Raw genomic sequence first — 60,948 nt, 5'->3', positions numbered from 1 at the left:
AGCGGGAGGGGGCGGAAAGGCGGCGTTTGGCTGCCGTTTCGTAAGCGCGGTCCGGCCAACGCAGCCGTCACATGCAGCCGTCACACGCAGTCGCTGCGGGCCGGGGAAGGGTGAGTAGCTCCCGGCTAGCATGAAGTGCACTTCTGCGGGGTGAGGGAGCCGGCACTGACATGCGGAGCGGGATAGCCCTGTGCTGGACGTCCCCCAGCATGTCAGTGTGAATGATCGTAGCTGTGCTAAATTTAGCACAGCTACGATCAACTCGGAATGACCCCCTTTATCTCCATCCACTGTATCACTTTTTAAGGCTTAGTAAATCTTTCCTAAAGCAAGAAGATTCCTCACCTCTGCTACACACACGTCATATTCCTTTTTGCTAGTATAAGCTCAGCCTTGTCCTGGCACAGAGCAGCCTCCGCCGCCCCTTGGACCAGACCTGCCGTATAAAGTTCTAAATTTGGCCTTTCCTGTTTCCAAGCACTGATCTCTGGCATTGCGCCACACCCAGGCTCCCACCTTCCTACCAAAGACACAACACAGGCCGCGTGAACTGCTTTCTATATACACACTATAGACATATAAATGTCATTTCTTTAAAGGTGTCTGCATAGAACAGTGATGGCCAACAGACGTCCGGCCCTGTCTTCTCTGCATTTCGGGCTTGTGTGTATATCATCAGGCACAAGTGTCTATTCAGATTACCCTCCGATGCAATGCAACTTGGCTGCACTTTATGCAGTTGTACCCAGAGAGTCCTATCCAAGGTCAACAAATGAAACAGCTCTGCCTGATGATATAAACTGATGGCTGAGGAGCACAGGGGTACCATCATGAAAGATAGAACAACGTATTTAATAACAGTTGAAAGGCGGACATGCTCAAGTTGCATGACAGTGTAAAACCTCTTTAATGTCACGGCAATTATGTTTTACAGTCTACTGTAATACAATACCACATATGAATTTATGCATCATTCAGATTAAGGGATAAAATAGTGACGGGATGGTTACAGAAGGCCCTGGAAAAGGAGGGGGTACTAGATGCAGCCCAAGCAATGTATCAACCAGCAGCAACAGTGTCTGAACACCTCCCTGCTTGTTAGTCACTAAAAGGATGTACAGTTCTAGCTGGAGGAAATTACACATTGTGGTTACTTCCTCTCAGGCTGCAAGCACGGTCTAAACGTGCTGGGTCTCCCATCTCATCAGCCATCACCGCCCATCCGACACCTTTCACCCCACTGAAACAGAAACGCTCTACAGCTATCTGGGTACTCGGACCACCTGACCCGGGGCATTATGACTTCCTGCAAGCAGTCTCCCATCAGTAAGGTAAGCAGAAATTATTACTGCCTGAAATCGCCCAGGATGGAGTCTATGAAAGGGCAGAAAGCAAACTGCCTCTTCTTGATACATCACATTAAAATGAGAAACACCTTTATATATATATATATATATATATATAAATATAAGAGGCAATTGTTTATCATTTGTCTTTATATATTTACTGTATAAGAGTGACAGCTGCCATACAGCTTAGTCTGTCCAACCAAACTTCAGGACTTATCATGGAACAGAGCCCCTAGTGGAGAAATGAGAATATGCACATTTACTGTAAGAGGGATATATTACAAGTCACCAAGTAACCCCATCCTATATAATAAAAGGCTAAAAGTGTCTAGGACACAGGCTCCGGAAGCCGCCCCTCCTGGTGATCAGTAAGAAGTGATGTGATTATCCAAAGAAGTAGCTGCTGTTTACACGGGCCCTAATTCAAACCTGATCGCTCGCTAGCTATTTTTTGCAGCGCTGCGATCAGATAGTCGCCGCCTATAGGGGAGTGTATTTTCGCTTTGCAAGTGTGCGATCGCATGTGTAGCAGAGCTGTACAAAAAAGATTTGTACAGTCTCTGAGTAGCCCAGGACTTACTCAGCCGCTGCGATCACTTCAACCTGTCCGGGGCCGGAATTGACGTCAGACACCCGCCCTGCAAACGCTTGGACATGCCTGCGTTTTTCCAGCCACTCCCAGAAAACGGTCAGTTGCCACCCACAAACGCCCTCTTCCTGTCAATCTCCTTGCGATCGGCTGTGTGAATGGATTCTTCGTACAATCCATCGCACAGCAACGATCCGCTTTGTAACCGTACGACGCACCTGCGCATTGCGATGCATACGCATGTGCAGTTTTGACCTGATGGCAGTGCTGATCAAAAAGCTAGCGTGCGATCAAGTCGGAATTATCCCCACTGTGGGGGTTATTCAGAGATGACCACAGATTGCTGCGTTCGCAGCCAAATCTGCGTTCATCTCTGCACATGCTGATGGCACGCCCAGCACAGGGCGAGGCCCGTCTGGGCATGTGTAAGGCCGCCTCCCGATGTGCATCGGAAATAAGGTTGACCCCTGACTGTCAGGTAGTCAGCGGGCATTTTTTTTTTGTGAGTGGCAGCGTGTGACGTCAAGCAGCCTCCCCGAAAACAGTCCCGTCCCGCCCCTGTTTTCCTGACTCCACCCCCGCGGAGATATGTGGCGAGAGCAGTTTGTAATTCTAGGGAGCAGGTCCTGATTAATGGTAAATATGCCCTTGTGTTATACACACTGCTCTGTAGTTATTGTCTGGCCCCTCACCACGGCTGGACTGCCCGTCTGGCACTGCTGGCAAATTCCAGAAGCGCTGATGTCCTGATGGGCCGTACCGTCCCACGCAGAGACCGGGACTGGCTGAGCAGTGTTGCTCGGTTCCCCGGCTCACAGAAACAGAGGCTGTCCGAGAAGCTGCACCTCCCGGCGCTCTGCTCAGCCATCCTACATACAGAGAGATGGGGCGTGCCACCAGGCCAGATCCCAGTGACTCACGCCCACGCCCCCATGAGCTGTAACCACGCCCCCCTGGTCATGCAGCATATTCGCACAGTATTTTGCTAGAGCTGGTTCACATCCCCAGTCCATCCCTCCGCCTCACCCTGGATGTTGCAGTGCTTTCTGACTATCCGCTTTCCAGACTCAGTGCAGTCCCTCCAGATCCCTACCCCCTAGGCAGCTGCCTAATGGTAGAACTGGCCCTGTATCCTACACACCTCCGCCTGCCTTATTGTCTCACTTTTTTACCTCAGCTAACCCTGTCTGTCCATTGTTACACTGGCTCCCTGTCTCATCCTGACTTACAAAGCCCTCCGCTACTCCACTTCACCCTATATCCTAACCTCATTTCCACCTCTTCACCCTCTCGCCCTCTCTGCTCTGCCAGAGGCAGGTGCTGCAGGGCCCATAGGACACAGAAACAGTTCAGTTTGGACCTCAAAAAATGGCACGCAGTCCTTGGAAGAGAGATAAAGGGAAAGGGGAGCATCATTTATCTATTATCTATGTATATTTATTTATCTCATGGAACAGACACTTTTTCAAAATTTTAATTTTTAGTTAAAAAGCCGGTAATAAAAGTACATTGAGGGTCATTCCAAGTTGATCGCTAGCTGTAATTGTTCGCAGTGCAGCGATGAGGCAAAAAAACGGCAGTTCTGCGCATGCGTATGCGGCGCAATACGCATGCGTGACGTACGGGCACAACGAACGATGTCGTTTTGCACAGGGTCTAGCAATACATTTCAGTCGCACTGGTTGCTGCAGAGTGACATGAAGAGGGCGTTTCTGGGTGGCAACTGACCGTTTTCAGGGAGTGTTCAGAAAAACGCAGGCGTGCCAGGAAAAACGCAAACGTGGCTGGGCGAACGCAGGGCGGGTTTGTGACATCAAAACAGGAACTGAATAGTCTGAAGTCATCGCAAGTGCTGAGTAGGTTTTGAGCTACTTTGAAACGACACAATTTTTTTTGCAGGTTCTCTGCGATAAAAACGTTCGCACTTCTGCTAAGCTAAAATACACTGCCAGCGGGCGGCGGCCTAGCGTTTGCACGGCTGCTAAAAACTGCTAGCGAGCGATCAACTCGGAATGACCCCCATTGTTCTTACAGTTCTTTGGTATCCTTGGCGTTTATTTGCAATGTGTATTATCCTTCCTCAGAATGTGTCCCGTCTGCTGATCCTGGCTCTTTCCCTGACAGTAGCACCAGGTAAGTTCACGACATGTTGTATACAGTAAATACACATATTACACAAATTACAGGGACGCTGAGACATACTAGGCAAGTAGGAAGAAAGAAAGGATGTCCCACACTCGGGACGGCCAAAAGAGACAGCCCTCCCCCGCAAAAAAAGCATCGCTTCACCCCTATGTGATGTCATACATTACATAAAGGTGGTGTGTTGCGGACCTACTGGAGCAGTTCACAGAGAGCTGATGCGCAGTTGAAGGCTTTTTAGAAGTTTTAAGAAGTCCTCCCTGGGCATCAGCCCGCTGTTGTTTCACAGCCTGGTGCAGCACTCCAGGTATTGGTGGTAAGAGTTAGGAGCTGTATGGGCCCGGGACCCCAGTCTCCATAGTCCCCCCCTGGTGACTGCCCTGCCTGGAAGTAATGCAGCTTACCTCGTAATAAATTCTGTTGAAATACAAATAAACTATAAAGTGAAAATATTTTGATAGATATACACAATGGCCCTCATTCCGAGTTGTTCGCTCGCAAGGCGAATGTAGCAGAGTTACACACGCTAAGCCGCCGCCTACTGGGAGTGAATCTTAGCTTCTTAAAATTGCGACCGACGTACGCGCAATATTGCGATTACAAACGAGTTAGCAGTTTCAGAGTAGCTCCAGACTTACTCTGCCTGTGCGATCATTTCAGTGCTTGTCGTTCCTGGTTGACGTCACAAACACACCCAGCGTTCGCCCAGGCACTCCCACCGTTTCCCCGGCCACTCCTGCGTTTTTTCCGGAAACGGTAGCGTTTTCAGCCACACGCCCCTGAAACGCCGTGTATCCGCCCAGTAACACCCATTTCCTGTCAATCACATTACGATCGCCGGAGCGAAGAAAAAGCCGTGAGTAAAAATACTTTCTTCATAGTAAAGTTACTTGGCGCAGTCGCAGTGCGAACATTGCGCATGCGTACTAAGCGGATTTTCACTGCGATGCGATGAAAAATACCGAGCGAACAACTCGGAATGAGGGCCAATATTTACGCACATATCCCCACTTCTCTGAGAAAATTTCTGCTACCGCAGTGTAATTACTGTAAGTTAGCAAAAATTAAAAAATATATCAAAGTATTTTAAAATACTACAATGAGATAAATAACGGGAGTCACCTGCTAAAGCTAAAGGTCGATTTGCAGAAAGTGAATTTATTTTAATGATTTACTGGTCTAAGGGGGGTATCCAATTAGCCGTAGTAATTTACCGCAGATAGGGCCTGATTCAGACCTGATTGCAGCAGAAAATTTGTTAGCAAATGGGCAAAAACATGTGCACTGGAGGTGGGGCAGATGTAACATGTGCAGAGAGAGTTAGATTTGGGTGGGTTATATTGTTTCTGAGCAGGGTAAATACTGGCTGCTTTATTTTGACACTACAATTTAGGGGGGTAATTCCAAGTTGATCGCAGCAGGATTTTTGATAGCAATTGGGCAAAACCATGTGCACTACAGGGGACGCATATGTAACATGTGCAGAGAGAGTTAGATTTGGGTGGGGTGTGTTCAATCTGCAATCTAATTTGCAGTGTAAAAATAAAGCAGCCAGTATTTACCCTGCACAGAAACAATATAACCCACCCAAATCTAACTCTCTCTGCACATGTTATATCTGCCCCCCCTGCAGTGCACATGGTTTTGCCCAACTGCTATCAAAAATCCTGCTGCGATCAACTTGGAATTACCCCCTAGATTTCAGTTTGAAAACACCCCACCCAAATCTAATTCTCTCTGCACATGTTATATCTGCCCCACCTGCAGTGCACATGGGCCCTCATTCCGAGTTGTTCGCTCGCAAGCTGCTTTTAGCAGCTTTGCACACGCTAAGCCGCCGCCGCCTACTGGGAGTGAATCTTAGCTTATCAAAATTGCGAACGAAAGATTAGCAATATTGCGAAAAGACTTCTCTGTGCAGTTTCTGAGTAGCTCCAGACTTACTCTGCCAGTGCGATCAGTTCAGTGCTTGTCGTTCCTGGTTTGACGTCACAAACACACCCAGCATTCGCCCAGACACTCCTCCGTTTCTCCGGCCACTCCCACGTTTTCCCCAGAAACGGTAGCGTTTTTTCGCACACGCCCATAAAACGGCCTGTTTCCGCCCAGAAACACCCACTTCCTGTCAATCACATTACGATCACCAGAACAAAGAAAAACCGTGAGTAAAATTCCTAACTGCATAGCAAATTTACTTGGCGCAGTCGCACTGCGGACATTGCGCATGCGCACTAAGCGGAAAATCGATGCGATGCGAAAAAATTTATCGAGCGAACAACTCGGAATGACCACCATGGTTTTGTATATTTGCTAACAAATTTGCTGCTGCGATCAGGTCTGAATTAGGCCCTTAATTGGTTCACTGGGGGCTATCCAATTATCCCTGATAAACCGAAGCTTATCCCCTCACGCATGCAAAGCATAATTCGCAATAAGTGCCCCCCCCCCCTTCCTAGGCCCGCGATAATTGCCGTGAAAATACAGAGGTCCATGGCTTTTCGTGGGACCTATGTATTTTCGCATGAAAAAAGGGTGATTTTGACGGATTGGATACGGTTGATAAAATAATGCAACAAAACAACAACAATTTTTTGCGTCTGGCACACTGTCGTGGATAATTGGATACCCCCCTAATTCTTATTATTGCCAGGGGGCCTTTTGGGTAACAGTCTTGAAGGATGTGCATGTAATTTATTGTTTTGTATAAAAACATAATCTAATATATAAAAATGAAAATCTGTCCTTCTGTCCTTCTGTGTTTCTATACAAATCCAGAGTTTAAAAGCGAAGATCGTGAAATTTTACATACAAGCGCATTAAAACATGGCGGAGGCAACTAAAACAATTTGAAATCCCTAGCACCACTAGGGGGGCAGACAGCAGCACAGAGTATATCAGGAGACAGCATAACTCCGGAATTGCTGGAGCAATGTACTCAAAAATTGGTACACATCTGCCTTACAATCTGGGAACAAACTCTGTTGGGGTTAGACACCCCTAGCACCTCTTGGGGTGGGACAGGAGCACTGAGTATTTCAGCAGACAGCATAACTCTGGAATGCCTGCAGCAATTTACACCAAACTTGCTACACATATTATTTACACTCTGTGAACAAACACTTTGGGGGTAACACACCACTAGCACCCCTAGGGGTGGCCCAGTAGCACACAGTATATCAGGACATGCATGATATGTCAGTGATGAAAGGGGCAGTGACATGATGTGAGGAGGGGAATGGAGGCAGCAGGAAGCCACAGACTGAGAGTTATATAGTGGGAGGAGCAGGGTCCCCAGCAGCACAGAGTATATCAGGAGATGAGTGATGTGTCAGTGAGGACAGGGCTGCATGTGACAGGGGCAGTGACATGATGTGAGGAGTGGAATGGAGGCAGCAGGAAGCCACAGACTGAGAGTTATATAGTGGGAGGAGCAGGGTCCCCAGCAGCACAGAGTATATCAGGAAATGAGTGATGTGTCAGTGAGGACAGGGCTGCATGTGACAGGGGCAGTGACATGATGTGAGGAGTGGAATGGAGGCAGCAGGAAGCCACAGACTGAGAGTTATATAGTGGGAGGAGCAGGATCCCCAGCAGCACAGAGTATATCAGGAAATGAGTGATGTGTCAGTTAGGACAGGGCTGCATGTGACAGGAGCAGTGACATGATGTAAGGAGGGGAATGGAGGCAGCAGGAAGCCACAGACTGAGAGTTATATAGTGGGAGGAGCAGGGTACCCCAGCAGCACAGAGTATATCAGGAGATGAGTGATGTGTCAGTGAGGATAGGGCTTCATGTGACAGGGGCAGTGACATGATGTGAGGAGGGGAATGGAGGCAGCAGGAAGCCACAGACTGATAGTTATATAGTGGGAGGAGCAGGGTCCCCAGCAGCACAGAGTATATCAGGAGATGAGTGATGTGTCAGTGAGGACAGGTCTGCATGTGACAGGGGCAGTGACATGATGTGAGGAGGAGAACGGAAGCAGCAGGAAGCCAGAGACTGAGAGTTATATAGTGGGAGGAGCAGGATCCCCAGCAGCACAGAGTATATCAGGAGATGAGTGATGTGTCAGTGAGGACAGGGCTGCATGTAACAGGGACAGTGACATGATGTGAGGAGGGGAATGGAGGCAGCAGGAAGCCACAGACTGAGAGTTATGTAGTGGAAGGAGCTGGGTCTCCAGCAGCACAGAGTATATCAGGAAATGAGTGATATGTCAGTGATGACAGGGCTGCATGTGACAGGGGCAGTGACATGATGTGGAGAGGGGAATGGAGGCAGCAGGAAGTCACAGCCTGAGAGTTATATAGTGGAAGTAGCACGGTCGCCCAGCAGCACAGAGTATATCAGGAGATACATAATGTGCTGTGCTATATAAGAAACTGTGGAGTGTTTGGGGGAGGAGGATCTATCTATGTACTTATCTAATATATAAAAGCAAAAATTTGTGCTTCTGTCCTTCTGTCTTTTTATACAAATCCACAGTTTACAAGCAAAGATTGTGAAATTTTACATACAAGCGTATTGTTATTTATACTGTGTTTAATATTTAAATTAATTTTTGTAAACAAACATTCTTAAAATTCCGGCCAACGCCAGGTACTCCAGCTAGTTCAAAATAAAGAATCATATGGTTTTCAAAGCATTGATTATAATGTATTTGTACTGTAACTTTTTAACTTTTTTTTTAATGGGTAATAAGGTGAAATGGGTAAAATTAATGTAATAAAAAGAAATGAAAAACATTTTTCATTTTCAAGTTCCAGAGAAGCATTACGCTCCAAAGCTGTATTTAGTCCACGTGGATTCCAACGACTCATAATGTAGATCCGCTTGCTCTCTGCTTTCGTTAACGCAGTGGTTATATCTTCCCCTCTCCAATTTGGTGTTACAGTATTTTTTCAATTCCTACAAATTTCAGACCTTTGGGGTCCCTATTATGCACTGAGAAATGTTGGGTGATGCTGCGGGTTCCTTGTAAACCCTTTACTAACACTAGATGTACTCAGCAATTCAAGTTTTCATTTTTCTTTTCATTTGTCCTATATACTGATGTCTGCATGTACATGAGGGCTCCCTCTGTGTTACAGGATAACTGTATTTTCATTTGTCCTATATACTGATGTCTGCATGTACATGAGGGCTCCCTCTGTGTTACAGGAGAGCTGTCTTTTTATTTTGTATTGTTTCTTCGGAGATCAAGGGCCTAATTCAGACTTGATCGCTCGCTAGGTTTTTTTTGCAGCGCTGCGATCAGATAGTCGCCGCCTATAGGGGAGTGTATTTTCGCTATGCAAGTGTGCGATCGCACGTGTAGCCGAGCGGTACAAAAAAGTTTTGTGCAGTTTCTGAGTAGCTCTGGACTTACTCAGCCGCTGCGATCACTTCAGCCTGTTTGGGCCCGGAATTGACGTCAGACTCCCGTCCCGCAAACGTTTGGACACGCCTGCGTTTTTCCACCCACTCCCAGAAAACGGTCAGTTGCCACCAACAAATGCCTTCTTCCTGTCAGTCTCTTTGCGATCGGCTGTGCGAATGGATTCTTCATAAAACCCATTGCACAGCAACGATCCGCTTTGTACCCGTACGACGCGCATGCGCATTGCGGTGCATACGCCTGCACAGTTCTGACCTGATCGCAGCGCAGCAAAAAAAAAACTAGCGTGCGATCAGGTCTGTATGACCCCCGAAATCCGTTGCTGCTGTTGTATTGTTTCCTTTGTTTTTGCAGCATTTGCAGTCCTGAAAGTGATGGAAACCTGTGTTTCCCCCCCATATCTTTCCTTATGTTTGTTGCGATTGGGATGTAGTTGGTAATTCTGAGTTGATCGCAGCAGCAAATTTGTTAGCAGTTGGGTAAAACCATGGCCCTCATTCCGAGTTGTTCACTCGTTCTTTTTCATCGCATCGCAGCGATTTTCCGCAAACTGCGCATGCGCAATGTTCACACTGCGACTGCGCCAAGTACATTTGCTAAGAAGTTTGGTATTTTACTCACGACATTATGAGGTTTTTTCTTCGTTCTGGTGATCGTAATGTGATTGACAGGAAGTGGGTGTTTCTGGGCGGAAACTGGCCGTTTTATGGGATTGTGTGAAAAAATGCTGCCTTTTTGGGAAAAACGCGGGAGTGGCTGGAGGAACGGGGGAGTGTCTGGGCGAACGCTGGGTGTGTTTGTGACGTCAAACCAGGAACGAAACTGACTGAACTGATCGCAGTGTAGGAGTAAGTCTGGAGCTACTCAGAAACTGCTAAGAAGTGTCTATTCGCAATTCTGCTAATCTTTCGTTCGCAATTTTGCTAAGCTAAGATTCACTCCCAGTAGGCGGCGGCTTAGCGTGTGCAATGCTGCTAAAAGCAGCTTGTGAGCGAACAACTCGGAATGAGGGCCCATGTGCACTGCAGGTGGGGCAGATGTAACGTGCAGAGAGAGTTAGATTTGGATGGGTTATATTGTTTCTGTGCAGGGTAAATACTGGCTGCTTTATTTTTACACTGCAATTTAGATTTCAGTTTGAACACACCCCACCCAAATCTAACTCTCTCTGCACATGTTACATAGTAACATAGTAACATAGTATCTAAGGTTGAAAAAAGACAATTGTCCATCGAGTTCAACCTATTTGTGGTCTCCTATGCACGATTATTTTGTATAAAATTATGACTGAAGTTGATGACTGCCGTTACGTTTTACCCCTCTTTTTTATAATAACCATAGTGCGTGACTATGCCCCATAACCCTGAATACGGGGCACTGCACTGCCCCACCTGCAGTGCACATGGTTTTGCCCAACTGCTAACAAATTTGCTGCTGCGATCAGATCTGAATGACCCCCGTAGTTTGCAGTTAGTTCTTGATGAAAGTTAGCTCAGCTGGCGCCCAATTACACGCACATACATAACAACGATGCTATAATAGTAATAAAAAATAATTTATTATAATCAAGTAAAAATTTATAGTCAATAATAAACTCCCAGGAGTGAAATATAAAAATAGATCAACATATAACTAGAACAAAACATAAAGCAGCATAATCTTAATCACTTCTAAGAATACTCCAAGAAAATCCACAAGATATTAATGACTGGATATGAAATAACTTGTTTGTCTCCTCATGCATTGGATAAATAGTAACATAAGTGTCTTTAATATAGTAGCCACAAATGTGGTAGTGCTTTGTAGTCCCAATCTGCTCAAACCAGATACAATGTTTCTCAATAATATAGTGGATTATGGGGGTCATTCCGAGTTGAACGCTAGCTGAATTTGTTCGCAGCGATCAGGCAAAAAAATCATCAGTTCTGCGCATGCGTATGCGGCGCAATGCGCGCGTACGATGTAATGCGCACAAGCAATGTACGGTCACAACGAACGATGCAGTTTTGCACAGGGTCTAGCAAAGCTTTTCAGTCGCACTGGTTGCCGCAGAGTGATTGACATGAAGTGGGCGTTTCTGGGTGGCAACTGACCGTTTTCAGGGAGTGTGCGGGAAAAATGCAGGCGTGCCAGGAAAAACGCAGGCGTGGCTGGGCGAACGCAGGGCGTGTTTGTGACATCAAAACAAGAACTGAACAGTCTGAAGTGATCGCAAGCGCTGAGTAGGTTTTGAGCTACTCTGAAACTGCACAAATTTTTTTTGTAGCCGCTCTGCGATACAACCGTTTGCACTTCTGCTAAGCTAAAATACACTCCCAGTGGGCGGCGGCATAGCGTTTGCACGGCTGCTAAAAACTGCTAGCGAGCGAACAACTCAGAATGACCCCCAATACCCCTTTCACACCACAAACCCAGGTTCGACCCGGTATTTTGAACCTGAGTCCGACCAGGGTCGGACACGGGTCAGACCCTTTCACACTACACTTTCAACCCGGGTTATTGCAGGGTTGGCTCCTTTTAACTCAACCCGGGTCAGCAATTGCAACACCATGGATGTCATTTTAAATGGACTTCTTTTGGCTCAGAAATATGAGGTGTCAGAAGGGGACAAAAGGAAAGGGTGGGGACAGCTCACAGTATTGCAGGAATCATGGCTGACAGAGCAATGTATACACAATTGCATCTTTAACATACCTCCCAACTGTCCCGATTTTTGCGGGACAGTCCCATTTTTTGGGGCTGTCTCACCTGCGGGCCGCAGTGTCTCGCGGTGGAGGAGGGGTGGGGGGGGGGGCAGTTGGGAGGCTCCTCTCACTGCTGTGCGTCTATTCACAGGTGACAGAGGGCATGCCAGGATCTCAGATTGCTGGGTATGCCTCCTCAGTGATGGTACAAGGAGGCGTGACGATCTAGGCTCTGCCGCGAGGCCATGCCCCTTTCATATAGACCACGCCCCCTTTTCTGGCACGCGCAAAGGTCCCTCTTTGTTTTTTTAAAAAGTTGGGAGGCTGGAGCACCATTCATCATACGCAACAAGTTTTATCACAGTGAGTTTATCACTTGTTGATAAATGAGCCCCTTAGAGTGTAATAGGAGGTTTTATCATCACACTAGTGCAAATGGTATTCATCTGTGGTGTCTTGGCTTGGTCATCAGGCGCTGGAATATGAGGAAAGGCTTGCAAGGCTAGGCATGTTTACATTGGAAAAGAGGAGACTAAGAGGGGACATGATCAACATCTACAAATATATAAGGGGTCAATACACAGAGCTCGGGAGGGACCTGTTTTCTATAAGATCAGCACAGAGGACACGTGGTCACTCGGTTAGGTTAGAGGAGAGGAGTTTCCGCACATTGAGGCGAAAAGGTTTTTTCACAGTAAGGACAACACGTGTTTGGAATTCCCTGCCTGAGAGAGTAGTAACAGCGGACTCAGTCAACACCTTTAAGAATGGGTTAGATAAATTCCTATTGGATAAAGCTATTCAGGGTTATGGTGCGTAGGCACGCATTATAGTTAATATAACTTGTCCTAACATAAAAATAACTAGTCCTATAATAAGACTGCATAGGAGACCACAAATAGGTTGAACTCGATGGACAATTGTCTTTTTTCAACCTTAGTTACTATGTTACTATGTCAGTTACTATGTTACTATGTCATTAGCCCTCCGGGGTCAGTAGTGCAGTGAAGCTAAGGTAGCCGCGGACACTCTATGTGGTGACGCCATACCTCCTGGCAGTGGGTGAATTGAGGAACACCTCAGCGATCTCAGGCCGGTGTTATCGTCATTGAATGCCCAAGCAGGTAGGCATAGACGGAATGGTGCAGAGACTTGGAGACAACGGGAGGTACAGCAGCAGCTGATCTCTCCGTACCTTCAACGCGTTTCTCCGCACACTGGGCAGCTTTGTCATGAAGCGGTAGTCTTGATGTGAATGTAGCTTAATGAAGCGCAGTGATGCCCAGGATGCTCTGCTGGCGTATTCACTGATTTCTTAATAAATGCTGTCTTGAATTTTTCAGCAGGCTCTCTCACCACCACCAGCCCTTCTGCCAGCAGCCAACCAGGTAAGGCAACGCAGCATAGCGCAAATGTTCATAACAGCACATATCCACTAACATGACCAGACGGGATCTGGTCTTTAGGTCGACACTCATTAGGTCAACCACTATTGGTTGACATGCATTCGGTCGATACGGTCATTAGGGCGACGTGGTCACTAGGTCGACGTGGCATCGGTCGACACATGAAAAGGTCGACATGAGTTTTTTAAAAATGTTTTCATACTTTACGATCCACGTGGACTACGATTGGGAAGAGTAACGTGGCTGAAGTAACACTTGCCCGAAGCACGGCGAGTGAAATGAGCCGTGTAAGGGGACGCGGTGCACTAATTGGGGTTCCCGGTCACTTTATGAAGAAAACTACGCCAAAAAAAATTTAAAAAAATTATGTCGACCTTTTTCCATGTCGGCCTAATGACCATGTCAACATATTTCAGGTGCCGACATCGTCACTGTTGACCAATAGTGGTCGACCTAATGACTGTCAACCTAGTTACTGTCGACCCAACAAACCACACCCTGACCAAACTAATGGCGAGATGTACTAAGGGTAAAATGAGGGAGAAACAACAAAAACTACCGTTTTGGGTGGCTTGCCACGCTCACTACATGTATCAAGCTCTGGAAAGCAAAACTTCCCAGGGCTTGTCCTTGATAGGCAACGCCAGTGTCGGACTGGGGTATGAAGGGCCAGCCGGGGGAATGCAGTGATAGGGGCCCATACTTAGGGGTGTGGACGGCCTACAAAGGGGGTGTGGCCAGCCTCCACAGAGGATTGAAATACACAATAGTCTTGTGCAGTGTAATGCAACATACCTACCATGTATAATACAAGTGCACAGTCTGGAACCTGATCTCTAGAGGAAGGAGTGGGCCTTCAGGCAGTGGGGCCTACCGGTGGTTTCCCCTATACCCCTGTGGGCCAGTCCGACCCTGGGTAACGCCATGTATACTGCCTGTGGGCTTCTTTACGTAGAATTCCCTTTGGATCCCTCTCCACATAACACGTGGTGACCGCCTCCATTTTCCTAACTTTCAGGTAATAAAGATGAACTTCTGATTGTCAATACATATAATTCTCCTAACGTAGCTTATGAATCATAGGGGGTCATTCCGAGTTGATCGCTCGCTAGCTATTTTTTGCAGCGCTGTGATCAGATAGTCACCGCCTATAGGGGAGTGTATTTTCGCTTTGCAAGTGTGCGAACGCATGTGCAGCAGAGCGGCACAAAAAAGTTCTGGCAGTTTCTGAGTTGCCAGAACTTACTCAGCCGCTGCGATCACTTCAGCCTGTTCAGGACCGGAATTGACGTCAGACACCCTCCCTGCAAATGCTTGGACACGCCTGCGTTTTTCCAAACACTCCCAGAAAACGGTCAGTTGCCACCCACAAATGCCCTCTTCCTGTCAATCTCCTTGAGATCGGCTGTGCGAATGGATTATTTGTTAAATCCATCGCACGGCAATGATCCGCTTTGTACCCGTACGACGCGCATGTGCATTGCGGTGCATACACATGCGCAGTTTGGACCTGATCGCACCACAGCGAAAAAACCTAGCATGCGATCAGGTCGGAATGACCCCCATAGTGTGTTAAACAAATGGGAACTGCAAAAATGGGTTTCTTCATTTTATATCATCACCTGGTGGCCACAAGTGGTACTGCAATACATTGTAATCCAGTAATCTGGTCCTGCAGACCCTGGTTTCTGCACCGCCCATGAGAAATGAAAGACAGAGACGCACCACTCTCCCGAACACGTCGTTAGAGACATCTGCATTCTATAAAGGTGGTTAGACAGCATCCAGTGTACACTTAGGAACACTTCAAGTATTTCAACAGCTCATCAATATGCAGGTTATGGAAACATTATTCAGCCGTGGCTTTAAAAGCTCCTTAAATGTGTTTTTTTCTCTCTCACAAGCCTCACCAAGCCCCTCCAGCCTTTCTGCCACCAGAGAGCCAGGTAAGACCTCTTTGTACCTACACCCAGTCAGTGTAGCCCATATTGAATGATCAGCATATATATCCTGTACTGCATGTTTTCTAGATTCCGTCACTATACCGCAGAGTGTTGCCCTGAGTACACCATCATCATCATCAGACACAGGTGAGTGACCCCATGCAGCCCACTGATCTAGTAATAAGCAGAATACCAGCCTCTATCCTTAAATGACAGTGCCTGCACTATACTCAGCCTCTGGCTAGCTACAGTACAGTACTGCTAGCATAATTGCAGCCTGGATAAAGATATCCCACAGAAGCCAAAAGCTGGGCTAACAGGTGTAACAGCGCCACCTGCAGGTCAGAGAGGAGTACTACTGCACCATGTACAGGTCACACACATTTATAGGTATTGAGGTGTCTCTCAGTCTCTGATTGATGTGTCTCCCAGTCTGATCAGCATCCTCATTTTAATCAACATATATCTAGACTACAATGATCTTTAAATCAAAGAGACAGCTCTGTATTCAGATGCCCCCACCCCCCGTCGCCCCCACAGCAGAGTCAGCTAGTGATTAGCACATCCAGATTTATTGATTAATATGCAGCAGTGACATCATAACTGAACTTTGTGCCTCAGTGATGTCATCACAGTAGTTTCTACTAGATTTATAGTGATTACGCACAATGGTGTACTCTAAGGCAAAAGATAATAACGGGCCTTTGACACACGCCTGTCCAAAACTGATTGCATTTAGTGATTTTTTAGAAAAACTGCCTAATCACTATGCAACGCACTCACCTGCATACACACCTTAGGGTAAATTTACTAAGATGGGAGTTCTATTTAAGATGGGATGTTGCCCATAGCAACCAATCAGATTACAGGTATTAACTTCTAGAAGGTGCTAGATAAATGAGAAGTAGAAGCTGATTGGTTGCTATGGGCCACATCCCATCTTAAATAGAACTCCCATCTTAGTAAATTTATCCCCATGATGGGGGCTACAACCTTGGGCAGTTCTCTGGCTATCAGAAGTTTGGTGTTTCTAGGTGGCAACTGTCTGGCTACCTTATAGGGTATTGTGGGTATCATGAGGCACATGACATAATGAGATGTATCTGTAATGGAGGGGTGCCTTTCTGTAGTGTAGTCCACCCACCCCTTCCTTCCACCACATCCCCAACCTCTTCCATGTGATATTTTCAGCAGATGGTCCATGTGCACCAGATGGAAAGGATCTTCTATCACCTACGCTGGGGGTGAAGATGTTTGGTGGGTAGGGGGATGGTGCAGAATGTGCCCCCTGAACCTATTCTAGTTATGCCACTGTGTATTGTGTGAAATGTGTAATGTGTACATTTATATCACGCAGAAAACACAACCCCTTCCACGTCACCGGATGGTTCCACAAGACCGAATGTTTATACCACAACAGAATCTCCTCATACTTCAACAACACTGGGTGAGAACGGACATCGCTGTAGGGGTTCCACACGGAGCGATCAGGCTTAAAATCTAAGCAATCTAGTCAGATTGCTTAGATTTTAAGCAGCGATCGTTCTGTGAGTACCCCCCTTTAGATACAATGATATTTTGCAGGATTTTTTGTGTATTGTGTTTTACAAGAGCTTCCATATACTGTAAGTGGTCAGGAGAAGCCTTATATAAACGGCATGTAGCCATAAGAATCATTGTGCCTTATAACAATGCAGGGACATAGCACCCAGAGGCGTCACTCACCTCTGTGACACCCGGTGCGGCAGTGAGGATAAAAGGGATGGGGCTTCGCGGGAATGGGCGGGGCTTAAATAGAGGGGCGGGGCTTCATGGGCGGAACCCATTTTTAAACCATTGCAGGCACGCAAAGGGGCGGGGCTTCGCGTCCCGACACCCGTTTTTTTTCTCACTGGGGGGTGTGGGAGGTGAGGGCTGACTCTCGGGAGGTGCTGTCCCTGCAGTGCTGGCTCCTACAAAGTGACAGGAGCCGAGTGCTGCACATAATATAACAGTGCAGCACTCGGCTTCTGTCACTCTGCAGGAGCCGGCATTTTGGTGTCACCCCTCGGCGGGTGACACCCGGGAGCGGGCCGCACCCCCCGCACCCCCCTTGTGACGCCACTGATAGCACCGATGATCCCATCTGAATGTATGTATCTCTGATTTTTATTTTATTTTCCCCCCAAGAATGTAACAGCTGCATAATGGGGATAAGGTGCAATCAGGGAGATTGCTGGTCCATTCAGGGAGTGAGGGAGATTGCTACTATTACAGGGAGTCTCCTGCAGAATGAGGGAGGGTAGGCAACTATGGTGTAATTCACAATCAGAGCTGCAAACCAGCATACTCTACCTTCACCCCAAGAAATTGCAGAGGCACGGTCCAGCCAACTCCTGCTCAAATCATCTACCCAGTGTGCCCTAAGCCAACACACCCCAAAATAGCTCATTTTGAGTGAAAGATCATTTTATGGTGAAACAGCACCCCTAGTGGCAGAAGAATAGAATGCTTCATTAGAGACGAGTTTGTACTTCACTCAGCCTGACAAATCCAAGTTCTACATATCTGAGTTGGGCCTTGGCATGACTCTAAGGGCCGGATTCAGAAGTGAACGCAGAGTGGCCCGGCGCTGTGTCTTAGAGAAGCTATGTTAATGCAGCAGGAGGTATCTTGTGTAAAAAGACCCCCACTGACGGCTTCTCAAGGTCCGCTGCCTGTGCTGACGCAGCATCGGATTATCATTGTGACAATCGTGTAGACCACGGGACATCTGTGCTGAGCCGCTGCACAATCGCAGCACATGCACAGTGCAGCTCCGGCGCATTCCTAGTAAAGAAACCATCGGGCACCTGTGACTGAAGCGGCCCGGCGTTCGAGGTTGAGTCGGGCCACGAATTCCCTGCGACCCTTTGTCACGTTTGCATGATTGGATTGTGCTAGATTTGGGAGTTGTCGTTTTATACTGTGGTTTTAGTAGCGCCAAATAGTCCCTGCTGGGGTAGCCAGGTTACGGGTCGCTCAGCCACACCAAGAATCTTATTCACATAAATAAAACAACTGGAAGTGACAAAACGTCATTGCTAGCGTATTCAAGCCACTGTGCCGTCCGACACTTGTATTTCTGTGTGTGACTGAGCCGATGCAGCGGCCGCAGCTCTTCCTCCCGCCACGTTCTGCTGTGCTTCATTTGCGACTTTGTACATGTGTGTGGCCAACTCTTGCGAGATTAAAATTGCAGCCCCGTGTCTCTGGCGCTCTGTGAGCAGCCTTACGCGGAAAATGCAACACAACGTAGATGCAAAATGTAAAGAAAGATCAGGTACACTGCTCATCTGTATCAGTCTTTATTACACATTCATTTGGTGTATAGGGATAACAGACGCACAAAAGAAGTACGAAAAATATAAGACCTATATACTGATGGAGCCATGCTCATCTAGGCTTCTCTGCTGCCCCTAGGCACGCCAAGGTTTATTAGCATAATCCTTTCATCTATTGTTCTCAGCTGCAATACAATACAGAGAGAACAATACAGCAGAGGATTAAGTAATTACAGCAGGGAATAAAGGGGGTCATTCCGAATTGATCGCTAGCAGATTTCGGTCACAACACAGCGATCAGGCAAAAAAATGGCACTTCTGTGCATGCGTATGCAGCGCAATGTACACGTGCGTTGTACTATTACAAAGAACTATGTCGTTTCACACAAGGTCTAGTGAAGCTTTTCAGTCGCACTGCTGGCCGCAGAGTGATTGACAGGAAGAGGGCGTTTCTGGGTGGCAACTGACTGTTTTCAGGGAGTGTTCGTAAAAATGCAGGCGTGCCAGGAAAAACACAGGCGTGGCTGGGTGAACGCAGGGCGTGTTTGTGACGTCAAAACAGGAACCGAACAGTCTGAAGTGATCACAAGCGCTGAGTAGGTCTGAAGCTAATCTGAAACTGCACACAATTATTTTGTAGCCGCTCTGCGATCCTTTCGTTTGCACTTCTGCTAAGCTAAAATATACTCCCAGTGGGCGGCGGCATAGCGTTTGCACGGCTGCTAAAAACTGCTAGCGAGCGATCAACTCGGAATGACCCCCTAAATCCGACTGCCCTGGCTAAGTTACTCTTATTAAAGTCCAAGGTAAAGATGTCTCCATCTGTATCTTGCACTTGTGTATGTTGGGTCGGACGTGTATTACTAAGATCTGACCTAGCGCAGCATATGCTGCAGAACCCTTGCACGTCCCACGCTTTGTCTATCCTACTCACTGTTTCTTATTTCAGGTTCCAATAAAAGTGTGACCACAAGTTCTGTTGACCACAAAAGCACCAAAGGTGAGACACGGATTATGTCTTGTGTACAATTATGGTTATTATAGTGATTCTAAATAAACAAAACAATGTTAATTACCATTACCTCATTTACATATCAATGACACACGCTGACAAAGCTGGGACATAATAAAGACTTCGCCAATAGTTACAGGTCTCCATGGTGATGTCAGAAACCATTAGCTAAACACGACTGTCTGCGTGCGCCACTGTTCCTGCGGAGAAACCTTTTCAGGGGATCCGGTCTCTAGGTCGACAGTAACTAGGTCGACACTATCTAGGTCGACCACTATTGGTCGACAGTACCTAGGTCGACACTATCTAGGTCGACCACTATTGGTCAACAGTAACTAGGTCGACAGGGTCTCTAGGTCGACATGTCCTAGGTCGACAGGTCAAAAGGTCGACATGAGGTTTTTTCTTTTTTTTGAACCTATTCATACTTAACGATCCATGTGGACTACGATTGGAATGGTAATCTGTTCCGAGCGCAGCGGTAGCGGAGGGAGGCACCTTGCCCGAAGTGCGAGGGGACACGTGCACTAATTGGGGTTCCCGGTCACTCTACGAAGAAAACAACACAAAACCCCCCTCATGTCGACCTTTTGACCTGTGGACCTAGACCATGTCGACCTAAAGACCCTGTCAACCTAGAGACCCTGTCGACCTTTACCCGTGGCCACGCCCCTTTTTCTAATTTGTACCGATTTTTGTGTGTAAAATGTTGGAGGGCATGTAGTTACTGTCGACCAATAGTGGTCGACCTAGACAATGCCGACCTAGTTACTATCTACCTTCCATACCACACTCCTTTTTGAGATGAGTGTCTGCTGTGCACCAAAAATGACACACAGCACTATACAATCTCTCATGAAACAGTGCCCTCTTGTGGCTGAATAGTAGAATGCGTCCAAAGTCTTCTACACTGGATGGTTAATTCACCTGATCGCTAGGCTGCGTTTTCTCATAGCCTGCAATCAGGTCTGAACTGCGCATGCGTATGCACCGCAATGCAGAGGCGCATTGGACGACTGCACCGGGCATCGGTGCATAACGATGGGATGGTGAGAAAAAAATGATCGCACAGGCGATCGCAAGCTGATTGACAGGAAGAGGGCGTTTGTGGGTTGCAACTGGCCGTTTTCAGATAGCATCTGGAAAAATGCAGGCGTGTCTAAGCGTTTGAAGGGAGGGTGTCTGACGTAAAATCCAGTCCCGGACAGGCTGATTTGATCGCAGCGGCTGAGTAAGTCCTGGGCTGCGCAGAGTCTGCACAAAATCAGTTTGCGCAGCTCTGCTACACATGCGATCGCACACTTGCACAGCTAAAATACACTCCCCCTGTAGGCGGCGACTATCTGATCGCAGGGCTGCAAAAATCGCTTCCTAGCGATCAGGTCTGAATTACCCCCTAAAGCTTTCGTTTTATTAGCAAGAATAGTTTTATTATCATCACTCATATAATGTTTTGGAGAAATGTACTTGGAACCAAGGGGGTAATTCCAAGTTGATCGCAACAGGAATTTTTTTAGCAGTTGGCCAAAACCATGTGCACTGCAGGGGAGGCAGATATAACATGTGCAGAGAGAGTTAGATTTGGGTGGGTTATATTGTTTCTGTGCAGGGTAAATACTGGCTGCTTTATTTTTACACTGCAATTTAGATTGCAGATTGAACACACCCCACCCAAATCTAACTCTCTCTGCACATGTTACATCTGCCCCACCTGCAGTGCACATGGGCCCTCATTCCGAGTTGATCGGTCGCAATGCGAATTTAGCAGAGTTACACACGCTAAGCCTACGCCTACTGGGAGTGTATCTTAGCTTCTTAAAATTGCGACCGATGTATTCGCAATATTGTGATTACAAACTACTTTGCAGTTTCTGAGTAGCTTCAGACTTACTCTGCCTGTGCGATCAGTTCAGTGCTTGTCGTTCCTGGTTTGACGTCACAAACACACCCAGCGTTCGCCCAGGCACTCCCACCGTTTCCCCGGCCACTCCTGCGTTTTTTCCGGAAACGGTAGCGTTTTCAACCACACGCCCCTAAAACGCCGTGTTTCCGCCCAGTAACACCCATTTCCTGTCAATCACATTACGATCGCCGGAGCGATGAAAAAGCCGTGAGTAAAATTACTTTCTTCATAGCAAAGATACTTGGCGCAGTCGCAGTGCGAACATTGCGCATGCGTACTAAGCGGATTTTCACTGCGATGCGATGAAAAAGAACGAGCGAACAACTCGGAATGAGGGCCATGGTTTTGCCTAACTGCTAACAAAAATCCTGCTGCGATCAACTTGGAATCACCCCCCAAGTCTGAACTATAGTTTTCTTTTCTGCTGGATTAAGTCCAACATGTGGCACAGAATAGATGTTGTGGATCAAAATGTCACTACATTGAATAAATGTACAGATGAATGACCGCAGCGAACAGAGAGTGTGGTATCAGGGTAGTATTTGTTTTCTGTTCTTTCTGTTTCAGACAAAGTTGTAGGTGACCAACCCGATCCGAGGTTCCGCAATGGTGAGTAAGACTTTTTACTTCCAGTACAGTGAATACAGCCCGGATTGAGCAGGAACAGGTATATGTACATTGAATTAGTTTCAGACTAAGGGGTCTATTCATGAAGCAGTGAAAAGTGGGGAGAAGTTGCCCATGGCAACCAATCAGCACTGCAGTAACATTTATAATTTGCATACTATACAATTGTACGGAGCGGCTGATTGGTTGCCATGGGCAACTTCTCCACACTTTTCACTGATTTATGAATAGACACCCAAGAATGGATGACAAGATAATCAAAATCTACTGTAACTAAGTTTTGATATCATTATTTATTACCAGTTATTTATGTAGCACACACATATTCAGCAGCGCTTTACAGAGAATATTTGGCTATTCACATCAGTCCCTGCCCCAGTGAAGCTTACAATCTATATTCCCCACCACATGTACACGCACACACATTCACGCTAGGGTTAATTTTTGTTGGGATCCAATTAACCTACCAGTATATTTTTAGATTGTGGGAGGAAACCCACGCAAGTACGGGGAGAATATACAAACTCCACACAATTAGAGCAAAGGTGGGAATTGAACCCAAGACATCAGTGCTGTGAGGCAGTAATGCTAACCACTACACCATCCGTATTGCCCTATATGCCATTGTTAATGTTATAGCCAACTAACAAGATCTGCTCCATTCCGAAACAACATTACAACTAAGTACATATTATTTATCTGCCTCCAAAATGTTCCAGAAGGTTTAATATGAAATACCTACAATCAAAACCCCGACAACAATTGACCGACAGTCAAAATCCCAACAAGGTCACAATCCCGACAAGCTCAAAATATCGACATTTAAAATACAGATACGGTCAAAATACGGTCATTTAAAATGTCGACAGGTCAAAAAGTCTACACAAATTTTTCAATTTTTTTATGTGTTTGTTAACAGGTCGACACGGACACCGTATAAGTGTACCGCGTCCCCTTCGGGCATGGTGCCTTGCTCTGATGGTCATAATCCCTTCAGCCATTGACCAACAGTCATAATACCGGCATGGTCAAAATACTGACATTCATTATGTCGACATGTTCAAAATGCCAACATAGTCAGAATGACGACATTTGAAATGCTGAAATGTCAAAATACCGACATGAGTTTTCTGGGGGGGTTTTGAGTCACTGACGACATGGTCACGTCTAAGTGTACCGTTTCGGGCACACTATGATATTCCCCCCTCCAGGTCCACTGGGATGGTAAAGTATGACTGTTTCAATTAAAGAGTCATGAAAAACTCATGTCGACTTTTTGACCTTGTCGGTATTTTAAATGGCGGTATTTTGACCTTGTCGGAATTTTGACCGTCGGTCAATGGTTGTCGGGATTTTGACCTTGTCGGGATTTTGATTGTAGGTAAATTGACCGCATCCCGTCCCAGAATGCATTCAAAACTACAAAGTATTCATACAGTAGGAAGACATGGCAGAGAGATTGTTGTAGAAAGGAGTTAAAAACAAAGCGTAATATCCATTCAAGGAAAATGTTTTTTTGTTTGTTTTTTTGTTATTGGCAGATGAATATGAACTGAGGAAACATGGCCTGATCAGTGCGCTGATACTGTGCGTCATCGGGATCCTGGTGCTGACCAGTGAGTATGACATCATGTATGACATCATTCAGTGACTAGCTCTAGTTCATTCTTTTTCTAAGCTACTGTGCAAAATGGGTGCGAGAATAACTGTTTTTTGTCCTCACCAGTATGGTAATAGCACTCTATAGCATACTTGCCTACCCTCCCGGAATGGCTGGGAGGCTCCCGAAAATCGGGTGGCCCTCCCGGCCCCCCGGAAAGGTGGGCAAGCCTCCTGCTTTCCATGCTGCCCCCTCCACGACCCTCCTCGTACGCCCGCATCAGAGAACAAGTGGGCGGTCCGAGGGGGTCCGATGATGCGATTCGCCGCTAAATTGCGTCATCGAAGCTCTGCCCCCCGCTGTACAGCACCTCTTTTCTCGGCACTGCATAGCGGGGTGCGTAGCCACGATGACGCGATCCAGATGCCACGCCTCCAGGGCTGTACACTACCCTGTTGGCCACGCCTCGGAATGCCCGCCCTGCTGCCGGCCACGCCCCCATGCACCTACAACGCTGCCTCCTCCCAGAGGAGGATTCAGCAAAGTAGGTAAGTATGCTCTATAGCCAGGGTCCCTGAAGTCATAAGGGGTGGTATTCATGTGACCGGCGGTCTGCTGACCGACAGTCACATGACCTCCTCCACCATCCCGCCGGTTCAGTATCCCGATGCCGACCAACAGGGACTATTTCCACTCGTGGGTGTCCACGACACCCATAGAGTAGGAATAGAACCCGTGGCGACTGCAGGTCGCCACCGAGACCGCAAGGGGCTTGCAGCACTCGCCCCTCCCCGCCGGGATCCCGGCGTCGATATGCTGCCGGGATCCCGGCGTCGGTAAGCTGACCGGCGCTCAGGAGACCGCCGGTCAGCCATACTACACCCGTTATAAGGGAGAAAGGGATTTTTACCCACCCAACCTAGACAAGGCCAGGGCAGTAGAGAGCCTAATAGGGCCCTGGTTCTTTTCAAGGGTGTGTGGCCTAATCACCCTTAGAAAAGATTCTGTTTGTATTTTAAGCACCTGGTCACACTGAGAAGAGCTGCGGCTGCTGCTACCAGGCAAGGTGGGGGAGGACCTGGATCCCCACTGGGCCCCTCCATCAGACCTGGGCCTGGGTAATTAGTACCCCCCCCCCTCCCTCTCGGAACCACTGAACAAGGCTAATGCATTATGCAGGGCCCTTTACTCTGTGGCAGATACTTTTTAAAGTTTATAATGTAATTGGATCCCAGAGATTTATTTGCATGACCTTCTCATCCGTTGTTGTGATAGATGATGACCCCTGTGCTGTTTAGTATATTTAGATGGCTCATCTGCTGAAATACAGTATATACTGTTCTCCAGACATATACAATACACAATCAACCCCGACATATACCTCTAGTTTCATTGTATCTGTTTTATATTCTTATGTTTCCATATGGAGTGTTGTATACATTATTCTTTTGAATGGCTAAATGTTTCATTCCTATGGGAAAGACCTTAATGCCGAACCCTTTGGTTGGAGGGACCGTGGTCTTTCTTTGCTTAAGGGACGGAATTAGAGTTTGATACAGGAACTGCTCTTTCTCCACAGGTGGGAAATGCCGCGGACTCTCCTGCAGACGGCGGCGAGGACGGTGAGTTATGGATTTGTAACTTAGGGGGAGATGTACTAAGCAGTGGTAAAAGAGAAGTGAGCCAGTGGAGTAGTTGCCCATGGCAACCAATCAGCTGCTCTGCATAATTTTACAGTATGCAATTTCTTCAGTGCTGATTGGTTGCCATGGGCAACTTCTCCACTGGCATAGTTCTCCACCTTTTTCACTGATTAGTACATCTCCTCCTTGATCTATTACAAGGATGTTAGAGTCAAACTTCCCCTCCAGATAAAGCAATTGTCCTGACAGTTTCCTTTTAAGGGCAGTACTCACGGGGGAGATGTGTGCTGAGCGAGGGGGGAACGACATGTGGGGGCAGCTTATTTCACCCAGCGGATGAAATGAGCAATGTGCTAGATTGCTTCATGGAGAAGGGGCGTGGTCAGTTGTGTACCCTGTAGCTGTGCCAGAATACCGACTTTTGAAATGCCGACATGCATTTTTAAGGAATTTTTGCCCCAAAATAGACTTGTTCATACTTTACCATCCCAGTGGACCTGGAGGGGCGCAGCTAGGCACCGTGCCCGAAAGAAGTACACTTAGATGTGTCCATGTCGACCTATGTCGACATTGACACACCCCCAAAAAAGAAAAACTCATGATGGTATGTTGACTTGTCGGCATTTCAAATGTTGGTATTCTGACTATGGCCCTCATTACGAGTTGTTCGCTCGCAAGCTGCTTTTAGCAGCTTTGCACACGCTAAGCCGCCGCCTACTGGGAGTGAATCTTAGCTTCTCAAAATTGCGAACGAAAGATTCGCAATATTGCGAAAAGGCTTCTCTGTGCAGTTTCCGAGCAGCTCGAGACTTACTCTTCCAGTGCGATCAGTTCAGTGCTTGTCGTTCCTGGTTTGACGTCACAAACACACCCAGCGTTCGGCCAGACATTCCTCCGTTTCTCCGGCCACTCCCGCGTTTTTCCCAGAAACGGTAGCGTTTTTCCGCACACTCCCATAAAACGTCCAGTTTCCGCCCAGAAACACCCACTTCCTGTCAATCACATTACGAACACCAGAACGAAGAAAAAACCTTGTAATGCCGTGAGTAAAATACCTAACTGCATAGCAAATTTACTTGGCGCAGTCGCAGTGCGAACATTGCGCATGCGCAATAAGCGAAAAATCGCTGCGATGCAAAGAAAATTACAGAGCGAACAACTCGGAATGACCACCTATATCGGCATTTTGAACATGGCGGCATAATGAATGAAGGTATTTTGACCATGTCGGTATTTTGACTGTAGGTCAATGGCTGTCGGGATTATGACCGTCAGTATTGTGTCCGTTGGTAAATCAAACTGAACCCATGATAGACGGGTTCTTGTTGCCGGCAGAACGCTCTAAAATGAGAGACTCTCAGAAAGTAACACAAATTATTTCTAGAGATGTACGTCGGGCACTTTTGTGTTTTGGTTTTGGTTTTGGATCTGGATGATTTTTGAAAAAAACATAAAAACAGTTAAAATCACAGAATTTGGGGGTAATTTTGATCCTATGGTATTATAACCCTCAATAACATTAATTTCCACTCATTTCCAGTCTATTCTGAACACCTCACACCTCAAGATATTGGGGGTGATTCCGAGTTGATCGCTCGCTGCCATTTTTTGCAGCGCTGCGAACAGGTTACTACTGCGCATGCATACGCACCGCAATGCGCAGGCGCGTCGTACGGGTACAAAGCGGATCTGGCTGTACGATGGATTTAACAAAGAATCTGTTCGCACGGCCAATCGCAAGGAGATTGACAGGAAGAGGGCATATGTGGGTGTCAGCTGACCGTTTTCTGGGAGTGGTGTGGTGAACGCAGGCGTATCCAGACATTTGGAGGGCGGATGTCAGACGTCAATTCCGGGACCTGCAACACTGGATTCATCGCACAGGGTAAGTAACTCTTACCCTGGTCTTGTTCTAACACAAAACTTTTTTTGCATAGCCGGGCTTCACAAGTGATTGCAGCCTTGCTATGCAAAAATACACTCCCCCATAGGCGGTGTCTAGTTGATCGCACGGACTGCAAAAAGTTGCAGCATGCGATCAACTCGGAATGACCCCCCTTGTTTTTAGGCCAAAAGGTTGCACTGAGGTAGCTGGATGACTAAGCTAAGCGACACATGTGTGCGACACAAACAACATGGGACATGCTGGAATTTGCCCAGATGTAATACACGCACAATGGGGGTGATTCCGAGTTGTTCGCTCGCTAGCTGATTTTAGTAGCATTGCACACGCTAGGCCGCCACCCTCTGGGAGTGTATCTTAACTTAGCAGAATAGCGAACGAAAGATTAGCAGAATTGCGAATACATATTTCTTTGCAGTTTCTGAGTAGCGCCAGATCTACTCACGATTAGCGATCAGTTCAGTCACTTTCGTTCCTGGTTTGACGTCACAAACACGCCCTGCGTTCGGCCAGCCACTCCCCCGTTTCTCCAGCCACTCCCGCGTTTTTCCCTGGCACGCCTGCGTTTTTCCGCAAACGCTGTGAAAACGCTGAGTTACCGCCCAGAAACACCCACTTCCTGTCAATCACACTACGATCACTTCAGTGTGGAAAAAACTTAGTTCGCTCGTGAGTAAATCTACTAAGTTCTTAGTAAAATTACTAAGCGCATGCGCTCTGCGTACCATGCGCATGCGCATTTTCCACCTATTTGCAGCCTAGCGAAAATCTGCAACGAGTGAACAACTCGGAATGCCCTCCACTATTGGTGGCACAGGAGAGCGTACCACTAAACCACACACACACGGCAAAGCCTGTAAAATTAATTTGGATAATAATAACCCTTTTATTTGGAGCTATTATAATAATATGCAGCACAGGCGAGCGTACCCCTACACCACACAAGGAAAACCCTGTAAAAATTATTTGGATAATAATATATGTAATGTATATAACGCTTTTATTTGGAGTAAATAATATACAGCACAAGACAGCACCACTGGACTGGCAGTACCCCATGACTTATACCGCAGTACCCCTGGAGTTGTACGGCAGTGTCAGACAGGATGGCACTTTAAAAAACTAGTCCCCAAACAGCACATGATGCAAGAAGAAAAAGAGGTGCAAGATGGAATTGTCCTTGGGCCCTCCCACCCACCCTTATGTTGTATAAACAGGACATGCACACTTTAACAAACCTATCATTTCAGCGACAGGGTCTGCCACACGACTGTGGCTGAAATGATTGGTTTGTTTGGGCCCCCAACAAAAAAGAAGCAATCAATCTATCCTTGCACAAACTGGCTCTACAGAGGCAAGATGTCGACCTCATCCTCATCCTCCGATTCCTCACCCCTTTCACTGTGTACATCCTCCTCCTCACAGAGTATTAATTCGCCCCCACTGGAATCCACCATCACAGGTCCATGTGTACCTTCTGGAGGCAGTTCCTGATAAATGTCTTCCTGGAGGAATTTATAATTCATTTTGATGAACATCATCTTCTCCACATTTTGTGGAAGTAACCTCCTACGCCGATTGCTGACAAGGTTACCGGCTGCACTAAACACTCTTTCCGAGTACACACTGGAGGGGGGGCATCCAAATTGCCTCTTTTTCCTGCCAGTATACGTACTGTCTGACATGCCTACTTGGATGCTGCCACTCATATAATCATCCACCATTCTTTCAATGGTTACAGAATCATATACAGTGAAAGTAGACATGTCAGTAATCGTTGGCAGGTCCTTCAGTCCGGACCAGATGTCAGCACTCGCTCCTGACTGCCCTGCATCACCGCCAGCGGGTGGTCTAGAAAATCTTATACTTTTCCTCGCAGCCCCAGTTGTGGGAGAAAATGAAGGAGGAGCTGTTGACAGGTCACGTTCCGCTTGAGTTGACAATTTTCTCACCAGCAAGTATTTGAACCTCTGCAGACTTGTGTCTGCCAGAAAGAGAGATACAACGTAGGCTTTAAACCTAGGATCGAGCACGGTGTCCAAATGTAGTGCTCTGATTTCAACAGATTGACCACCCTTGAATCCTGGCAAAGCGAATGAAGGGCTCCATCCACAAGTCCCACATACCTTGCGGAATCGCTCCATCTTAGCTCCTCTTTCAATTTCTCCAGCTGCTTCTGCAAAAGCCTGATGAGGGGAATGACCTAACTCAAGCTGGCAGTGTCTTAACTGACTTCACGTGTGGCATGTTCGAAGGGTTGGAGAACCTTTCACAAGATGGAAATCATTCTCCACTGCGCTTGAGTCATTGCATTCCCCCTCCTTTGCCTATATCGTAGGTGGATGTATAGGCTTGAATGACCTTTTGCTGCTCCTACATCCTCTGAAGCATATAGAGTGTTGAATTCCACCTCGTTACCACCTCTTGCTTCAGGTGATTGCAGTGCAGGTTCAGGAGTGTTTGCTGGCGTTCCAGTCTGTGGCACGCGGTGGATGAATGTCGAATGTGGCCCGCAATTTTTTGGGCCAATGACAGCATCTCCTGCACGCCCCTGTCATTTTTCAAAAAATTCTGCACCACCAAATTAATTGTATGTGCAAAACATGGGACGTGCTGGAATCTGCCCATATGTAGTGCACGCACAATATTGGTGGCGTTGTCCGATATCACAAATCCCCAGAAGAGTCTAATTGGGGTTAGCCATTGTGCGATGATGTCCCACAGTTTCCGTAAGTGGTTGTCAGTGGTGTGCCTTTTACAGAAAGCGGTGATACATAGCGTAGCCTGCCTAGGAACTAGTTGGCGTTTGCGAGATGCTGCTACTGGTGCCACTGCTGTTGTTGCTGCAGGAGGCAATACATCTACCCAGTGGGCTGTCACAGTCATATAGTCCTTAGTCTGCCTTGCTCCACTTGTCCACATGTCCGTGGTTAAGTGGACAGTGGATACAACTGCATTTAGGACACTGATGATACTTTTTCTGACATCTCTGTACATTCTCAGTATGGCCTGCCTAGTGAAGTGGAACCTAGATGGGATTTGATACCGGGGGCACACTACCTCAAACAATTCTCTAAGTCCCACTGAACTAATGTCGGATACCGGACGCACGTCTAACACCAACATAGCTGTCAAGGCCTCAGTTTTCCGCTTTGCAAAAGGATGACTGCTGTCATATTTCATCTTCCTCATAAAGGACTGTTGGACAGTCAATTGCTTAGTTGAAGTAGTACAAGTGGTCTGGGATGACAATCGACTTCCAGCAGCAACAACAGCAGCATTAGGCGTACCACTCAAGGATCCTCCGGAGGAATCCCGGTTAGGAGAGGACTCCTCAGTCTTCCCAGTAACATGGGCTGCAGGACTACTGACGTTCCTGACTGAGGAGGACGTTGACGTTGAGCGAGTTGGTGGTGTGGTTTGCAGGAGCTTGGTTACAAGAGAAAGGGATTTAGTTGTCAGTGGACTGCTTACGCTCTTATCCAAAGTTTCACAACTTGACACTGACATCTGATGAATGTGCAGCATGTGACGTATAAGGGAGGATGTTCCTAGGTGGTTAACGTCCTTACCCCTACTTATTACATATTGACAAAGGCAACACACGGATTGACACCTGTTGTCCGGATTTGTAGAGAAATAATTCCACACCGAAGAGGTGGCTTTTTTGGTATTTTGCCCAGGCATAACAATGGGCTTCTTCATCCCACGGACAACAGGTGTCTCCCCTGTGCCTGATTTATACAAACCACATCACCATCAGAATCCTCCTCGTCAACTTCCTCCTCAGCACCAGCAACACCCATATCCTCATCCTGGTGTACTTCAACAGTGACATCTTCAATTTGAATATCAGGAACTGGACTGTGGGTGCTCCTTCCAGCACTTGCAGAGGGCGTGCAAGTGGTGGAAGGAGCCACCTCTTCCCATCCAGTGTTGGGAAGGTCAGGCATCGCAACTGCCAACACACTTGGACTCTCCTTGGGGATTTGTGATACCATCTTAGAATTAGAGATGAGCGCCTGAAATTTTTCGGGTTTTGTGTTTTGGTTTTGGGTTCGGTTCCGCGGCCGTGTTTTGGGTTCGAACGCGTTTTGGCAAAACCTCACCAAATTTTTTTTGTCGGATTCGGGTGTGTTTTGGATTCGGGTGTTTTTTTCAAAAAACACTAAAAAACAGCTTAAATCATAGAATTTGGGGGTCATTTTGATCCCAAAGTATTATTAACCTCAAAAACCATAATTTACACTCATTTTCAGTCTATTCTGAATACCTCACACCTCACAATATTATTTTTAGTCCTAAAATTTGCACCGAGGTCGCTGTGTGAGTAAGATAAGCGACCCTAGTGGCCGACACAAACACCGGGCCCATCTAGGAGTGTCACTGCAGTGTCACGCAGGATGTCCCTTCCAAAAAACCCTCCCCAAACAGCACATGACGCAAAGAAAAAAAGAGGCGCAATGAGGTTGCTGTGTGAGTAAGATTAGCGACCCTAGTGGCCGACACAAACACCGGGCCCATCTAGGAGTGGCACTGCAGTGTCACGCAGGATGGCCCTTCCAAAAAACCGTCCCCAAACAGCACATGACGCAAAGAAAAAAAGAGGCGCAATGAGGTAGCTGTGTGAGTAAGATTAGCGACCCTAGTGGCCGACACAAACACCGGGCCCATCTAGGAGTGGCACTGCAGTGTCACGCAGGATGTCCCTTCCAAAAAACCCTCCCCAAACAGCACATGACGCAAAGAAAAAAAGAGGCGCAATGAGGTAGCTGTGTGAGTAAGATTAGCGACCCTAGTGGCCGACACAAACACCGGGCCCATCTAGGAGTGGCACTGCAGTGTCACGCAGGATGTCCCTTCCAAAAAACCCTCCCCAAACAGCACATGACGCAAAGAAAAAAAGAGGCGCAATGAGGTAGCTGACTGTGTGAGTAAGATTAGCGACCCTAGTGGCCGACACAAACACCGGGCCCATTTAGGAGTGGCACTGCAGTGTCACGCAGGATGTCCCTTCCAAAAAACCCTCCCCAATCAGCACATGATGCAAAGAAAAAGAAAAGAAAAAAGAGGTGCAAGATGGAATTGTCCTTGGGCCCTCCCACCCACCCTTATGTTGTATAAACAAAACAGGACATGCACACTTTAACCAACCCATCATTTCAGTGACAGGGTCTGCCACACGACTGTGACTGATATGACGGGTTGGTTTGGACCCCCCCCAAAAAAGAAGCAATTAATCTCTCCTTGCACAAACTGGCTCTACAGAGGCAAGATGTCCACCTCATCATCACCCTCCGATATATCACCGTGTACATCCCCCTCCTCACAGATTATCAATTCGTCCCCACTGGAATCCACCATCTCAGCTCCCTGTGTACTTTGTGGAGGCAATTGCTGCTGGTCAATGTCTCCGCGGAGGAATTGATTATAATTCATTTTAATGAACATCATCTTCTCCACATTTTCTGGATGTAACCTCGTACGCCGATTGCTGACAAGGTGAGCGGCGGCACTAAACACTCTTTCGGAGTACACACTTGTGGGAGGGCAACTTAGGTAGAATAAAGCCAGTTTGTGCAAGGGCCTCCAAATTGCCTCTTTTTCCTGCCAGTATAAGTACGGACTGTGTGACGTGCCTACTTGGATGCGGTCACTCATATAATCCTCCACCATTCTATCAATGTTGAGAGAATCATATGCAGTGACAGTAGACGACATGTCCGTAATCGTTGTCAGGTCCTTCAGTCCGGACCAGATGTCAGCATCAGCAGTCGCTCCAGACTGCCCTGCATCACCGCCAGCGGGTGGGCTCGGAATTCTGAGCCTTTTCCTCGCACCCCCAGTTGCGGGAGAATGTGAAGGAGGAGATGTTGACAGGTCGCGTTCCGCTTGACTTGACAATTTTGTCACCAGCAGGTCTTTCAACCCCAGCAGACTTGTGTCTGCCGGAAAGAGAGATCCAAGGTAGGCTTTAAATCTAGGATCGAGCACGGTGGCCAAAATGTAGTGCTCTGATTTCAACAGATTGACCACCCGTGAATCCTTGTTAAGCGAATTAAGGGCTCCATCCACAAGTCCCACATGCCTAGCGGAATCGCTCCGTGTTAGCTCCTCCTTCAATGTCTCCAGCTTCTTCTGCAAAAGCCTGATGAGGGGAATGACCTGACTCAGGCTGGCAGTGTCTGAACTGACTTCACGTGTGGCAAGTTCAAAGGGCATCAGAACCTTGCACAACGTTGAAATCATTCTCCACTGCGCCTGAGACAGGTGCATTCCACCTACTATATCGTGCTCAATTGTATAGGCTTGAATGGCCTTTTGCTGCTCCTCCAACCTCTGAAGCATATAGAGGGTTGAATTCCACCTCGTTACCACTTCTTGCTTCAGATGATGGCAGGGCAGGTTCAGTAGTTTTTGGTGGTGCTCCAGTCTTCTGTACGTGGTGCCTGTACGCCGAAAGTGTCCCGCAATTCTTCTGGCCACCGACAGCATCTCTTGCACGCCCCTGTCGTTTTTTAAAAAATTCTGCACCACCAAATTCAAGGTATGTGCAAAACATGGGACGTGCTGGAATTTGCCCATATTTAATGCACACACAATATTGCTGGCGTTGTCCGATGCCACAAATCCACAGGAGAGTCCAATTGGGGTAAGCCATTCCGCGATGATCTTCCTCAGTTGCCGTAAGAGGTTTTCAGCTGTGTGCGTATTCTGGAAAGCGGTGATACAAAGCGTAGCCTGCCTAGGAAAGAGTTGGCGTTTGCGAGATGCTGCTACTGGTGCCGCCGCTGCTGTTCTTGCGGCGGGAGTCCATACATCTACCCAGTGGGCTGTCACAGTCATATAGTCCTGACCCTGCCCTGCTCCACTTGTCCACATGTCCGTGGTTAAGTGGACATTGGGTACAACTGCATTTTTTAGGACACTGGTGAGTCTTTTTCTGACGTCCGTGTACATTCTCGGTATCGCCTGCCTAGAGAAGTGGAACCTAGATGGTATTTGGTAACGGGGGCACACTGCCTCAATAAATTGTCTAGTTCCCTGTGAACTAACGGCGGATACCGGACGCACGTCTAACACCAACATAGTTGTCAAGGCCTCAGTTATCCGCTTTGCAGCAGGATGACTGCTGTGATATTTCATCTTCCTCGCAAAGGACTGTTGAACAGTCAATTGCTTACTGGAAGTAGTACAAGTGGGCTTACGACTTCCCCTCTGGGATGACCATCGACTCCCAGCAGCAACAACAGCAGCGCCAGCAGCAGTAGGCGTTACACGCAAGGATGCATCGGAGGAATCCCAGGCAGGAGAGGAATCGTCAGAATTGCCAGTGACATGGCCTGCAGGACTATTGGCATTCCTGGGGAAGGAGGAAATTGACACTGAGGGAGTTGGTGGGGTGGTTTGCGTGAGCTTGGTTACAAGAGGAAGGGATTTACTGGTCAGTGGACTGCTTCCGCTGTCACCCAAAGTTTTTGAACTTGTCACTGACTTATTATGAATGCGCTGCAGGTGACGTATAAGGGAGGATGTTCCGAGGTGGTTAACGTCCTTACCCCTACTTATTACAGCTTGACAAAGGGAACACACGGCTTGACACCTGTTGTCCGCATTTCTGGTGAAATACCTCCACACCGAAGAGCTGATTTTTTTGGTATTTTCACCTGGCATGTCAACGGCCATATTCCTCCCATGGACAACAGGTGTCTCCCCGGGTGCCTGACTTAAACAAACCACCTCACCATCAGAATCCTCCTGGTCAATTTCCTCCCCAGCGCCAGCAACACCCATATCCTCCTCATCCTGGTGTACTTCAACACTGACATCTTCAATCTGACTATCAGGAACTGGACTGCGGGTGCTCCTTCCAGCACTTGCAGGGGGCGTGCAAATGGTGGAAGGCGCATGCTCTTCACGTCCAGTGTTGGGAAGGTCAGGCATCGCAACCGACACAATTGGACTCTCCTTGTGGATTTGGGATTTCGAAGAATGCACAGTTCTTTGCTGTGCTGCTTTTGCCAGCTTGAGTCTTTTCATTTTTCTAGCCAGAGGCTGAGTGCTTCCATCCTCATGTGAAGCTGAACCACTAGCCATGAACATAGGCCAGGGCCTCAGCCGTTCCTTGCCACTCCGTGTCGTAAATGGCATATTGGCAAGTTTACGCTTCTCCTCCGACAATTTTATTTTAGGTTTTGGAGTCCTTTTTTTTCTGATATTTGGTGTTTTGGATTTGACATGCTCTGTACTATGACATTGGGCATCGGCCTTGGCAGACGACGTTGCTGGCATTTCATCGTCTCGGCCATGACTAGTGGCAGCAGCTTCAGCACGAGGTGGAAGTGGATCTTGATCTTTCCCTAATTTTGGAACCTCAACATTTTTGTTCTCCATATTTTAATAGGCACAACTAAAAGGCACCTCAGGTAAACAATGGAGATGGATACTAGTATACAATTATGGACTGCCTGCCGAGTGCAGACACAGAGGTAGCCACAGCCGTGAACTACCGTACTGTACTGTGTCTGCTGCTAATATAGACTGGTTGATAAAGAGATGTCTATGTAACTATGTATGTATAAAGAAGAAAGAAAAAAAAACCACGGTTAGGTGGTATACAATTATGGACGGACTGCCTGCCGAGTGCAGACACAGAGGTAGCCACAGCCGTGAACTACCGTACTGTACTGTGTCTGCTGCTAATATAGACTGGTTGATAAAGAGATGTCTATGTAACTATGTATGTATAAAGAAGAAAGAAAAAAAAACCACGGTTAGGTGGTATACAATTATGGACGGACTGCCTGCCGAGTGCAGACACAGAGGTAGCCACAGCCGTGAACTACCGTACTGTACTGTGTCTGCTGCTAATATAGACTGGTTGATAAAGAGATGTCTATGTAACTATGTATGTATAAAGAAGAAAGAAAAAAAAACCACGGTTAGGTGGTATACAATTATGGACGGACTGCCTGCCGAGTGCAGACACAGAGGTAGCCACAGCCGTGAACTACCGTACTGTACTGTGTCTGCTGCTAATATAGACTGGTTGATAAAGAGATGTCGTAGTAGTATGTATGTATAAAGAAGAAAAAAAAACCACGGTTAGGTGGTATATACAATTATGGACGGGCTGCCGAGTGCCGACACAGAGGTAGCCACAGCCGTGAACTACCGCACTGTACTGTGTCTGCTGCTAATATATAGACTGGTTGATAAAGAGATAGTATACTCGTAACTAGTATGTATGTATAAAGAAAGAAAAAAAAACCACGGTTAGGTGGTATATACAATTATGGACGGGCTGCCGAGTGCCGACACAGAGGTAGCCACAGCCGTGAACTACCGCACTGTACTGTGTCTGCTGCTAATATAGACTGGTTGATAAAGAGATAGTATACTCGTAACTAGTATGTATGTATAAAGAAAGAAAAAAAAACCACGGTTAGGTGGTATATACAATTATGGATGGGCTGCCGAGTGCCGACACAGAGGTAGCCACAGCCGTGAACTACCGCACTGTACTGTGTCTGCTGCTAATATAGACTGGTTGATAAAGAGATAGTATACTCGTAACTAGTATGACTATAAAGAAAGAAAAAAAAACCACGGTTAGGTGGTATATACAATTATGGACGGGCTGCCGAGTGCCGACACAGAGGTAGCCACAGCCGTGAACTACCGCACTGTACTGTGTCTGCTGCTAATATAGACTGGTTGATAAAGAGATAGTATACTCGTAACTAGTATGTATGTATAAAGAAAGAAAAAAAAACCACGGTTAGGTGGTATATACAATTATGGACGGGCTGCCGAGTGCCGACACAGAGGTAGCCACAGCCGTGAACTACCGCACTGTACTGTGTCTGCTGCTAATATATAGACTGGTTGATAAAGAGATAGTATACTCGTAACTAGTATGTATGTATAAAGAAAGAAAAAAAAACCACGGTTAGGTGGTATATACAATTATGGACGGGCTGCCGAGTGCCGACACAGAGGTAGCCACAGCCGTGAACTACCGCACTGTACTGTGTCTGCTGCTAATATAGACTGGTTGATAAAGAGATAGTATACTCGTAACTAGTATGTATGTATAAAGAAAGAAAAAAAAACCACGGTTAGGTGGTATATACAATTATGGACGGGCTGCCGAGTGCCGACACAGAGGTAGCCACAGCCGTGAACTACCGCACTGTACTGTGTCTGCTGCTAATATATAGACTGGTTGATAAAGAGATAGTATACTCGTAACTAGTATGTATGTATAAAGAAAGAAAAAAAAAACACGGTTAGGTGGTATATACAATTATGGACGGGCTGCCGAGTGCCGACACAGAGGTAGCCACAGCCGTGAACTACCGCACTGTACTGTGTCTGCTGCTAATATATAGACTGGTTGATAAAGAGATAGTATACTCGTAACTAGTATGTATGTATAAAGAAAGAAAAAAAAACCACGGTTAGGTGGTATATACAATTATGGACGGGCTGCCGAGTGCCGACACAGAGGTAGCCACAGCCGTGAACTACCGCACTGTACTGTGTCTGCTGCTAATATAGACTGGTTGATAAAGAGATAGTATACTCGTAACTAGTATGTATGTATAAAGAAAGAAAAAAAAACCACGGTTAGGTGGTATATACAATTATGGACGGGCTGCCGAGTGCCGACACAGAGGTAGCCACAGCCGTGAACTACCGCACTGTACTGTGTCTGCTGCTAATATATAGACTGGTTGATAAAGAGATAGTATACTCGTAACTAGTATGTATGTATGTATAAAGAAAGAAAAAAAAACCACGGTTAGGTGGTATATACAATTATGGACGGGCTGCCGAGTGCCGACACAGAGGTAGCCACAGCCGTGAACTACCGCACTGTACTGTGTCTGCTGCTAATATATAGACTGGTTGATAAAGAGATAGTATACTCGTAACTAGTATGTATGTATAAAGAAAGAAAAAAAAACCACGGTTAGGTGGTATATACAATTATGGACGGGCTGCCGAGTGCCGACACAGAGGTAGCCACAGCCGTGAACTACCGCACTGTACTGTGTCTGCTGCTAATATAGACTGGTTGATAAAGAGATAGTATACTCGTAACTAGTATGTATGTATAAAGAAAGAAAAAAAAACCACGGTTAGGTGGTATATACAATTATGGACGGGCTGCCGAGTGCCGACACAGAGGTAGCCACAGCCGTGAACTACCGCACTGTACTGTGTCTGCTGCTAATATAGACTGGTTGATAAAGAGATAGTATACTACTAATATTATAAATACTGGTGGTCAGGTCACTGGTCACTAGTCACACTGGCAGTGGCACTCCTGCAGCAAAAGTGTGCACTGTTTAATTTTAATATAATATTATGTACTCCTGGCTCCTGCTATAACCTATAACTGGCACTGCAGTGCTCCCCAGTCTCCCCCACAATTATAAGCTGTGTGAGCTGAGCACAGTCAGATATATATATACATTGATGCAGCACACTGGGCTGAGCAGTGCACACAGATATGGTATGTGACTGAGTCACTGTGTGTATCGTTTTTTTCAGGCAGAGAACTGATATATTAAATAAAACAAACAACTGCACTGTCTGGTGGTCACTGTGGTCGTCAGTCACTAAACTCTGCACTCTCTTCTACAGTATCACAGCCTCAGGTCAATCTCTCTCTCTCTCTCTCAACCCTAATCTAAATGGAGAGGACGCCAGCCACGTCCTCTCCCTATCAATCTCAATGCACGTGTGAAAATGGCGGCGACGCGCGGCTCCTTATATAGAATCCGAGTCTCGCGAGAATCCGACAGCGTCATGATGACGTTCGGGCGCGCTCGGGTTAACCGAGCAAGGCGGGAGGATCCGAGTCTGCTCGGACCCGTGAAAAAAACATGAAGTTCGTGCGGGTTCGGATTCAGAGAAACCGAACCCGCTCATCTCTACTTAGAATGCACAGTTCTTTGCTGTGTTTTTGCCAGCTTAGCTCTTTTCATTTTTCTAGCGGGAGGATGAGGGCTTCCATCGTCATGTAAAGCTGAACTGCTAGTCATGAACATAGGCCAGGACCTCAGCCGTTCCTTGCCACTCCGTGTCGTAAATGGCATATTGGCAAATTTACGTTTCTCCTCAGACAATTAAAATGTATTTTTTTGGTTCTTTTTACTGAACTTTGGCTTTTTTGGATTTTACATGCCCTCTACTATCACATGGGGCATCGGCCTTGGCAGACGACGTTGATGGCATTTCATCGTCTATGTCATGACTACTGGCAGCAGCTTCAGCACGAGGTGGAAGTTGTTCTTGATCTTTCCCTATACTATCCTCCAAATTTTTGTTCACCATTATTTTTCTGGAGTTGTATAACACTATATATATATATATATATATATATATAGCACAGAAGAGCGTACCCCTACACCACACAGGGCAAACCCTGTAAAAATTATATTTGGATTAAATGTTAATGACCCCTTTATTTGGAGTAAATAAAATACAGCACAGGACACTACCACTGGTCTAATGCAGGACAACACAGCGACACTGTAAGGGACTTATTATACAGCAGCACTGGACATACGGCAGCAGAGGACACCACCACTGTGACTGGTCACTGGACTGAGTGATGTACAGGACACTACCACTGGTCTGATGAAGGACAAAACAGAACTATCATCAACACCCGACTTTCCCACCCCCACACAGACACTGAGGACGGAGACACGTCCTCTCGCTACACTCTCCAGGACTGGAGTGAAAATGGCGGCGACGCGCGGCTCCTTATATGGAATCCAAACCCCGCGAGAATCCGACAGCGGGATGATGATGTTTTGTCTCGTTCTGGTTTCCGATTCAGGCGGGAAAATCCGAGCCGGGATTGGATCCGGGTTCGGGACGTGAAGTTCGGTAGGGTTCAGTTCTCTGAGAACCGAACCTGCTCATCTCTAATTATTTCTCATGCGGTAATGTCCATTACCACTAAAACAGATTGCATTGGTATGAGTGCAACACATCAGATATGCACAGAAAACAGGTTAACGTGCATTTAAAGGGGATGATTCTGTGTTGGGCGCAAACAAGTCACTCCGGGCATGCCGGGCTTGACAGTGAATGTGAGCGCCGCTTTAAATTTGCAGGTCCAAGCCGGCGCTTCGTAACTATAGCCCTGTGCAAATATATTTATTATTTCTGCATGCAGGGTAAATACTGACTGCTTTTGAATGTAGCCCTCAAAGATGCTGGGCAGCTTTATTCTTACATTGCAATTTACAGTAGGTCTGAGTTAGGATACATCCCCTTTCACATCTTCATTTCTGCACCTGTTACATCTGCACCCTCCAAACCAAAGATTCCCCCCCCCCCCCCCATCCCACCAAAGTGCAGCACGGTTTTGCCAAAGGGTCTAATTCCGATGCGGTCGCATAGCTGCTATTGTATGCAAATTGGCCAATGTTTTATTACTATGCCTGCATCTGCTTTTGCTTTACTCCAAATTCAGAATCATCTCCAAAGTGTGCATTCATTTCCAATACCTTTCTAGCCACATTACCTGTGCAGTGCACAGGTGCGAATGAGCCCTACAGTAAATGTGTCATCATGTTCTCCTAATGTGAATTATAAAGCTATTAAAAGTGACGGACAGGTGACCCCATAAGGGTAAGAGACAGCAGAGCACGTACTTTTAGACCAGTGATGGGCAACAAGCCGCCCATCCCTGGTCTAAGAGACGCATGTAGCAATACCCAGACTTTACGTGTGGGCCGCAGTTCCTTTCCGCTCTCCTGAGTGTGTATCCTGGACAAAACCATCGAAAAAGACTTAGACTGCGGTCTCTTGCTTTGATGTAGTTTCAGCTTACAGTATCACCAAGATGGCTGGGTAGCATGTAAGTGTTTTGAAGGTTGCCAGGCCACACGTGACACTTTACGTGGATCTGGTTGCCCTGCATTGTATTACGGTAATGACATCATGGGGGGGGGAGATTTTCAAATCACGTCTTTTTGGGGACAGTTTTCAAACCGTACTATTTATTAAAGGTCAGTTGCTCAATCACCATCCTTATCACCGCGACAATGCAAATCGGTAATTGGTCTTTAGGTCGACACTCATTAGGTCGACCACTATTGTCGACATGCATATTATGTCAACATGGTCACTAGGTCGACATGGCATGGCAAAGGTCGACACATGAAAAGGTCAACATGAGTTTTTCATTTTTTTAAAAAACTTTTTCGTACTTTACGGTCCATGTGGAATACAATGAAAATGACACCAATTTTTTTTTTTTTAAACTCATGTCGACCTTTTTCCATAATGACCATGTCAACCTATTTCATGTGTCGACCTAGTTACTGTCTACCCAATAATCCACACCCTGCAAATCAACCTCCAGATTTTTTTTTCTATGGGATAAAAGATATTGCATGATAGAAAATGTGGTGCAACCTTATAAATGTTCTTCTGCATATTATATTTGTTAATTGCGACACTTCAGTTCACTTCATGGACACTGATCGCATGCGTTGTGCAGCTGACGCATCCAGATGACATCACCAGTGTTGAACTAGTTAAATGATAAGAAAGCTGTTTCTTCACAGGTGATTGCAATAATAAATTAAGAGAGAAGTCCAGAAACAGAGCATTTTGTACCTAGTGGGGCGGGTTATGTTGGAGAGTCTGGAACACGGGTGTCTTCTGCCCCAGTTCTCTGACTACTGGTGATGCAGTTCGGTAAATGTTGACAGGATAAACTCATCTCTGCTTCTTTTCTGCGTGTTTCAGGACGTATAACGTGATGGGTTATAAACCACAGAGCCAGATTACAGACAGCTGAAGATGTTCCACTTCCTGTGTAAGAATAACCAGACCTAATTTGCAGCAATTATGTAATAAATCATCATTTTTATCTGGAGAACTTGGTTGCGTCTTATTAGGACTTACTGTATATGAGGGTATTTTATAATTATTTATATTTGTATTATCCTATTGTGCCCTCTGCTGTTAAAAAACTTATAAATCCTTTTACTGCGGATTTATCTCTGGAATAATGTATGGTTTATTATATATATGGTAATTATTATCATGGTGGAATTGTCACGTCTCCCTTATTTCTGCTATAGACTATGGAATAAATACGGAATCTGGCAGCTGAATCGGCAGATAAATAACTGGCTATTGTAACCCACCCAAGGCATGACCAGACTTCTGGAGAGGTCATCTATGACCAGAGCTGTCAAGACCTTTTATAGATTGAGGACATGGTCAGGCATGGGGGGTGACCACAGGGCCAAAACTAGAGGTGTACTTGGTCTAGGACGATGGGGGTGTCACAGTCATTGCCCCATGGCACCAGCATGTGGCTTTCATAGTACCTGGAATGGTGCTCTGCAGCCAATAACTTTACTGGTCAGAGCTCTTCTTCCCAGATCCAGTGGTCCCGTCCCCTAGGTGTGACATCATGATGTCACCGGGTTTATGAGGAAAAGCTGCAACAGGGCACAGTGCCGCCCTGTTACAGGCACTGTGTGACCACACCAGGTTGGGAAAACATTCACTGTGAATAATGTACGTGCCAACATAAAGATGCAGCGCGGGTTGGGCAGCGGGTGGGTACCATGCCAGGATCTCCAGACAAGCCCAGCTAATTTGTACTCACCTCACCAACTCTTGGCATGATACAGGTGAAAGGAAAGGTGGTAGAGAAGACTAAAACGGGTAAGAAAAAAGCAGATATAGGAGACCAGCACAGGTGAGGGGAGAGGACGAGAGAAAAGACTAGCACAGTACTGGGAAAGTAGGGAAAGGAAACCAGCACAGGTGACCAGAAAGCAGGAAGAGACCAGTACAAGTGGAGTAGACAGACACAGGTGTGGTAAAAGCAGAGAGATGAGATCAGCACAGGTGAGAGGAACAGATAACCGAGACTAGCACAGGTGACTGGAAAGCAGGCAGAGACTAGCACAGGTGACATGAGAGCAGAGAGAGGAAACCACATAGGTGAGGGTAAACATAGAGAGGAGACATGGTAAGAGGAAGACAGACTGAAGTGACAACACAGGTGAGAGTAAAGCAATGGGAGGTGACCAGCACAGGTGAGAGTAAAGCATTGGGAGGTGACAGCACAGGCGAGAGTAAAGCATTAGGAGTGACCAGCACAGGTGAGAGTAAAGCATTGGGAGGTGACAGCACAGGCGAGAGTAAAGCATTGGGAGGTGACAGCACAGGTGAGAGTAAAGTATTGGGAGGTGACCAGCACAGGTGAGAGTAAAGCATTGGGAGGGGACAGCACAGGTGAGAGTAAAGCATTGGGAGGTGACAGCACAGGTGAGAGTAAAGCATTGGCAGGTGACAGCACAGGTGAGAGTAAAGCATTGGTAGGTGACAGCACAGGTGAGAGTAAAGCATTGGGAGGTGACCAGCACAGGTGAGAGTAAAGCATTGGGAGGGGACAGCACAGGTGAGAGTAAAGCATTGGGAGGTGACAGCACAGGTGAGAGTAAAGCATTGGCAGGTGACAGCACAGGTGAGAGTAAAGCATTGGGAGGTGACAGCACAGGTGAGAGTAAAGCATTGGGAGGTGACAGCACAGGTGAGAGTAAAGCATTGGGAGGTGACCGGCACAGGTGAGAGTAAAGCATTGGGAGGTGATAGCACAGGTGAGAGTAAAGCATTGGGAGGTGATAGCACAGGTGAGAGTAAAGCATTGGGAGGTGACAGCACAGGTGAGAAGAAAGCATTGGGAAGGGACAGCACAGGTGAGAGTAAAGCATTGGGAGGTGACCAGCACAGGTGAGAGTAAAGCATTGGGAGGTGACAGCACAGGTGAGAGTAAAGCATGGGGAGGTGACAGCACAGGTGAGAGTAAAGCATTGGGAGGTGACAGCACAGGTGAGAGTAAAGCATTGGGAGGTGACTAGCACAGGTGAGAGTAAAGCATTGGGAGGTGACAGCACAGGTGAGAGTAAAGCATTGGGAGGTGACAGCACAGGTGAGAGTAAAGCATTGGGAGGTGACAGCACAGGTGAGAGGAAAGCATTGGGAGGTGACCGGCACAGGCGAGAGTAAAGCAATGAGAGGTGACAGCACAGGTGAGAGTAAAGCATTGGGAGGTGACAGCACAGGTGAGAGAAAAGCATTGGGAGGTGGCAGCACAGGTGAGAAGAAAGCATTGGGAGGTGACCAGCACAGGTGAGAGTAAAGCACTGGGAGGTGACAGCACAGGTGAGAGTAACGCATTGGGAGGTGACCAGCACAGGTGAGAGTAAAGCATTGGGAGGTGACCAGCACAGGTGAGAGTAAAGCATTGGGAGTTGACAGCACAGGTGAGAGTAAAGCATTGGGAGGTGACAGCACAGGTGAGAGTAAAGCCTTGGGAGGTGACAGCACAGGTGAGAGAAAAGCATTGGGAGGTGACAGCACAGGTGAGAAGAAAGCATTGGGAAGGGACAGCACAGGTGAGAGTAAAGCATTGGGAGGTGACCAGCACAGGTGAAAGTAAAGCATTGGGAGGTGACCAGCACAGGTGAGAGTAAAGCATTGGGAGGTGACAGCACAGGTGAGAGTAAAGCATTGGGAGGTGACAGCACAGGTGAGAGTAAAGCATTGGGAGGTGACAGCACAGGTGAGAGTAAAGCATTGGGAGGTGACAGCACAGGTGAGTGTAAAGCATTGGGAGGTGACAGCACAGGTGAGAGTAAAGCATTGGGAGGTGACCAGCACAGGTGAGAGTAAGGCATTGGGAGGGGACAGCACAGGTGAGAGTAAAGCATTGGGAGGTGACAGCACAGGTGAGAGTAATGCATTGGGAGGTGACAGCACAGGTGAGAGTAAAGCATTGGGAGGTGACCAGCACAGGTGAGAGTAAAGCATTGGGAGGTGACAGCACAGGTGAGAGTAAAGCCTTGGTGGGTGACAGCACAGGTGAGAGTAAAGCCTTGGGAGGTGACAGCACAGATGAGAAGAAAGCATTGGGAAGGGACAGCACAGGTGAGAGTAAAGCATTGGGAGGTGACCAGCACAGGTGAGAGTAAAGCATTGGGAGGTGACCAGCACAGGTGAGAGTAAAGCATTGGGAGGTGACCAGCACAGGTGAGAGTAAAGCATTGGGAGGTGACAGCACAGGTGAGAGTAAAGCATTGGGAGGTGACCAGCACAGGTGAGAGTAAAGCACTGGGAGGTGACAGCACAGGTGAGAGTAACGCATTGGGAGGGGACAGCACAGGTGAGAGTAAAGCACTAGGAGTGACCAGCACAGGTGAGAGTAAAGCATTGGGAGGTGACAGCACAGGTGAGAGTAAAGCATTGGGAGGTGACCGGTACAGGTGAGAGTAAAGCATTAGGAGTGACCAGCACAGGTGAGAGTAAAGCATTGGGAGGTGACAGCACAGGTGAGAGTAAAGCATTGGGTGGTGACCGGTACAGGTGAGAGTAAAGCATTGGGAGGTGACAGCACAGGTGAGAGTAAAGCATTGGGAGGTGACCAGCACAGGTGAGAGTAAAGCATTGGGAGGTGACCAGCACAGGTGAGAGTAAAGCATTGGGAGGTGACCAGCACAGGTGAGAGTAAAGCATTGGGAGGTGACCAGCACAGGTGAGAGTAAAGCATTGGGAGGTGACAGCACAGGTGAGAGTAAAGCATTGGGAGGTGACAGCACAGGTGAGAGTAAAGCATTGGGAGGTGACTAGCACAGGGGAGAGTAAAGCATTGGGAGGTGACCAGCACAGGTGAGAGTAAAGCATTGGGAGGGGACAGCACAGGTGAGAGTAAAGCATTGGGAGGTGACAGCACAGGTGAGAGTAAAGCATTGGGAGGTGACAGCACAGGTGAGAGTAAAGCATTGGGAGGTGACAGCACAGGTGAGAGTAATGCATTGGGAGGTGACAGCACAGGTTAGAGTAAAGCATTGGGAGGTGACCAGCACAGGTGTGAGTAAAGCACTGGGAGGTGACAGCACTGGTGAGAGTAACGCATTGGGAGGGGACAGCACAGGTGAGAGTAAAGCATTGGGAGGTGACCAGCACAGGTGAGAGTAAAGCATTGGGAGGTGACCAGCACAGGTGAGAGTAAAGCATTGGGAGGTGACAGCACAGGTGAGAGTAAAGCATTGGGAGGTGACAGCACAGGTGAGAGTAAAGCATTGGGAGGTGACCAGCACAGGTGAGAGTAAAGCACTGGGAGGTGACAGCACTGGTGAGAGTAATGCATTGGGAGGGGACAGCACAGGTGAGAGTAAAGCATTAGGAGGTGACCAGCACAGGTGAGAGTAAAGCATTAAGAGGTGACCAGCACAGGTGAGAGTAACGCATTGGGAGGGGACAGCACAGGTGAGAGTAAAGCACTGGGAGGTGACCAGCACAGGTGAGAGTAAAGCACTGGGAGGTGACAGCACAGGTGAGAGTAACGCATTGGGAGGGGACAGCACAGGTGAGAGTAAAGCATTAGGAGGTGACCAGCACAGGTGAGAGTAAAGCATTAGGAGGTAACAGCACAGGTGAGAGTAACGCATTGGGAGGGGACAGCACAGGTGAGAGTAAAGCACTGGGAGGTGACCAGCACAGGTGAGAGTAAAGCATTGGGAGGTGACAGCACAGGTGAGAGTAAAGCATTAGGAGTGACCAGCACAGGTGAGAGTAAAGCATTGGGAGGTGACAGCACAGGTGAGAGTAAAGCATTGGGAGGTGACAGCACAGGTGAGAGTAAAGCATTGGGAGGTGACAGCACAGGTGAGAGTAAAGCATTGGGAGGTGACCAGCACAGGTGAGAGTAAAGCATTGGGAGGTGACAGCACAGGTGAGAGTAAAGCATTGGGAGGTGACTAGCACAGGTGAGAGTAAAGTAGAAAGATGAGACCAGCACAGGTAACAGGCGGATAAAGCAGCGAGAAGAGAGTAACAGAGGTAAGATGCAGGGAGTTCCATGGTACATATCAGAGTGTTTCGAAAATGATGAGCATTATTGGAAGTTCTCAGGAGGAGAGCACTAACAGCAGCCTGAGGCAGGCCGAGCGGTTACACCAGTGAGAATAACTACATTCTTCAATGGTATTGTTATAATTAAAGCCATCGATGGTATTGGTATAATTACAGCCATTGATGGTATTGGTATAATTACAGCCATTAATGGTATTGGTATAATTACAGCCATCGATGGTATTGGTATAATTACAGCCATCGATGGTATTGATATAATTACAGCCATCGATGGTATTGGTATAATTACAGCCATCGATGGTACTGGTGTCACAGGATTTAAACAGATAAAAATATTTTGTGCTCTCCCCATTAATTAATGATAATATATTCAGTGTATGATGCCCACCCACTGGCATACGGTATTACTGGGATCACAATAGTGATACAACCACCCCCAAAAAAATAATAATAATAATAATAATAATAATAATAATAATAATAATAAATAAATAAATAAAAATAAAGCCCCCCCCTCTCCCCCTCTAGAAACATACAGATTCCTGAGGTTAATAACTTTATTACAGATGTTATTCGAAGATACAATTATCCTTTGAGCACACGTCTGTCTGAAGCCAATAGGACTATAGTATATTCTGTAGATTTCTATAAAGGTAAATAAATAGATTATCTGCAAACAAGATGAAATGTGTTCTGTGTACAGGAGACTAATGGAGTGTACACACGGTGAGATTTATTCTTACGATTTTGACTATATAGTCAAAATCGTAAGAAAAGTTAGTGCAGATCACAAGGTGAAAGTTACCTTGCGATCCCGATGCGATGTCGATGCGCGTTCTCACGCGGTCGGCATCGCCAGCCTAGATAGACTGTGCAGGCAAGTCCATTTTGACTGTCTCGTAGAAAAGATCCCAGAAATTGACACTTAGCCAAAATCGCACATAGTCAGTATCGCAAGCACAGTCATCATATGCTTGCGATGCCGACCTAGCAACCTGACGCATAGTGAGAATCGGGGTTTAGCCCGAATCTCACAGTGTGTATGCACCTTAAGTCCCGGATTCACAGATGGACGCAATGCAGATTTGTTCCAGTTGAGCCATTATCGGCGGTCTGCATGTGCGTCAAAGGCACACTGCGCAAGTAACGCAATGATGACGGTCGCAGAGAGGATTTCTTTGCACAGTGACTGACAGTCAGGAACGTCTTGGGGGAGGGGGAGTGACGGCAAAAACTCTGGCGTGTTAGTGTTTTATAATACAATGATTTGTGATGATGAATTATAATTTTTTGCACTTTATTTACCCTATACAATAATAATAATAATAATAATAATAATAATAAAAACATACTGGCAGCTTTAGATCTTCCCCTAAACTATTAACTATAGTATCTATATTCTACACATTAATGAAATTGAGATTGTTTAATTATTATATAATATAATGGCTGATCCACCAGAAAAATACAATTTTCAGAGGTTTTCCTGCATTCCCCATATGCACCAAGCTCTGGAACGTGATACATTTCGGAGCTTGGACCGGGGGCACCAACAGCTCTGCCGGATCCCGGTACAGGGAGGGGGCGTGGGAAACACAGTGGAGGTGTGGCCAGACCCCCACCATAGAAAGTATTAAAAAATATATTTTACATGCGTCAACCTAATGACTGTCGACCTAGTTAGGGTCGACCCCCCCCCCCCACCCTAGAATGTCGGCGTGTATGTTCTATTCTGAGAGTGAACCAATCGGATTCCTCCCAGTGTACCCTGCGGTGTGCGCATCATTCTGCGCACGTGCAGAAGCTCTCCCGGGTTATAAACTCAGAAGTCCTTGTACCGCAAAGGACACCTCTTATCAGGAGCGCTGTCCTCGTGATTTGAATTCAATTTAGGTACATACAAGCGTTATTTATGCCGGTATGTACACGATAGGTTGCGGAATGCATCGCATCCACGATGCGGTGCGTAGTAAATCTTGTCCAAAATTTGTTTCATACCATTGATGTCTTCAGATTGATTTTGTTTTTGCAATTTAAAAATAAACAACAACAACATACAGCAACAAAAAAGCGATTTTCCTTAATCGTCTTGTGACTTTCGGGCTGTTGTGAGACCTGAATTGGACAATGCGTAATGACTTTGTCATGGTGCCCAGGGGGATATCGGAGGGTTAAGTCTCAAAATTGTTTATTGTATTGTCCGAGGTCAACCAGCAGACGGATAGATGCCGCTGAATCAGATTTGCAGGTAATGAGCCATAGCAGGTCGATATTTTCTCTCCCAGTAAATATTTCCATCGTTTCTCAGGGCTGGAGACCTGGAAGACGATGAGATAAACATTCTATTCATCAATTTATTGGACACAGAAATCTCATCCTGCAAAACTGTTGGAGAGTATACACGTCCGTGTACTCTGGGCCGTAGAGGAGGAAAATGCATCGTGGGGCAAAAACACCTCATTTAATCATGTTCATGAAATAATTAAGCGGGCACTATTGCTTTATTTTCATTAACCCCTTAACTGGCTAATATTTATTCCCAAAACCGCTCAGAAATTGTTGGGGAATTAGGTTAAGAACATCTATTTATAACATATCCAGCACAATTTTGTAAAAAATAAAATAAAAAATATATATACTGTAAATTATTATTTTAAATCGGTTGAAACATCGATGGTTGATATCTCGAACCATTGATGATTAGAACATCTCTGTAGCAGTCCGGTGTACAAAGTGGGCTCCTGCACTGCAAGGGGGAGGGGGAGGGGGGATTCGGGTGGGTTATTTTGTTTCTGTGCTACTTTATTTTTACACTGCAATTTAGATTTCAGTTTGAACACACCCCACCCAAATCTAACTCTCTCTGCACCTGTTACATCTGCCCCACCTGCAGTGCAGCATGGTTTGGCCCATTAGCTAACAAATTTGCTGCTCCGATCAAGTCTGAATAAGTTCCCAGGAAAGTGGTTAATGGGGAATTTATTTGGCAACGGACTGTTTTCTATTTATTCGTTTTGAACAGCCCAGGACACTTTCCCTGACTGCGAGGAAACAGGTTTTGTATCTTATATGGTAGACTGGAAGCAGAAAGAGGAAATATTTGACTCACCGAGTTGTGTCATTGTGCAGATTGCCAGCGATATCAGCCCTGTTGTAATTATCTCCAAAGCTGCACAGCAGAAAATAAAGGTACATGTCAGACAGAGAAGCACTTTGTAAATGTAATAAAGTCTACTGTAAAGGCCAAGTCCACCTAATCCTATACTTCAAAGGGGTTGGGTACTGGTTACCGGTGGCCGGGATCTCGGCGGTCACAATCCGATCTATTATCATTGTAAGATATAGGCTATTTGTGCACATCTAACAAACAAGCTGTCTGAATGACCTTCTTTTCATCTACAGGTTGTGAACACCTTTATTGGTTAAATTGATTGTGGCTCCTGAGCTGGGATAGCAAGCTGGGACTTGTAGTTTTACAGCATCAACAGAGCCGCTGGTCACTGCCTGAATGTCATGGGGTATAGGTGAGACCCAGAGATGGCAATGAACGAGCGGTGATGAGCAACAGATGACCCCAGGCAGAGCAGCCACCGGGGGGGGGGGGGGGGGACTGTGGGGACTGGTGTCCTGGGCCCTTACAGAGAGGGGGTCCACACCAGCCTCCTACCGTCAATACCTGGAAAGCTGCACCAGGTGGTAAAACAACAGCGGGCTGATGCACAAGGTTGACTTCTTAAAACAAGCCTTATCTGTGCATCGCTCTCTGAACCGATCCTGTAGGTCCGCAATGCTCCAACTATATGTAACATGACAATGTATGACATCACATAGGGGGTGGAGCACTGCGGCAGAATCTTTTTTTGGGGGGGAAGGGGCCCTCTCTATTTTGTCAGTCCCGGGCCCAACAATATCTGATGGCAGCCCTGGCCCCAGGGCCACATGCGGTCCCCAAAGCCTCACCTGCGGCCCCCAGTTCCTACCTGCTTCCTTGTCAAAACTGTTGATTATAGCTTGTAACACTTGTGTAAAATGCTGGATGATGTAATTGCAGAGGGGCATCTCTTTCTCTGGATAAGGGCGAGATGAGGAACACTAAAAAGGACAGGATGTACTAAAGCCAAAAATGCAACCAAAACTCAGAAAATCCAGTTTTTGAAGGTTTGGCCGCATTTCCGTATGTACCAAGCTCCGGAACGCGATACATTCTGGAGATTGGATCTGGTGGGTAACACCATCTTTGTGCGCAGATGGACTCCCAGGCCCTAAACTAATGGGGACATTTACTAAGCAGTGATAAGAGCGGAGAAGTGAGCCAGTGGAGAATTGTCCGCATCAACCAATCAGCAGCTCTGTATCATTTTATAGTATGCAAGTTATAGATGTTACTTCAGTGCTGATTGGTTGCCATGGGCAACTTCTCCACTGGCTCACCTCTCCACTCTTCTCACTGCTTAGTAAATGTCCCCATTAGTCCCTACACCATAAGGGAAATTGACATTTAAAACAGCCGACATGCCCGTTTCGTTTTAGATGTGACGATCGTCTTCGTTGCAAAAAAATATTGATTGGCGTGTGTGGTTTTGTGACCGCAGACTGTGGAGTTTAATGGTAACAGGGTCATGGTGGCAAGGTCAGTCATAGAAGCCATTGCGGAGACATTTTTCCTTCTTCTGTCGCTGGTTACATTACTCAGCTCTGCGCAGTGGGACATTAATGACATCTGACCTCTGACCTGATAGTGATTTTTTTAGTTAATGAGAGTCACTGAGGCAGACATCAATTCGATTAGCAGCGAGCGGAGTCATAAATTAAAAGCGGCGCAACCATCAATACAGAGAGAGGTAATTAAAATACTTTGGACCTTGAGCACTGTATGAAATCAGGCCTTTCTCGTGTAGCGAGGGAATGCGGCTAACGGTTCCGGTATGAATGTTATTACAGTTATTACTACATTATTATTACTATTGGTCGACATTGACATGGTCGACACATGGAAATGGTCGACACATGAAAGGTCGACACATGAAAAGGTCAACATGTGTTTTTTTACTTTTTTGGTGTCGTGTTTTGCGTAAAGTGACTGGGAACCCCAATTAGTGCACCGCGTCCCCTCGCATGGCTCGCTTCGCTCGCCATGCTTCGGGCATGGTGCCTTCGCTCCGCTACCGCTTCGCTCGGCACAGATTACTGTTCCAATCGTAGTCCACGTGGATCGTAAAGTTTGGAAAAGTTCCCCAAAAGAAAAAAAAGTAAAAAAAACTTGTGTCGACCTTTTCATGTGTCGTCCTTTCATGTGTCGACCATTTCCAGGTGTCGACCATGTGTCCATGTCGGCCAGCGAGCGATCAATCAACTCGGAATGACCCCCGGGATTGACGTCAGACATCCGCCCTCCAAATGCCTGGACACGCCTGTGTTCGGATCTCCATGCCCGGAAAACGGTGAGTAGATGCCCCGGAACGCCTCCCCGCTGTCAATCTTCTTGCAATCGCTGCTACGATGACTTTCAGCACTGGCGGCATCGCTGCCCGGTGATGACCATCGCCAGGTAACGACGCGCATGCGCATTTCGGGCGCCCTGCAGCCGCAGGCCCGACCCGTTCGCACCACAGCGAAGAACCGCCTATAGGTAGGAGACAGAGGCAAGGCCAACGGGATGTTCTGCAGAAAGAATGGATGCTCTGCATATCACAGGTGATGGGGATTCGCATAATAAAGGTAACGTGCCCATAGACCCAAGCCTGGTAACTTCAATAATGGTCGTCGGTGGACTCACCTGGTCCAAGCTGGTTCCCAGAACTTAACCCTATGAAGAAAGGTAGAACGTAAGATTTAAATGTTTTTGTTTTTTTCCCTGTACATTTTCACAATGTGTTATATACTGACAGACCAGTGATAACTCCTGGGCTCTCAATATTTGGGCTCATACATGAGTGTGACCCTGATGTGGGCGTGCTTGATTGGAACGGTATTGGCTTTTATGGATTGTCTCCACGGGTCCACGGGGGAGGGGGGGGGGGGCACAACTCACCCTAGCGCACTCCCTGTACCCAGAGCAACTAGTGTTGGCAAACTGCCCCCCCCCCCCTCCTGTACAGCGCCAACTACCCAGTTATATCTTGTGTGCACGTGCCATCTGCCAATCCTGAATATCACTAGGAATATAGAGCAACGAAAGAGAGGGTGACTCACTTGCTGGAGATGGCAGGGTAGGGGGTCCGGCTACATGGAGAAGAGGGGCCTTCTGTGCACTATAACCCCTTCCCCCTTAGATAACTAAATGTCTCAAACCCTGACACGTCTCTGCTCTCCCCTATAATGCGTAATTATTTGTATGTTGACTTAAAAAGAATAGGACCGGCTGGTGGAAGCCTACCACATATACACCCCTATGCAAGTAATTGGCGGGTGCAATCACCACCAGCGCTGATTAATCGATACCTTGAATGATTCATAAATCAACTTCCTCCATTTGGTAATTGGGCCTAAGCAGGCCTGCGTCTGTTTGTACCTCCCCTGACCACCAGTCTTGCTGCCCTTTGTATACTCCTTCACTTGCCACACACAGTACATTACACACATGGGGGTAAATTTACTAAGATGGCAGTTCTATTTGAGATGCGATGTTGCCAATAGCAACCAATCAGATTCCAGGTATTATCTTCTAGAAGGTGCTAGATAAATGAGAAGCAGAATCTGATTGGTTGCTATGGGTAACATCCCAACTTAAATAGAACTCCCATCTTAGTAAATTTACCCCATGGTGTCATACAGTGACATTCACCACTTCTTTGGCCACCCTATCTCCCGGAGGGTAAAGTAGGCATACCCTTATTAGCGTGACGTGACCCCTGCCTGACCTTATTGCGGGCGTACACTGTAAGTAGGTGTTCATGCATAGTAACATAGACAAATATTTTTGGCCCATTTTTCATAATTCCCTTTAACATATGCCAGAAAGGGCAGACAAATTGTGTACGGTGTAATGGTTAGTGTTACTGCCTCACAGCACTGACATTGTAGGTTCTATTCCCAACTTGGCGGTATTTGTGTGGAGTTTGTATATTCTCTCAGTGCTTACATGGGTTTTCTCCCACAGTCCAAAAATATACTGGCACGTGAATTGGTTCCCAACAAAATTAACCCTCACGTGTAAGTGTGTGCTTGTACATAGACAGACTAGATGGGCCAAGTGGTTCTTATCTGCCGTCACATTCTATTTTCCTTTGTAACAAATGGAATGCACCTAGTTTATTGCTGAGCACTTTCTCCTAAATGTCCAGTAGATGGCGCCATGACACAACTTAAATATTACATTGCAGCCAGGAATCGCAGTATTAAATTAATTGCAAAACTCACCAATTTGTTCAGATTTCGGGTCAATATCTGCATCGAAAAGAGAGACATTAATAGACAGTGTTTTGTGGTGTTGAAAGTTCAGTCCATATGTTATTGTACTCTGATTGCATAAATATGTGCATACGATACAGTACAGTATATTGGGGGTCATTCCGAGTTGTTCGCTCGGAAAATTTCTTCGCATTGCAGCGATTTCCCACTTAGTGCGCATGCGCAATGTTCGCACTGCGACTGCGCCAAGTAAATTTGCTATGCAGTTAGGTATTTTACTCACGGCATTACGGGGTTTTTTCTTCGTTCTGGTGATCGTAATGTGATTGACAGGAAGTGTGTGTTTCTGGGCGGAAACAGGCCGTTTATGGGCGTGTGGGAAAAAACGCTACCGTTTCTGGGAAAAACGCGGGAGTGGCTGGAGAAACGGAGGAGTGTCTGGGCGAACGCTGGGTGTGTTTGTGATGTCAAACCAGGAACGACAAGCACTGAACTGATCGCACTGGCAGAGTAAGTCTCGAGCTACTCAGAAACTGCACAGAGATGTCTTATCGTAATGTTGCGAATCTTTCGTTCACAATTTTAAGAAGCTAAGATTCACTCCCAGTAGGCGGCGGCTTAGCGTGTGCAATGCTGCTAAAATCGGCTTGCGAGCGAACAACTCGGAATGACCCCCCTTGTCTTTGTATAGGAAGATGTTATACCAGTGGTTCCCAAACCTTTTTGGGTCACAGAGCCCTAGAGTATTAGACTTTTTTTTCACGGCATCGCTAGGGCAAAAGTTTCTTTCAGAGAAATTTAGAAAGAAATATTAAATGAAGTAAATTGTGTTTATATGTCATCCTTAGGGCCAATTGTGTGGTGAGGGACAATATTTGCTTCTGTCTGACACATATTTTATGATTGGCCGCCACCAGCACTGGTTTTGCTGATTACTTTGATCATAAAAATTTGAATTGGTCCTTGACCATCAAACTTTTTCATGTCGTCAACCTTTTAACTGTCTATCTAACAACCTCCTTCCTATGGAACTATAAGGAACAAAATACCCTCCAACCACTAGTGCCTCCAGGTGAGTGTCAATTTATAAACACATCAATATAAGAATCAAAGTATGTGCTATTATAATGTAGCGTAATACCACCAGAGGGTGGCGCCGTGCCGCGGCTGGTGGCTTACCATATGTTTGCAAATGAATGTAACTGAGATCTCTGCATTACCTTTCTCCAGATATCAAAAGTTACCATCTTTTATGATAAATATATCAGTCGCCTTTTCCATAATAAAAATGCAACAATTCTATGCAAAACTGCATGTACGCAAAATAACTATGAGGTGCCGACACACCTGTGTCAGCCACTCAGCAAACATATCATAGAAACGCGTTAGCTGTGGTAGAAGAGATCACATATGTTGTTTCTAGAAACATTTAGTAACTTTTTTTCTGTTGGTTGAGCTGACCGCCCACGGGGCGCCGCCTGACACAGACATAACTGCTGAGTGTCACATTTACACGTGATGTCTGCAACTTCCTCCGATGCACCAACAGCTGCTGGTGGCATTGCCATAATATATGTGCCGTACGTCTGCAGCGGGATCCAGGCCACAAGTGTCACTGTTGTTCCTCATTTTAATAAAGTGCTAATTACAGCGTCTTGTGCAATCGCAGGAACATGGTCTTTAATAAACACATCCTGTACAACCCGATTCTGATACTGTAATTTAATTAGTGATGCTCCGGGTCTTCCTATGGCACTTCTCACAACCCTATTCTGATCATTCAATTAGCAATGCTCAGGTTCTTTCTATGGCACTTCTCACAACCCTATTCTGATACCTATTCAATTAGCAATGCTCCGGGTCTTCCTATGGCACTTCTCACAACCCTATTCTGATACTTATTCAATTAGCAATGCTCCGGGTCTTCCTATGGCACTTCTCATCCACCTGCATTGAAGTTTATTCCATCTGTAATGTTAGGTTACCATAATAATAATAATAATAATACAGTCATTAGGTCAACGACATATGGGCAACAGGTGCAAAATGTCGACGTGACAATGCTTGACACCAAAATTATCGATACACTTTTTTAATTTATATTTTGCATTTTTGGGGTTAGTGTGGATAGTTTTGCCATCTGGGACCACCATTTGTAGAAACGCGTCCCCTCACGGGATCGCTTTGCTCGCCACAATTCGACTGCAATGTCTCCCTCTGCGCAGCTCGCTACAACATTACTAAAGGCTGTGATTTGTGAAATGGATAGTCAAGGATAATCTTTTTTTCCCAAAACCATGAAAACCCCCACAAAAACATGTGTCAACCATTATCATGTCAATCATATGAACCTGCCGACCTTTTGAACCTGTTGACCATTCTTCAGGTCGACCTTGTGTCTGTCGACCATATGGGGTCGACCTAAATACTGTCGACCTATAGACCGGATCCCAAGCAGCTCCGCCTCCTGGTGCTCTGCTCAGCCAGCATGAGTGTGTCGCGAGGTCACACCTCATGGCTAGAAGCACGCCCCCACAATGCATGGCCATGCCCCTTTTCATAAATGTTACATATAGCGACACTGTTGTACATAATTAGGGATGGTCATCGGTGTGTTATCCATCGATGGTACCATTGATGGCAACCATCGATGGTATAAAACTAGCTGCTAGGGAGCCATCGATGGTTTCACCCATCGATGGTTACATCCATCGATGGTTATACCTACTTTAATACAGGGACGGTTCTAGACCTTGTGGTGCCCAGGGCGAAAGTTTCCTTCGGCGCCCATCCTGGTGAAACAGGTGTAGTGCGCACCGCAGGCGCACGTAAAAAATTGGGGCATGGCTTCATAGGAAAGGGGTGTGGTCAGTTTTGCTCCCTGTGGTTTTGCCCCCTGCAGTAGTTGTGCCCCTGCAGCTGTTGTGCCCCTGCAGCTGGTGTGCCCCCTGCAGGTGTGCCCCCTGCATCTGTGCCCCCATTAGTTGTGGCCCCAGTAGTTTTGCCCCCCTTACTGTGCCCACCAGTAGCTGTGCCCCTAGTAAAAACATAAAAAATACTTACCAGCCCCGTTCCTGCTTCCCGACCACTGCATTCCATCTCCGCCGCCGCTCCTCTGACCTATGGGAGAGACGTTTCCCTAACAACTGCCGCCGCCATCCTAGTTAGTAGCGGCTCTTGCCACGGCGGCAGCGCCCCCGGGACAGCGGCGCCCCGGGCAAAAGTCCTGCTTGCCCGTGGCAAGAGCCGCTACTGCTTTAATATGAAGTGGGCTGTGGGCCAATCAGTGACTGGGGGCGGGGCTGCACGGGTGTCAGGGGGCGGAGCTATGCTCTAGTCTAGACACATTGTAATGGGGAAAAAAAACCTATTTGGTTAGTCTTTACCATCGATGGCAGGAAACCATATCGTTCTCCACCATCAATGGCTAAAGTATTCAACATCGGCCATATACCATTGATGATTTCGAATCATCGATGGCCGATGGCCATTCCTACCATAAATAGAGCTCTGGGTCTCCGTGCATCCGAGTGTCTTCACTATGTAACACCATCACTTAATTATTTAGGAGGACATTTACTAAGTAGTGAGAAGAGTGGAGAAGTGAGCCAGTGGAGAAGTTGCCCATGGCAACCAATCAGCACTGAAGTAACATCTATAATTTGCATACTATAAAATGATACAGAGCTGCTGATTGGTTGATGGGACAACTTCTCCACTGGCTCACTTCTCCAATCTTATCACTACTTAGAAAAAATTTCCCCCTAAGTCACTTTCACGCTTGTCTATGGTTCATTGTGCAATAGCACAAACTGTGGGGGTCATTCCGACCCGCTCGCTCGCTGCAGTTTATCGCAGAGCAGCGATCGGGTCGGATCTGTGCAGTGCGCCAGCGCATGCTGGGCGGCCGAAGGCTGTTGTATTGTAGCAATCGCTTCTGCCTGATTGACAGGCAGAGGCAGTCGCTGGGTGGGAGGGGGCTGGTCTGGCCAACGCAGGCGTGGCCGGACCATTGGGGGGCGGGCCGCGGCAGCTGAGTGACATCACACGCAGCCGCTGCGACTTGGGCAGCGAGGAGGTTCTCCCGGCCAGCCGCAGGAGCTGTGCTGGCCGGGAGTTGCTCCTTAAATGCAAAAGCATTGCCGCTGTGTGATGCTTTTGTAGTTGTGCGGAAGGGGGGGGGGCGGCACCGACATGCGGGGTGGACTAGCCCTGTGCTGGGCATCCCCCTGCATGTCTGAGCACAGCTACGATCAACTAGGATTGCCCCCCTGTGACTAGAAGATTACAAATTGCGACACTCTGAAGATAAACAAATTCAAAAATAAAACAAAAATCAGATGTTATTAGTGTCGATTTTGCACTGTTCAACTGTATTTTATCTCTTTCTGTTGCTATTATAGCCGCTCTATTCTCAGCCCATTTGCTTGTGGATCTGGCCACAAATTCTAGGCCCTGAACTGCTTTATTTGCCACAAAACACTGGAATGTCCAGGACAGAACGATGGTGGGATTCTGATTGGAGGAACTCTATTTCTCTTACTTTCCCATCTAAACTCAGAGGCGCACTGCGACATAGCTGCAAATGACGGCGGGAGATGACGAACCATACTACCCTGCTCGGAAATGAATAAAGTGACAACAGGGATTGATATGAGGGAAAACCAGGCACAGCGTGCTGCCGCCAGTCACATGACTACATCCCGGTACAGTGCATGGCTGTTGTTTCATTCGAAGAAATAAAATTCCCTTTCACAAACAGTTTAATGTAATCACTGACCGGAGTCTCCAGACCCGACGTCAGAGTCACTGGGATCCTCCCTTGTATTGGTCTCCTTTAGGCTGTCATCCTCCATGTCTTCATTCTGCTCTACAGCCTTGACTGGAGGAGAGAGGAACATGTGATGAGAATGTAATCAGTCGGGGCCATAGCCGGATCACCCACTAAACACCCTAAGTTCCTGTCTATGGCCCAAAGGGCTCTGAGGAGCCCAGATAAGGGTCGGACTGGCCCACAGGGGTACCAGGGAAACCACCGGTAGGCCCCACTGCCTGAGTGCCTTCTTCTAGGGATCAGGTTCCAGACTGTGCACTTGTATTATACATGGTAGATATGTTGCATTACACTGCACTAGACTATTGTGTATTTCAAGCCTCTGTGGAGGCTGGCCACACCCCCTTTGTAAGATGGCCACATCCTTAAGTATGGGCCGCTATCACTGCTTTCCCCCGGTGGGCCCTTCATGCCCCAGTCCGACACTGACCCAGATTACCCTGTCCTGTTTTCTGTTTTGCTAGTATGGCAAACGGGTAGGAAATATCAGTCAGTGGGGGTCATTCCGAGTTGATCGCTCGCTAGCAGTTTTGAGCAGCCATGCAAACGCTATGCCGCCGCCCACTGGGAGTGTATTTAGCTTAGCAGAAGTGTGAACGTTTGTATCACTGAGCGGCAACAAAATATTTTTTGTGTAGTTTCAGAGTAGCTCAAAACCTACTCAGCGCTTGCGATCACTTCAGACTATTCATTTCCGGATTTGACGTCACAATCCCGCCCAGCATTCGCCCAGCCACGCCTGCGTTTTTCCTGGCACACCTGCGTTTTTCCGCACACTCCCTGAAAACGGTCAGTTGCCACCCAGAAATGCCCACTTCCTGTCAATCACTCTGCGGCAAGCAGTGCGACTGAAATGCATCGCTAGACCCTGTGCAATACTACATCGTTCATTGTGCCCGTACTTCGCGCATACGCATTGCACCGCATACGCATGCGCAGAACTGCCGTTTTTTAGCCTTATCGCTGCGCTGCGAACAAATACAGCTAGCGATCAACTCGGAATGACCCCCAGTACCTTTAAAATGTATCACATTAACGGAGGGATGCATCAAAGCTGAAATGCAGCATTCGGGGGTTTGGCCGCATTTCTGGTACGCACTAACCTACAGAGTGTGATACATTCCAGACTCTGGACCCGTTAAGTAACACCGTCTGGTGACATGGTGCTTTGCAATAAAGCTAATCGCTAAGTATATTTGCAAAGACAGCTTTCTCCTTATTACGCATCCCCTAATATACATAAATGGTTTCCCATGCATATTATAAAGGTGACACAACTTACTGAGCAATGCAGGGACTAACAGCAAGATCACGACCCAGGTAAGCTTCATCCTTTAATAGAAACATATAA

General features: G+C 46.9%; 1 protein-coding gene across 3 annotated transcripts; it reads left to right on the top strand.

Moving 5' to 3' along the window:
• Nucleotides 1–1,113: 1,113 nt before the first annotated feature.
• LOC134966895 (FXYD domain-containing ion transport regulator 5-like) lies at nucleotides 1,114–42,398 on the top strand. 3 transcript variants are annotated; one of them, XM_063943931.1, is made up of 11 exons: nucleotides 1,114–1,331; nucleotides 4,023–4,071; nucleotides 13,489–13,530; nucleotides 15,453–15,494; nucleotides 15,579–15,638; nucleotides 16,849–16,938; nucleotides 19,743–19,793; nucleotides 22,276–22,317; nucleotides 23,877–23,951; nucleotides 25,515–25,557; nucleotides 42,266–42,398. In XM_063943931.1, exons 1-11 carry the CDS (start codon nucleotides 1,299–1,301, stop codon nucleotides 42,315–42,317), a joined length of 579 nt encoding a protein of 192 aa, XP_063800001.1. In that variant the 5' UTR covers nucleotides 1,114–1,298; the 3' UTR covers nucleotides 42,318–42,398. The 3 variants fall into 3 exon arrangements, with proteins under 3 accessions (XP_063800001.1, XP_063800002.1, XP_063800000.1); XM_063943930.1 differs by having other exon boundaries at nucleotides 1,117–1,331; nucleotides 13,486–13,530; XM_063943932.1 differs by lacking the exon at nucleotides 13,489–13,530 and having other exon boundaries at nucleotides 1,115–1,331.
• The last annotated feature ends 18,550 nt before the right edge of the window (nucleotides 42,399–60,948 follow it).

The sequence above is a fragment of the Pseudophryne corroboree genome, chromosome 10 (genome assembly GCF_028390025.1).
Source record: "Pseudophryne corroboree isolate aPseCor3 chromosome 10, aPseCor3.hap2, whole genome shotgun sequence".
In the NCBI taxonomy this organism is placed as follows: domain Eukaryota; kingdom Metazoa; phylum Chordata; class Amphibia; order Anura; family Myobatrachidae; genus Pseudophryne; species Pseudophryne corroboree.
This window is presented reverse-complemented; position numbering and strand designations above follow the sequence as displayed.

Excerpts from the sequence above, each read along its gene's own strand:
- LOC134966895 (XM_063943930.1), top strand. The coding sequence starts at position 1,299 with ATGACTTCCTGCAAGCAGTCTCCCATCAGTAAG. Across the intron at positions 4,072-13,485 it reads TTCCCTGACAGTAGCACCAG|CAGGCTCTCTCACCACCACC; the intron begins GTAAGTTCACGA and ends TGAATTTTTCAG. Across the intron at positions 22,318-23,876 it reads CGATCCGAGGTTCCGCAATG|ATGAATATGAACTGAGGAAA; the intron begins GTGAGTAAGACT and ends TGTTATTGGCAG.